Source organism: Pristiophorus japonicus, unplaced genomic scaffold (assembly GCF_044704955.1).
Source record: "Pristiophorus japonicus isolate sPriJap1 unplaced genomic scaffold, sPriJap1.hap1 HAP1_SCAFFOLD_100, whole genome shotgun sequence".
Taxonomy (NCBI): Eukaryota; Metazoa; Chordata; class Chondrichthyes; family Pristiophoridae; genus Pristiophorus; species Pristiophorus japonicus.
This window is the reverse complement of record NW_027250650.1, coordinates 2104985-2177073: the sequence shown is the minus strand read 5'-3', so window position 1 is coordinate 2177073 and position 72089 is coordinate 2104985. Positions and strand designations below refer to the sequence as shown.

The window sequence follows — 72089 nt, the reverse complement described above, 5'->3', positions numbered from 1 at the left end:
ATCCAGTGACTGATTCCCAACAGCCCGAACTCTCCACGTTCTCGCTGATGAAACCTCTGTTCACGGGTAGCAGGCTGTGTTTGATTGTTTAGGCTCTGTAACCCCTGGCCCTGTATTACTACTGTCAGAACAATGGTCTGTATTCAGAAATATACTTCACTGCAGTGATCACAGCTTTATATCGATGTCTTGTTTCTCATTGTTTCTCCGAGGACATGTTGTTTGGGGGTCGAATGAGGCTGGGCGATGTTGGGAATCGCAGGAAATGAGAGGAGGAGACCACTGCAGGGAATCTCTGCAGTGCCCAATAACACATTCAAAAAGGTAATTCTTTAAGACAGGTGTACCAGAGTGTCAGCACTGTCCATTCAGGGTCCAAGATATCTCATTGGATGGGTTTCTTCAGGCAGATTGTAAATAGCCCGACAGACCATTTGATGGGACAGTGTAGAGGGAGATTTACTCTCTCTGTCGTGTGCTTCCTCGATCTTGTATATTTATCTTTCTCTATCTGCCTCATTTTATCTCTCTCTCTCTCTGCCTCATTCTCTTCTCTCTACCTCTGATTATTTCTATCAATTGCTCTCTCTCCCTGCCTCATTTTCTTTCTCTCTCATTCAACTTTTATCTCTCCTCTTCACCTCTCATTTCTCTCTGCCTCGCTGTCTCACTCTACCTTTCTAATCTCTGCTTCATGGTCTGTCTTTCTGCTTCAAGATCAGTCCCTCTTTCCACCTATTTTGTCACTCTCTCTTCTCTCTGCCTCAGTCTCTCTCTCTCGCCATCCCAGTCGCTATTTCCCTTTTCCTTCCTCTATAAAACTCTGCCTCATTCTCTCTCTCCAATCCTTTGGATTCTTGTCTCTCTCCCTGTGTGTCTCACTTATTGTGCTGCTTGTTTCCTCACACTCTCCCCTTCTCTCAGTCTTTCTTTATCTTACTCTCCCTTCCCTTTGGCTATCTTTGTCTCTCCCTCTTTCTTTCTCCATTCTGTCTCTGTTTCTTCCCCCTCTGCCCCTGGGGTCTCACTCTCCCCCACATCTCCCGTTCTCTCTCTCTATCTGCTGGGATTCCTGATGTAACAGGACTTTACGAACCAATTGCTTTAACACAGAGCCCAGCCCGTGCTCTAAACACATTGCATGAGTTGATCATATCTTCTGCACCCCCAGTTTCAAAATGAGCTGCCCAGGATGTGCTGCGCCCCACCAGGGGCTTGGGGACCTGGAGGATTTTGCGATTAATCTCGAGGGAAGTTTGCTTTAAGTTCTAATCTCTGCCTCCACATCTAATCCAGCACCATTTCTGAACTAATTTTGTTACATTACATGGTTCAGTAACACATCCGCCCGCATATGTACACGTTGCCTCCGATGTGCTTCTCCATTAAACTTCTGGCCTTGTTTTTCATTATTTTTGACAGTCGATCTCTGTGTTTGAAGCACTTTGGTCATTTTGTAAATTTATCTGAAATGGTAGAATATCTGGCAAGCAATTCCTGCTGATCTGCTGAACTGATTTCCATATAGGACACAGATGGCTCGGGACAGCAGGATCCCCTGACCAATACCGCCCTGAAGAGAACCCTCAATTAATTTATTCTTCAGTCTGGATTTTACGTCACTGCCGCTCGTGTGGGGGTTGAAGATGATGAATGTATCGCGAGGGCGACTGTAACACAAATGAACTGCATGTCCCACGGATATTCTACCTTCCTAGGTCCCGATGTTGCAGACCGATACACTGAAAATCCAGTGATGGATTCCCACCAGCCCGAGCTCTCCAAGTTCTCACTGAATGAAACCATCTTTCACAGGAAGCAAGCTTTGTTTGATTGTATAGGTACTTTACCCCCTGCCCCTGTATTACTGCTGTTTAAATACTGGGCTGTAGTGAGAAATAAAACTTACTACATTGATCACAGCTTCATCTCCGTGTCTTATTTCTCGTTAGGATCAGCGTGTCCGAGGACAAGATATTCGGCGGTGGAATGAGGGCTGGCAGGAAAAATGGGAATTGCAGGAAATGAGAAGAGGAAAAAGCTGCAGGGAATCTCTGCTGAATAACTCATTCAGAAAGGTACTGAGATAAAACAGGTGTCCCAGAGTGTTCGGGGCTCAGTATGTCACATTTTATCCAGGCAGATTGGAAGCAGACATACTTTGCAGCAGACCTGCAGGCTGTTTGCTGGGACAGTGCAGAGGGACCATTACTCTGTATCTAATCCGTGGTGTACCTGCTCCGGGGGTGTTTGATGGGAGAGTGTGCTTGGAGCTTTATTCTGTATATAACCTGAGCTGCACCTGCCCTGGGAGTGCGTGTTGGGACAGTGTAGCGTGAGCTTTACTCTGAATCTAACCACTACTATATCTACCCCTGGGACTGTTTGATGGGACAGTGTAGAGTGAGCTTTACCTTGTATCTAACCCCATGCTGTACCTGCCTGGGAGTGTTTGATGGGACAGTGGAGAGTGAGCATTACTCTGTATCTAACCCATACTATGTCTACCTTTGGGAGTATTTCTTGAGATAGTGCAGTGGGAGCTTTAGTCGGTATCTAATCCCTGCTGTACCTGCCCCAGGAGTGTTTGATGGGACAGTGTAGAGTGAGCTTTACTCTGTATCTAAGCTGTACAATGTCTATCTTTTGGGAGTGTCTGACGGGACAATGTAGAGCGAGCTTTACTCTTTATCTAACCCATGCTGTACCTGCCCTGGGATTGTTTGATGGACAGTGTAGAGGGAGCTTCACTGTGTATCTAACCCATGCTGTACCTGCCCTGGAATTGTTTGATGGACAATGTAGAGCGAGTTTTACTCTGTATCTTACCCATGCTGTACCTGCCCTGGAATTGTTTGATGGACAGTGTCGAGGGAGCTTTACTCTGTATGTAACCCGCACTATATCTATCCTTGGGAGTGTTTGAAGGGGACAGTGTGTAGTAGGGGTTGCCCAGTATTTGGGCTGGAGAACTACTGAACAAGTTTTGTTGAGCTGTTGTGGGCCGCCCACCGATGTTCCCCTGATGTGAGGCCGGGCGGTCGTGGACCAATCAGGAGGTCACGTGCTCCCCAGCTGCTGCCTCTGGAAGAGGTGTAGTGAATTTAAGTGGACCGCCCAGGGAAAAATAGAGGGAGCAGTGGCGCACATATAAAATGAATTGTATTCACATCATCTACTGTCAAAGTTTGATATGGCCTTTAATGTCTAACGAACACTTCATATCATTTCCACACTTAATACATTAATAAATGTTCTTATTTTTGTTAACGAACATGATGCAGGTTCACGCATCACGTTGAAAAGTGTATCTATTCCAAATGGTTTACATTCATTCTTATCGTGGAAAATGAGAGATTAACTGCTTGCACTGGTAATTATACACCAGTATAAGGCACGATGAAAGTTAAATTCATTTATACAACCTTTAAATTGCACCTGAAAGTACTACTTTGTTGCTTTGTCTTTCCAACTGTCTCACCTGATCTCTGTCGTTTTTCCCGATCTCTCTCCTTTGTTTGTCTCCCTGCTCTGTGTCTCTCTATCTTTCTCACCTTCCCTCCTGTCTCTGCCCCTCTCTCTCACTCTCCCTCTGCCCTTCCATCTTGTCTGTCTTTCCCTCTCTCCCATCTCTTTCTCCAACTGTCTCTTTATCTCTGCCTCAATGTTTCATCCCTTCAGTCGCTCGCTCTTCCTCCTTCTGTCTCTTCATATCGTTCCCTGTCTTTTTCTTTGTCTTCCCTCGATTATCTCTGCTCTGTGATTCTCTGTTTCTTTCTCTCTTCTCTCCTCACTTGCTTTTCTCTGTCTCTCACTCTTCTCCCTCTTTCTTTCACTTTCTATTTCTCTCTCTCTCTCTCTCTCTCTCTCTCTCTCTCTCTCTCTCTCTCTCTCTCTCTCTCTCTCTCTCTCTCTCTCTCTCTCTCTCTCTCTCTTTCTCTGTCTCGCATTCACCGACTCTCTCCCTCAGGCTCTATCTCGCACTCTGCCTCACTCATTCTCCAACTGCCCCTGTTTTATTCGCAATTTGTCTTTTTCAGTCTCGGTTTCTCTGCTCTCGCCCCTACTGCCTCTTTCCATCGATCTTGTTCTCTCTCTCTCTCTCATATCAATCTCTACATATCTCTCTCTATATATATATTTCTATACAATTTATATATATATATATAAATTATACATTGCACTCATTCCTGCTCGCTCTTTCTCTCACTTTGCCTCCTTTTCTCTCTATGCCTGCCCATTATTTTCTTCTGCTTTTCTCTGATCGATCTGTTTCTCGGTGTCCCTCTATCTCTCTCCTTATCTGTCAATCCCTTCTCTCTTCCTCTGTCTATTTCCTCCTATATTTTCTCTATCTTTATCTGTCTTTGTTTCTCATTCTGTCTATCACTCTTTGTCACCCTTTCTCATACTCTGAGTCTCACCACTATCTCTCCCTCTGCATCTCTCTCGCTCTCTCACTTTATCGATCTGTCTCTTTCTACCCCTCCTGGTCAGCAGTCCCCCCTGGACTGACACAGGAGATAAACCCCTCGTGGTGAGGTATCTGTGATGGAGCCTGGATCCGCGGAGCCCGACCCTCAGCGCCAGTCTGAGGGTGATGGAGGAGAGATCAATATAAATAAATCACTAATGTTACCAGAGTCAATGTTAAATGGGGAGGGTCGCTGTTGTCTGAATTTCACCAACAGGCCTCTACGGGGAGAGGAGATGTTTCAGGCCGTGGGTTGTCTATTATTCAGTGTGGAGGGCCACTGAACAAGTTCTGGTGAGCTGCTGAAGGCTGCCACCAAATGTTCCACCAATCGCATGGTCCCACGCAATGGCTGCTCCCCCAATGTTCCAACAATCGCACGGTCTCACGGAGTCCGCTCCTCAGCTCCTGCTGCTGGAAGAGATGCTGCGCGTGGGCGGCTGCATAGTGGCCGGTCCCACAGCAAATCTAAAGGGACTGCGTGTGAGGGAACATTGCAGAATCATTAACATTGCACAAACTTCAATTCTAATCGGAGTCAGATGCTACCTTACATTCACAACATGTATTGGATACTGCTTAGAAATGAACAAATATAAAAGTTGAAAATGTGGTATCTTCTGGTCTCTGTAAATCCGTGCCGTGAAATAGAACTGTAACCTCATTAGAGCCTGTGTCTGCATCAATTTCCCACCTGAATCTTCCTTATGTCCCTCTGCAAAGATTATTAATGCTGTACCAAATCGTGCCAGGTGGGCATTCTCCTGCTGTCGTAGTCTGGATACCGGGAGAGGAAAAGTTGCTTCGGTAAAAGATTTGTGGAAATTAGAAGCTAAGACTCCGCTCTAAATTGTATAGGGCATATTATAGTACACAGTGCATTCTGGGTTCCGATGTACACCTTTTGGTCCCAGAAATAAGGAACGGATCCTTTTAAGACCGGGCCAGGGAGTATCTTTTTTGCGAATTATTAAATTGAATGAATTGCAGCTCGAGCTCTGGCTCGAGTTCTGTTTCTGTCCCATACAGCGGGTGGGATAGAATGAGCTGGCGGGCCGGATATTGCCCACCTCATCTCTAACCCCTCACATTCCTGTATCGGGGGAGGTCCTTCAAACCCCTCTCTCACATTCCTGTATCTGGGGAGGTCCTTCTAACCCTTCTCTCACACTCCTCTATCTGGGGAGGTCCCTCAAACCCCTCTCTCACACTCCTGTATCTGGGGAGGTACCTCTAACCTCTATCTCACATTCCTGTATCTGGGGAGGTCCTCTAACTCCTCTATCACACTCCTGTATCTGGGGAGGTCCCTCTAACCCCACTCTCACACTCCTGTATCTGTGGAGGTGATCTAACCCCTTACACTCCTGTATCTGGCGAGGTCCCTCTAACCCCTCTCTCACACTTCTGTATCTGGGGAGGTCCCTCTAAATCCTCTCTCACACACCTGTATCTGGGGAGGTCCCTCTAAACCTTCGCTCACACTCCTATATCTGGAGAGGTCCCTCTAATCCCTCTCTCACACTTCTGTATCTGGGGAGGTCCCTCTAAACCTCACACTATCTGCGGTGGTCCCTCTAACCCCTCTCTCACAATCCTGTATCTTGGTGGTCCCTCTAACCCCTCTCTCACACTCCTGTATCTGGGGAGGTCCCTCTAAATCCTCTCTCACACTCCTGTATCTGGGGAGGTCCCTCTAAACCTTCGCTCACACTCCTATATCTGGAGAGGTCCCTCTAACCACTCTCTCACACTCCTGTATCGGGGAGATCCCTCTAAACCCTCACACTCCTGTATCTACGGAGGAACCTCTAACATATCTCTCACACTCCTGTATCTGGGCAGGTCCCTCTAAACCCTCTCTCACACTCCTCTATCTGGGGAGGTCCCTCTAACCCCTCTCTCACATTCCTGTATCTGTGGAGATCATCTAACCCCTCACACTCCTGTATCTGGGGAGTTCTCTTTAACCCCTCTCTCACACTTCTGTACCTGGCGAGGTCGCTCGAACGTCTCTCACACACTCCTGTATCTGGGGAGGTCCGTCTAACTCCTCTCTCACACTCCTGTGCCTGGGGATGTCCGTCTAACCCCTCTCTCACACTCCTGTATCTGATGAAGTCCCTCTAACCCCTCTCTCACATACCTCTATCTGGGGAGGTCCCTCTAACCCCTCTCTCACACTCCAGTATCTGGGGAGGTCCCTCTAACCCCACTCTCACATTCCTGTATCTGCGGAGTTCCCTCTAACCCCTCTCTCACACTCCTGTATCTGGGAAGGTCCCTCGAACCCCTCTCACGCACTCCTGTACATTTGGAGGTCCCTCTAACTCCTCTCTCATACTCCTGTGTCTGGGGACGTCCCTCTAACCTCCCTATTAGACTCCTGTATCTGGGGAGATCCCTCTAAACCCTCTCTCACACTCCTGTATCTAGGGAGGTCCTTCTAACTCCTCTCTCACACACCTGTATATGGGGATGTCCGTCTAACCCCTCACTCATATTCCTGTATCTGGGGAGGTCCCTTTAATCAGTGCTATTTCACTGGTGCCCATGTAACAACCCAGCACGAATGATTGCATGGACCTGTGTCAGGTTGAGGTCAGTGATTTGCTGGAGAGAGGAGAGAATGTAGAAGGAGCTGTGATTCCATTATATCTATTGTGAATACCTATCGCGCTATTTCCCTGATATTGTTGACAGAAACGGTTGAGCTATTGACTGGGTGTATTTGGATGATGAACATGACTCTGTCATTTAACAGGGGTATAATCAGTTGTGATATTCATTCCAGTTAATTCAGCCATCCTGATTTCGATTTGAAATATTTGCTCAGGTTTTGTGAAAGGGAAGGTTAAACAAAGGTTGTAAAACTGACGTTGCCTGTGAGACTAAGACAACAGCTCCCAGCTATAAACTGATGTCAACACTCCGTCTTATTCCGGACACAATTCCTAGATCAGGTGTCTGGAGCGGTCCATCTAAACCCTCTCTCCCAGTCCTGTATCTGGGGAGGTCCCTCTAACCCATCTCTCCCACACTCCTGTATCTGGGGAGGCCCATCTAATCCCTCTCTCACACTCCTGTATCTGGGGAGGTCCATCTAACCCCTCTCTTACACTCCTGTATCTGGGGTGGTCCCTCTAAAGCCTCTCTCACACTCCTGTATCTAGAGAGGACCATCTAACCCCTCTCTCACACTCTTGTATCTGGGGAGGTCCATCTAACCCCTCTCTCACACTCCTGTATCTGGGGAGGTCTCTTTAACCCCTCTCTCACAATTCTGTATCTGGGGAGTTCCCTCTAACACCTCACACTATCTGCGGAGGTCCCTCTAACCCCTCTCTCACACTCCTGTATCTGGCGAGGTCGCTCGAAACTTTCTCACACACTCCTGTATCTGGGGATGTCCGTCTAACCCCTCTCTCACACTCATGTATCTGATGAAGTCCCTCTAATCCCTCTCTCACACTCCTCTATCTGGGGAGGTCCCTCTAACCTCTCTCTCACACTCCTGTATCTGGGAGGTCCGTCTAACCCCACTCTCACATTCCTGTATCTGGAGAAGTCCCTCTAACCCCTCTCTCACACTCCTGTATCTGGGCAGTTCCCTCTAACCCCTCACACTCTTGTATCTGCGGAGCTCGCTCTAACCCCTCTCTCACACTTCTGTATCTGGGGAGGTCCCTCGAACCCCTCTCACGCACTCTTCTACCTGGGTAGTCCCTCTAACCCCTCACACACCTGTATCAGTGGAGGTCGCTCTAACTCCTCTCTCACACTCCTGTGTCTGGGGACGTCCCTCTAACTTCCCTATTAGACTCCTGTATCTGGGGAGATCCCTCTAACCCCTCTCACTCACTCCTGTATCCGGGAAGGTCCTTTTAACTCCTCTCTCACACGCGTTTATCTGGGGATGTCCGTCTAACCCCTCTCTCACAGTCCTGTATCTGGGGAGGTCCCTCTAACCCCTCTCTCTCACTGTCCTGTATCAGGGGAAGTCCATCTAACACTTCGCTCACAGTCCTGTATCAGGGGAGGTACATCTTTTCCCTCGCTTACACTCCTGTATCTGGGGAGGTCTCTGTCTCTCTGGCTCTCTCTCTGTCTCTCACGCACTCACGCTCTCTACCTCTCACGCGCTCACTTGCCTGCTCCCTCGCCCGCTCCCTCTCCTTATCTCCCTCATCATATCTCCCTCACCATCCCTCTCTCGCCCTACTTGCATATCGCCCAACCTGCATATCGCCCGACCTGCATATCGCCAGACTTCTATATCGCTCCCACTCACGCTCCCTCGATATCGCTCTCGCTCGCTCTCTACATCTCTGTCACTGTCACTCTTTGTCTCTACCTATCTCTCTCTCTGTCTCAGTCTCTGTTCGTATTTCTGTCCCACTGTCAATCTGTTTCTCGCTCTCTATCTGCATCTCTCTGTCTTTCTCCAATTTTCTGTCAATCTGTCTCTCCATCTCTCTCCCTAGCTCTGTCTCTGTCTCCTACATTACAACAGTGAGTGCGCTTTAAAAGGACATCATTGGCTGTAAAGCGCTTTGAGACGTGCGGCAGTCATGAAAAGCGGTACATAAGTCCAAGACGCACACGCACACACGCCCCCTCTACCCTCCCGCCACACACATGTCCCTTTCCCCCCCCACACACCCAACACCCCCCACACACAGTTCATCAGTCATTAGGGAGAGCTCGATTACTCTCCCCATTCTGCACTACTTTCCCCTATTCATCCGCTTACCTCCCCGCTTCTCAGCCCCCTCACCACTCTCCCTCTCTCTTCTCCGCGTTCCATTTCCCCCTCCCACCACTCGCTCCCGCCTCCCCCTCTCCTCTCTTTCCCCCACCTTCTCCTTCTCCTCCCACTTTCCACCAACTCTCTCTCTCCGCTCTTCCACGTCCGACTTCCATTTCCCCCTCCTCTCCCCACAGAGTCCTTGGAGTCAGGTACCCGAGGAATACATTGCCTGTGCAGTCGGATCCAGGAACTTGCCCAGGGAGGGGGAGGGCACTGATTAATGTGGGGGAAACCGATCGGGCTCAATTACCGCACTGACTAAGCCGTGCTCAAAATGTTTGCAGTCTGACGTTTGACCCCGTGTCCAACATTCATTTCTGAAAGCAGTCTCCTTGTGGTTTACAATCTCCTCCAGCCCCACAACCCCCCGAGATGTCTGCGCTCTTCTATTTCTGCCCTCTGTTGCATCCCTGATTATAATTACTCAATCATCGGTTCGACGTGCCTTCAGCTGCCTGGACCCTAAGCTCTGGAAATTCCTGCCTTAACCTCTCCGCCTCTCTTTCCTCCTTTAGACGCTCCTTAGCATCTGTCCAAGGCTGAGCCAAACTGTTCGCAATCTCTTTGTCAATTTGACACTGAAATGAGCTTCCAGGCACAACTGAAACCACCTATTTCCACCTCCATAACATCGCCCGTCTCTGCCCCTGCCTCAGCTCATCCGCTGCAGAAACCCTCATCCGTGCTAAAAAACAAAAAGGGCAACTGCACAGCAAAATTCTAAAGGTCAAAGTGTAATAAAAAGGCAAGCCTGAAAGCTCGGTGCCTCAATGCGAGGAGTATTCGGAATCCAGGAGAGGGCTCTGAGCTGGTTAGAGTGGGTGAGAGCTCAGATGAGCAGTACCCCAAGAAAGAATGCAAAAGCCAGGAGGCACAGAGCAGAGTAGCACTGGGGTAAGTGTAAACCACAAGCTGACAGGAAGGGGCAATATGTATGAATATAAAAGGGCTGCAGGAGGCGTCAAAACTAAAAATCATGGTATAAAAACTAGTATTAAAACACTCTACCTAAACGCACGCAGCATTTGAAATAAAGTAAATGAGTTGATGGCACAAATCATTAAAAATGGGTATGATTTGGTGGCCATTACAGAAACATGGTTGCAGGGTGGCCAAGACTGGGTATTAAACATACATGGGTTTCTGACAATTCGGAAAGATAGACAAGAAGAGAAAGGAGGTGAGGTAGCTCTGTTGATAAAGGATGATGTCAGGGCAGTTGTGGGAGACGATATTGGCTCGAATGAACAAAATGTTGAATCATTGTGGGTGGAGATTAGAGATAGTAAGGGGTAAAAGTATCTGGTGGGCGTAGATTAAAGGCCCCCAAATAATAACTTCACGATGGGGCGGGCAATACCCAAGGGAATAATGGAGGCATGTGAAAAAGGAACGGCAGTAATCATGGGGGATTTTAACCTACAAATCGATTGGTCAAATATAATCTCACGGGGTAGCATTGAGAAGGTATTCATAGAATGCATACGGGATTGTTTCTTAGAACAGTATGTTACAGAACCTACAAGGCAGCAAGCTATCTTAGATCTGGTCCTGTGTAATGAAACAGGAATAATAAACGATCTCCTAGTAAAACATCCTCATGAATGAGTGATCACCGTATGGTTGAATTTGTAATACAGATTGAGGGTGAGGAAGTAGTGTCTCAACGAGCGTACTGTGCTTAACAAAGAGGACTGCAGTGGGATGAGGGCAGAGTTGGCTAAAGTAGACTGGGAACACAGACTAAATGGTGGCACAATTGAGGAACAGTGGAGGACTTTTAAGGAGCTCTTCCATAGTGCTCAACAAAAATATATTCCAGTGAAAAAGAAATGTGGTAAGAGAAGGGATAATCAGACGTGGATAGCCAAGGAAATAAAGGATATATCAAATTAAAAATCAATGCGTATAAGGTGGCCAGGGTGAGTGGGAAGCTAGAAGATTGGGAACATTTTAAACAACAGCAAATAATGACTAAGAAAGCGATAAAGAAAGGAAAGGTAGATAACGAAAGTAAACTTGTGCAAAACATAAAAACAGATAGTGAAAGCTTTTACCAATACATAAAACGGTAAAGAGTAACTAAAGTAAATGTTGCTCCCTCAGAAGATGAGAAGGGGGATTTAATAATGGGAAATGTGGAAATTGCTGAGACCTTCAACAATTATTTTGCTTCGGTCTTCACAGTGGAAGACACAAAAACCATACCAAACATTGCTGGTCACGGGAATATGGGAAACGAGGACCTTGAGACAATCACTATGACTCGGCGGGTAGTGCTGGACAGGTTAATGGGACTCAAGGCAGACAAGTCCCCTGGTCCTGATGAAATGCATCCCAGGGTAATAAAAGAGATGGGGGAAATTATAGCAGATACATTCGTTATAATCTACCAAATTCTCTGGACTCTGGGGAGGTACCAGCGGATAGGAAAGCAGCTAATGTAACGCCTCTGTTTAAAAAAGGGGGAAGACAAAAGGCAGGTAACTATAGGCCGGGTAGTTTAACATCTGTAGTGGGGAAAATGCTTGAAGCTATCATTAAGGAAGATGTAGCGGGACATCTGGATAGGAATAGTGCAATCAAGCAGATGCAACATGGATTCTTGAAGGCGAAATCATGTTTAACTAATTTACTGGAATTCTTTGAGGATATAACGAGCATGAAGGATAGAGGTGTACCGATGGATGTGGTTTATTTAGATTTTCAAAAGGCATTCGATAACGTGTCACACAAAAGGTTACTGCAGAAGATAAAGGTACGCGGAGTCAGAGAAAATGTATTAGCATGGATCGAGAATTGGCTGGCTAAAAGAAAGCAGAGAGTCGGGATAAATGGGTCCCTTTCTGGTTGGAAATCGGTGGTTAGTGGTGTGCCACAGGGATCGGTGCTGGGACCACAACTGTTTACAATATACATAGATGACCTGGAAGAGGGGACGGAGTGTAGTGTAACAAAATTTGCAGATGACACAAAGATTAGTGGGAAAACGGGTTGTGTAGAGGATACAGAGAGGCTGCAAAGAGATTTAGATAGGTTAAGCGAATGGGCTAAGCTTTGGCAGATGGAATACAATGTCGGAAAATGTGAGGTCATCCACCTTGGAAAGAAAAAACAGTAAAAGGGAATATTATTTGAATGGGGAGAAATTACAACATGCTGCGGTGCAGAGCGACCTGGGGATCCTTATGCATGAATCCCAAAAAGTTAGTTTGCAGGTGCAGCAGGTAATCAGGAAGGCGAATGGAATGTTGGCCTTCATTGCGAGAGGGATGGAATACAAAAGCAGGGAGGTCCTGCTGCAACTGTACAGGGTATTGGTGAGGCCGCACCTGGAGAACTGCTTGCAGTTTTGTTCACCTCACTTAAGGAAGGATATACTAGCGATAGAGGGGGTACAGAGACGATTCACTAGGCTGATTCCGGAGATGAGTGGTTTACCTTATGATGATAGATTGAGTAGACTGGGTCTTTACTCGTTGGAGTTCAGAAGGATGAGGGGTGATCTTATAGAAACAGTTAAAATAATGAAAGGGATAGACAAGATAGAGGCAGAGAGGTTTTTTCCACTGGTCGGGGAGACTCGAACTAGGGGGCACAGCTTCAAAATACGTCGGAGCCAATTTAAAACCGAGTAAAGAAGGATTTCTTTTTCCCAGAGGATTGTGAATCTGTGCAATTTTCTGCCCAAGGAAGCTGTTGAGGCTAGCTCATTGAATGTATTCAAATCACAGATAGATAGATTTTAACCAATAAGCGAATTAAGGGTTATGGGGAGCGGGCGGGTAACTGGAGCTGAGTCCACGGCCAGATCAGCCACGATCTTGTTGAATGGTGGAGCCGGATCGAGGGGCTAGATGACCTACTCCTGTTCCTAATTCTTATGTTCTTATGTTCTTATGTTATCTGTTCCCTCCAGATTCGACTATGCCATCATCATCAACGGCACTCTCTTGAAATTGAGGAAGACTTGCTTCGACTCAAAAAATGAATTCTCAGGTGACTGTACATTCCAATATGGGGATTACAGTGTCTGTCACAGGTGTGGCAGACAGTGGTTGAAGGAAAGGGTGGGTAGGGACTCTGGTTTGCCGCACGCTCCTTCCACTGCCTGCACTTGGTTTCTGCAAGCTCTCGGCGACGGGACTCGAGGTGCTCAGCGCCCTCCCAAATACTCTTCCTCCACGTCTTTGGCCGAGGATTCCCAGGTGTCGGTGAGAATGTTGCATTTTATCAAGGAAGGTTTCCTTGAAATGTCTCCTCTGCCCACCGGGGACTCGCTTGCATTGTAGGAAATCTGAGTAGAGCACTTGCTTTGGGAGTCTCATGTCGGGCATGCGGTCGATGTGGCTCTCCCAACAGAGCTTGTCGAGTGTGGTCAGTGCTTCGATGCTGGGGATGTTGGCCTGATCGAGAACACTGACGTTGGTGCATCAATCCTCCCAGTGGTTTTGCAAGATCTTACACAGGCAGCGCTGTTGGTACTTCTCCAGTGCTTTGAGGTGTTTACTGTACATGGCCCACGTTTCTGAGAATATTGGGGGGCGAGTATCACTACTGCCCTGCAGACCATAAGCCTGGTGCCAGATTAGAGGTGCTGGTCTTCAAACACTCTCTTGCTCATGCGACCGAAGTCTGCACTGGCACACTGGAGGCGGTGTTGTACCTCGTCGTCGATGTCTATCCTTGCTGATTATAGGCTCCCGAGGTATGGAAAGTGATCCAAGTTGTCCAAGGCCGCGCTGTGGATAGACTTTGTGGCAGGGTCAGGTTGGTGGAGGTCATTTGTCTCACGGATATGTAGTGTAAGGCCCATGCTTTTCTATGCCTCGATGAAGAAGTTGACAATGACTTGGAGTTCAGCCTCTATGTGCATAGATGCAAGCGTCATCCGTGTATTGCAATTTGATGACAGAGGACGGGATGATCCTGGATCTACTCTGGTGGTGATGAAGGTTGAAAATGTTCCCACTGGTTCTCTAATTTGGATCCACTCTGGCGAGGACCTTGTTGAGCGTGAGATGGAACATTGCAGTGAGGATGATCAAGAAGAGGGTTGGGGCGATGACGCAGCCCTGCTTGACTCCAGTCCTGAAATGGATTGGGTCTGTGATGGATCTATTCATCAGGATCACAGTGTGCGTTTCCTCGTGGAGCAGGTGGAGGATGGTGACAAACTTTTCAGGGCATCCCAAACGGAGGAGGATGCTCCATAGCCCCTCATGGTTGACAGAGTCAAAGGTCTTTGTAAGATCGAAGAAGGCCATGTATTAGGGCTGGCGCTGTTCCCTGCATTTCTCTTGTAGTTGTCGCGTGGTGAAGATCATGTCTATTGTACTCCTTCGTGGACGGTATATGCATTACAATTCTGGGAGCCACAGGGAGAAGATGGTTGAGTGGATTCTAGCGATGACTTTACCTGTGGCTGACAGCAAGGAGATTCCTCTGTAGTGGCCGCAGTCGGACTTGTCCCCTTTTTAAAGAAGGTTACGATTATGGCATCTGTGCGATCTCCTGGCAAGCTCTCCTCCTTCCAGTTAAGAGAAATGAGGTCATGCATTCGTGCCAATAGTGCATTCCTGCTATACATTAGTACCTCGGTGGAGATTCCATCTGCTTCTGATGCCTTGTTGTTCTTGAGCTGATGGACGATTCAGCTGACGCTTGATGAGTGGGAATAAACGGATCCTTTTAAGAATGGCAGGCAGTGACTAGTGGGGTGCCGCAGGGTTCAGTGCTGGGACCCCAGCTATTTACAATATACATTAATGATTTAGACGAAGGAACTCCATGTAATATATGCAAGTTTGCAGATGACACTAAGGCAGTGTGAGTTATGAGGCGGATGCTAGGTGGCTGCAGGGGGACTTGGACAGGTTAGGTGAATGGGAAAATGCATGGCAGATACAGTATTATGTGGATAAGTGTGAGACTATCTACTTTGGTGGCAAAAACAGGAAGGCAGATTATTATCTGAATGGTGACATTAATAAAAGGAGAGGTGCAACGAGACCTGGGTGTCATGGTACATCAGTCAATGAAAGTAAGCATGCAGGTACAGCACGCAGCAAAGAAAGCAAATTGCATGCTGGCCTTCATAGCGAGGGGATTTGTGAGTCGGAGCAGGGCGGTCTTACTAAAGTTGTACAGGGCCTTGGTGAGACCACACCTTGAGTATTGCGCGCAATTTTGGTCTACTAATTTGAGGAAGGACATTCTTGCTATTGAGGGAGTGCAGCGAAGGTTCAGCAGACTGATTCCTGGGATGGCAGGACTGACATATGAAGAAAGATTGGATTGACTAGGCTTATATTCACTGGAAATTAGAAGAATGCGAGAGGATCTCAGAAACATGTAAGATTGTGACAGGATTGGAGATTTTGGGGAAGTCCAGAACCAGGGGTCACAGACTAAGGATAAGGGGTAAGCCATTTAGGACCGAGATGAGGAGAAGCTTCTTCACTCCGAGAATTGTGAACATGTGGAATTCTCTACCTCAGAAAGGTGTTGAGGCCAGTTCATTAAATATATTCAAAAGGGAGTTGGATGTGGCCCCTACGGCTCAAGGGATCAAGGGCTATGCAGAGAAAGCAAGCATGGAGTACTGAAGTAGCATGATCAGCCATGATCACATTCAATGGTGGTGAAGGCTTGAAGGGCCGAGTGGCCTATTCCTGCACCTATTTTCTATGTTTCTATTTTTCTACCTCGTATAGAGCTGGGGATTTGCTGAAATGGTGACGGGTAGCATGCTGCGGTATGGAGTCAGGGACACTAGTGTTAAAGGCAGAGTCTCGATTAAGGAGATTTCGAAGTGCTCCTTTCAGCGGGCCCTGGCTTCCTCGGTGTCCTTGAAGAGTGTCTCCCTGTTCTTGGCCAACAGTGGGGTGGGACCTTGGGTGCTTGGGCCGTAGGTGGACATAACTGTGGTGAAGATTCCTCACTCGTCATGGCTGTCAGCCTGCTGCTGGATCTCGTGTGCTTTCTCCACCAACCATCTATTCTTTCGGTCACGGGTTTTTTGTTGGATCTCGGCCTTCAACAGTCTTTTGAGATGCTTTTCTGCTCCTGAATTGGGTTGCTGCTTTATGTTCAGAAATGTACTGCGTTTGCTGTTTATTAGCTCCCGGAACTCCTAGTCATTTTTGTCAAACCAATCTTGGTGTTCCCTGTTTGAGTGACCAAGCGCCTCTTCGCAGGCACTGGTTGTGGTGGCCTTGAGGGCGGACCAGGCGCTGTGGGCAGTTCAAGTAATATTATATCAAAACATAAGCAGGGAAATGCAAAGAAAACTCCATGGAAGTAAAATAAGAGAAGAGACTGAATATGGGAAGTCGTGTATAACATGTCTCCAATACGCTACCACTTTGTTAACGCTACCATCCAAGACACGTTTTGTACCTCTTCCTTAATGGGGAAAGGCAAATTTCTTTCCCATTTTTCCCAGTGGTTGGTTTAAAGCTTCTAGCTGCAGTAAGATAGTAAGAATCTATATATATCAAATATGGCAAGATTCAATACCGATAAAAGGCAAATAGATTATTGTCCTAAAATTTATACTGTGCTGATTTCCGAATACTTAAGTTCTCAATCCCGTGGTACTTCTTCAAAAATATTTTCTTCCTACATGTAATAAATGGACATTTTAAGCGTAAGTATTGTTTATTTTTCCAGCTACATGCAGCTTAATATTCAAACTTTGCCTCAAATGTAAGTTTAAATGAATGCTTCTGATCAACAATGCAACATATGATAAAAGACGTCCACAACATGTTATCAATGAAATAAATTAGTAAAAGATATATGACAAGTGTCTGAGCGAGAAGGGTGTCGAGGGGTATGTGAATAGATGTTGATGAGGAAAGGCGGGAGGAGGCTCGAGTGGTACATAAACTGAATGGACTGGTTGGGCCAAGTGGCCTGTTTCTGGGCCAGATATCTAAACTAATGCTATATATGTTGATACATGGAACTGCTACCATGTGATAATTATGCAATGTTGTATAATTTCGAAGAAAAAACGATCAATCATGAAGCCAAAAAAAAGATGCAATATAGGTGTAGATTTTCATCTTTACCAACAGAGCATTAAGCCTTTTCTGGGCGAAGCTTAGAATTGAAAATGCGGCGCTAACAATTGCAAGCCTGTGATAGAACCCGCACCAATTTATGTTCTGATATTAACAGAAAGGAACTCTGGCTAGTTGTATTAGGTTTGTGTGAAATTTTCTGGAGGAATTCCAAGACTGCAATTCGCCCACCTGATGTTTAATATCCAGGCGCTAAAGACGAGTATCCCGAACCTCCTCCCACCATTCGGCCCAATGTGGCAGTTGTGTCCACGGGTCTTGGTGAAGAACATATATCAAAGGTGCGGAGAATTGATGGGCGTCAATTTGCAGCCGGAGGCCTCCGAACCGCAATAAACCTAAACACCTACCTGATGGACCTGTATCCATGCAGACTCGTGCTCCTGAGCCCATGCATACGCATGCGTAAAGATCAAGGTATCCCAGGAGGGCATGCAAATCACGTGAGCCAGCTAAACCAATCAGAAAGGCGTTTCTCATTCTGCTTATGGAGATTCCATTTATATACAGAATCCCCAATAAACTTAACAGGAATCGCGCCAAAAATACATGTACACAACATTGAAATAAAAAAAAATATTAACTTTTGAAATGATTAAACACGATTTTTAAAAAATTATTATTTTCACCATTATGCTGGTAAAAGACAGCCTCATGCTTTCTTTTACCAGGCGTAAGAGTTTCATTGGCATTATCTGGAGAAGAATTAGGCAAATAGCCCAACTCTCCACCAGAGGATGACCATTTCCTGGAGGTGTGGAGGATGATCCAAGAAGATTCTTAACAAATTGCAAGTTGTGAGATTTCTCACAAGCGCAGCCGATGCATAGAGCCAGGACTTGCAGGCACATATGGCCATGTACGTGGTCATAGGGCACGGAAATTCTGGGCTGTTATTTCTTTTTCACTTCAGCATACAAGCTGGTCTCTTTAGCAGTGACTAAGGTAGCTTCCTTCCGATTCACAGCTCCCATATTCAAAGTAGCATAAGTGATCTCCTGATGGTCGCTCTCTCGTACTTCAGAATACATTCCCTGCGAAGCATAACGTGAAGAAAGTGCAGAAGTAAATTATACAAATATAATCTGACTCTTTCCTTCTCTCGAACTTTTGCTGTCTCTCCATATCAATCTCTCTCATACCCACATTACTTTTTAAACATTCGTTCACGGGATGTGTGTGTCGCAAGGCCGGCATTTATTGCTCATCCCGAATTGCCTTTGTGAAGGTGGCGGTGAGCTGAATTCCTAAATTCCTGCAGTCCTTGTGGTGAAGTTATTCCCACAGTGTTCACTTTGTGTAGCTGTTTGGTGCAGCTGAGAGGGCAGTTAAGAGCTAACCACATTACTGTTTGTCTGGAATCACATATCGGCCAGACCGAGTAAGGACGGGAGATTTCCTTCCCTAAAGGACACTAGTGAACCAGATGGGTTTTTACAACAATACGGTTACCATCACTAATACTAACTTTTTATTACCGATTTATTTAATAAACTGAATTTAAATTCCCCAGCTTCTGTGGCGGGATTGAATTCCCGTCCCTGGATCATTATTCGAGGCGTCTGGATTATTAGTCCAATAACATAACCACCATGCTACTGTCTGGACCTGGCCCTCTGCCTTTCACTCTCGATCTTTCTCTCCATCGCTGTCTCCCTCTCCGACTCGCACATACGCATTCTCTCCATCTTTGTTTCTGCGGCTGTCTGCCTCGATGGCTGGCTGTCACTTTCTGTTTCTCTCTCGCCCTGACTCTTTTTCTTTCTCTCTAACTATATCTCTATGTCACTCTGTCTTTCCCTCTATGGTGCCTCTCTCTCTCCTTCTCACTCATGCTCTCTCTATCTCGGCCTTGCTCACTCTCCGTCTCTCTCTCTCGCTCACTCAATCTATTCAGGTCCACCACTCCCTCTACAGGAGGTGTTTGCAGAGCGAGAAGCTTAATAATCTGTATTTGAAAACAAAAATATGCTTACATTTGAGTCAGGATGTGAAGGAAGATTGGCGGTGTCATCTAAAAAGCAGAACATTTATTTTGGATCAGTTTCTGCCTGCTTTCCCAGCGAGACTCAATGGGCTAGAAAATCAACTTACTGCTCGAGCATAAATCAGCCATTTGGGATTGCCCAGCCACAATAGTATACGCCTAATTATCTAGTACCATTACAATCCGTTAATGGGTGATCAACACTGGGATCAGGCCCGTGCAGCAAGCTGAAAATCATCTCCAATATTAGATATGGGCAATAAGGGCCATGTAAAAGGGCCAAACAATGTAATATTCTGATTGATAATAATGGTTGCTCCATTTGTACTAGCTCCCATTACTGTCAATGAGAGTACACCCCAAAACACAGAAAGACAACACAATAATTATAAAAAAGTCATATATTTAAAATTAATTCAAATTAAAATGAAAGTTTAATGAAAAAATATATATCTTTGATAATCTTTTAAAATTGTTATAAAAGTGTTAAAAATTAACACCTTAATAGACAGGGTATATATAATAGAAATTAGTAATACAATTTAATCATTCTACCTTTTCAACTGAGGAGTATGAGTTTGAAGCACATTCGCTGAGGAAGTGACCCAAATCTCTATCCGTGAAGGTCCTTTTCCCGGGGATGATTGTGATTTGCCTAAACCCGGAACTTGCATTTATACTTCGGGCGTGTGCGCACACTGTACTATTCCGCAGAGACTGCAGTTTCCGCCCCGGGAGTCTGTTTGGGATTTGGAGCATTTTGAAGCGCAACTGTCAATCTCAAACTTGCTGTCCATTTCAACGGCAAATTATTGGCCAGTTCTTGTTGATTAAAGCCAGCAACTACCGTCAACACTACACTTACATGTGTTATCAGCAACTTCGGGATTTGTGACTCCACCTGCAGAGGCTCTACTTCTGCAACATAAACAAAAATGCTGACTCCTAAATGTGCGTCCAAATTAATGTTTATCTGATGCAGATGTAATACATTGTAGTTCAATTGACTGATTAAAGTACAATTGTTTATTTTGCATAAAATTATGAGTATCAAATTAAAGCGTGTCTCAAGATATTCTTATGGAGTGATTGACAGCAAAAACATTTCTGTGGCCATCTGAACATGTGATTCGCCCCCGCCCACTTTTTGCACATGAGTGATGTCATCGAGGTGCGGCTGCACATGCGCAGAACGGCACAGTTGCGTTTGCAGTGTAATTTTGATGAGCTCTGTGCGAGACGGGCCCTCACTGGATCTGTACCGAGAATGGAGGATCGAAAGGGAGAGCAGAGAGGGAAGGACATCAAGGAGAGGGTTTGGAGAGAGGGGAGGGATAAATAGGGGCTTGAGGTAGAGGAGGGGAAGAGAGAGGTCGGAGAGAGATGGTTTGGAGAAAGTGGATTGGAGAGAGAAGGGATACAGTAGAGAGAAAGGGGTCGGAGAGGGAAGAGCAGAGTTGAGAGGTGTGGACATAGAGAGGGGAGAGAGAATGAGCGGAGCGAGGGAAGGGAGAGAAAAAGAGGGATTGGAAGTAGAGAGGGGAGGGAGAAATAGGGACTTGAGGTAAAGGAGGGTAAGAGAAAGGTCGGAGAGAGAGAGAGTGTCAGAGAGAGAGGGTTTCCATAAAATGGTTAGGAGAAAGAGAAGAGAGGTGGTAGAGAGAGAGGGGTCGGAGATGGGAGTGAGAGGGGTAGGAGAGAGTTGAGAGACGATGAGGCTTTGGAGAGAGGAGAGAGATAGATTTGGAGAGAGAGGGGGTCGGAGAAAGTGGATGGCAGAGAGAGAATAGAGAGGGTAGCGAGAGAGAGGTCACAGAGAGGGGAGTGAGCTCTGTTGGAGAGTCGGGAGCGAAAGAGAGGTATGAGAGTAATGGTTGGAGAGAGGGGACGGAGAGGTGTTGGAGAATGGGAAGAGAGTTGAGAGAGAGAGGGGTTGAGGGAAGAGAGAGATATTGGAAGAGTGTGGGGAGCGAGAGAGAGGGGTTGGGGAGATGGGAGATAGAGGGAGAGAGAATGAAAGGTTGGAGATAGAGAGGATGGGGAGAGAGAGATCAGAGAGGGCGTCGGAGAGAGAGGCACTAGAGGAAGTGAATAGGATAGAGAGAAGGGAGAGGGTATGTTACGTATTTAACACCTTGCAACCTGTATTACACTACCACCAGAGGGCTCCCTGTTGGAGTCCCAATGGATCCCGGCATTCTTTGGGAGCACGGGATATAAGCAGGTAACCCACGAGGTACCTGCACTCTGTAAACTTATTAAAGGAGCTAAGGTCACACTTGCTCTTTGTGCACAGTACTCAATTTCATCCTTTATTATGAACGCATCAATCGGCGATGAGATAATGAACAACCGCGTGAAAATTCAAAGAACAGTTGGTATCCCAGAGAGTGGTGAACCTGTGGAATTCTCTACCACAGAAAGTTGTTGAGGCCAATTCACTAAATATATTCAAAAAGGAGTTAGATGAGGTCCTTACTACTAGGGGGATCAAGGGGTATGGCGAGAAAGCAGGAATGGGGTACTGACGTTGAATGATCAGCCATGAACTCATTGAATGGCGGTGCAGGCTAGAAGGGCCGAATGGCCTACTCCTGCACCTATTTACTATGTTTCTATGTTTCTATCCTGGAGAAGTTCTCTGAAGGTGATGATTGGGAGGCCCCCGTGGAGACACTCAACCAATACTTTGTGGTCAACGAGCTGGAAGCGGACGAGAATGCTGCCAAATGAAGTGCGATTCTCCTAACTGTCTGTGGGGCAACAACCAATGGCCTCAGAAAGAATCACCTAGTTCCGCTAAAACCAAAAGCTATATCCGATGAAGAATTGTGTATGCTGGTCTGGGAGCACCTAAATCCTAAGGAAAGCGTTTTTATGGCGAGATATCGGTTCAACACATCGGAGGGCCAGGAAGTGGCGAGCTATATCGCCGAACTAAAGCGCCTCGCAGGACATTGCGAATTTGAGGGATTCCTGGATCTTAGTGACTTTTTTGTAATGGGCAATGGCCATGAGGTAATCCTTCGCAAACTGTTGACTCTTGAAACTCCGAATCTAAGTAACGCCATAACGATAGCCCAGGCATTTATGTCCACCAGTTAAAACACCGAACACATTTTGCAGAGTAAAGAAGTAACATCATTTTTGAGCAGGAATGTACATGGCAGAAGGTAAACGCCGGCAGCTGCTGCACGAACTCAGACCCAGAGTCCGCCATCAATCGTTAATGCGAGGCAGATAACACCTTGTTGGCGTTGTGGAGGTGATCATCGGCCCCATCAATGCCCCTTAAAGCACTATGGGTGGAACGGTTGCAAAGCAATGGGACACCTCCAGCGAATGTGCAGGCGAGCTGCATCGCTGCAAACGCTGCAAACCACCGCGTTGCAGAGGATGACCGATCCACTGTGGATCAGGCTGAATTGGAGGCTCGTTCCGAGAAGACAGAAGTGCACGATGTACCCACATTCACCACGAAATGTCCACCAATAATATTGAAATTTGAACTAAATGGAATTCGAGTGTCAATGGAACTGGTCATCGGTGCGAGTCAGTCCATAATGAAAAAAAGGCCTTCGACAGGCTGTGGGGCAGCAAGGCACGCAGGCCCAAGCTCAGCCCCACTCGTACCAAACTAAATACTTACCCCAAGAAACTAATCCCTGTAATTGGCAGTGCAGAAGTCAAAGTCTCCTAGCATGGAGCAGTTCACAAACTTGTGCTGTGGATTGTGCCGGGGATGGCCTCACATTTTTTGGCAGAAGCTGGCTGGGATAAATACGCTGGAACTGGGACGACATCGGAGCGCTTTCGTCCATTGACGACGGCTCATGTGTCCAGGTTCTGAGCAGGTTTCCATCGTTGATTGAGCCAAGCATTGGAAGCATCTCGGGGGCGAAAGTGCACATCCATTTGGTTCCCGGTACGTGACCCATCCACCAAAAGGCAAGGGCGGTACCATATACCATGTGTGAGAAAGTGGAAATTGAGCTGGATAGACTGCAGCAAGAAGCATCATCCCACCAGTAGAAGTCAATGAGTGAGCCAGTACGATTGTCCCCGTACTTAAAGAGGAAAGCGCGGTCAGAATTTGGGCGGACTATAAAGTAAAAATTAACCGTTTTTCGCTACAGGACCAGTATCCGCTACCCAAGGCAGATGATATATTTGCGACCCTGGCTGGAGGGAAGAAGTTCGCTAAGCTGGACCTGACCTCGGCCTACATGCAAGAGCTTGAGGAGTCTTCGAAAGGCCTCACCTGCATCAGCACGCATACAGGTCTGTTCAACTGTAACAGACGCCCATTTGGGATTCGGTCGGCCGCGGCAATCTTCCAATGCAAGAAGGAGAGCCTGCTAAATTCAGTTCCGCGCACCGTGGTTTTCCCGGACGATATACTGGTTACAGGTCGGGAAACCATTGAGCACTTGAAACTCTTGAAGATGTTCTTAGTCGGTTGGATCGCATGGAACTCAGGTTGAAACGCTCGAAGTGTGTTTTCCTGGCACAGCAGGTCGAGTTCTTGGGAAGAAGAATTGCAACAGACGGCATCAGACCCTCCGACGCCAAGGCGGGTGCCATGAAGAATGCGCCGAAATCATAGAACGTGACGGAGCTGCGGTTGTTCCTGGGACTCCTTAACTCTTTCGGTAATTTCCTGCCTGGGTTAAGCAATCTGCTAGAATCCCTACATGCGCTAATTTGCAAGGGAGAAGACTGGATATGGGGGAAGTCACAAGAGGCTGCCTTTAAGAAAGCCAGGAATCTGTTGTGTTCAAACAAACTGCTTCTCATGTATAACCCTTGTAAACAATTAGTGCTAGCTTCTGACACGTTGTCATATTGGGTCGAGTGTGTGTTGAAGCAGGCAAACGAATCTGGGATTTCGCAACCGTTCGCTTATGCTTCCAGAAGTTTGTCCAATGCCGAAAGGGCCTAAAGCATGAATGGAAAAGTGGATCTGGCGCGCGTTTACGGGCAAAGAAAATGCATCAGTACTTTTTAGCCTCAAGTTCGAGCTTGAAACCAACCACAAACCGCAATATTGCTGTTCTCTGAGACCAAAGGGATTAATACCAATGCCTCTGTCCACATCCAAAGATGGGCGCTCATGCTGTCGGCATACTACTATGTAATCCACCACAGACCGGGCACAGAGAACTGTGCTGATGCTCCCCGTCGTCTGCCATTGCCCACCTCCGAGATGGAACTGACACAGCCTGCGGAATTGCTCATGGTAATGGAGGCATTGGAAAACGAAAATTCCCCCGTTGCAGCCCGCCAGATCAGGACCTGGACCAGCCAGGATCATTTAATGTGATTGGTAAAAAAAATTTGTACTCCATGGGAGCTGGTCCAGTGTCCCTGCGGGGATGCAGGATGCAAATCAGCCATCCCACAGGTGCAAAGACGAAATGTTCTTGCAGGCGGACTTTCTGTTGTGGGGCAATCGTGTGGTCTTGACCAAGGAAGGCAGAGATATGTTCATTTGTGAACTGCACAGCACTCACCCAGGCATTGTAATGATGAAAGCCATAGTCAGAACCCAAATGTGCTGGCCCGGCATCGACTCAGATTTAGAGTCATGCCTGCACCAGTGCAACGCTTGCTCTCAGCTGAGCAATGCACCCAGGGAGGCACCGTTAATTTTGTGGTCGAGCCCTCCAAACTGTGGTCGAGGATCCACGTGGATTATGCGGAACCATTTCCAAGCAAACTGTTCTTGGTTGTTGTGGATGCTTACTCAAAATGGATTGAATGTGCAAAAATGTCTGTAAGCACGTCCACGGCCACTTTTGAAAATCTACGAGCCATGTTTGGCACTCACGGCCGGCCTGATGTCCTAATCAGCGACAATGGCCCGTGTTTCACCAGTGCTGAATTCAAGGAATTGATGACCCGCAATGGAATCAAGCACGTCACATTTGCCCCATTTAAGCACACATCCAAAAGCCAGGCAGAACGGACAGTTCAGACCCTCAAGCAAGCCTTGAAACGCATGTCGGAAGGACCCCTGCAGACCTGACTATGCTGATGCTGCTCAGCTACCGCACCAGACCCGACTCACTCACCGGGTTCCAGCAGCCGAAATGCTCATGAAAAGCACGCTCAAAACAAGACTCTCTCTTGTCCAGCCTGGTCTCCATGAATACGTGGAGGGCAGGCGGCATCAACAAAGTGTTTACCATGAACACGCGAAATTGTCATGCGAAATTGAGGTCAAGGACACTCTGTTTGTTCTCAATTATGGACATGGTCCCAAATGGCTCACTGGCACGCTAATAGCCAAAGAGGGGACTAGGGTGTTCAATGTCAAATTGTCCAATGGATTAACGTGCAGAAACAATTTGGCTCAAATCAAATCGCAGATAACCAACAGATACGAACAACCCGAAGACGACAGCTCCAAGTTTGATCCTCCAAGACACACACAAGTGGCAACTGACATTATGGTTGTCCAGGAAGCCGAACTCAACATTCCCAGCTGCCCGGCAAGGCTGGTTGCCCAGCAGCCCAGTGAAGAACTAACCAACTCACCCACACCCACATTTGTACCGAGACAATCGACAAGGGAGCGGAACGCCCAAGATCGTCTCACCGTGTAAATAAGTGCACTATTGACTTTACGGGGGAGTGATGTTATGTATTTAAGCACTTGCAATCTGTATTATACTACTACCAGAGGGCCTATCTGTTGGAGTCCCGTGGAATCCCAGCGTCACTTTGGAACACGGTATATATCCAAGACACCCACGAGGTGCCTGTACTCTGGAGTCTAGTTGCACGAGCGAACGTCACACTTGCTCGTTGTACACAATACTCAGTTTCATCCTTTATTAAGAAGGCATCAGGGTAGAGAGAGGATTCCGAGAGGGGGAGCGAGAGGGGTTGGGGAGAGAGAGGAGGAGAGAGAAAGAGGGCTTGGAGAGAGAGGAGAGGGAGGGGAGAGAGAAAGAGGGATTGGAGGTATAGGATGGCCGAGAGAGAGGTCGGAGAGATGGCGTCGGAGAAAATAGTTTTGGAGAAAGTGGATAGGAGAACGAGAAGTGAGAGGATAGAGAGGGGTTGGAGAGTGGAGTGAGAGGGTTTGCATAGAGTGGAGAGAGAAAGAGTATTTGGAGAGAGGGGAGGGATAGAAGTCGGAGAGTGAAGGGGTCGGAGAGAGAGTGTTTGGAGAAAGTGGATGGCTGAGAGAAGAGAGAGAGTAGAGAGAGGAGTCGTAGAGAGGGCATTGAGACGTGTTGGCGAGTGGGGAGAAAGAGAGGAAAAAGAGAAGGGTTGGAGAGAGGGGTGAGAGGTGTTGGAGAATGGAGAGAGAGAGGGGTGAGGGAGAGAGGAGTTGGAGAGAGAGGAGACAGAATGAAGGGTGTGAGGTAGAGAGGATAGAGTGAGAGAAGTCAGAGAGAGCGGGCTTGGAGAAAGTGGATGGGAGAAAGAGAAGAGGGTAGAGAGAGACGGGTCGCAGTGAGGGGAGAGGGAGAAGGGAGAGAGTGAGCGGGGTCAGAGAAGAGACAGTTTTTCAGAGCGAGAGAGAGAGGAATAAGCGCAGAAAATGAGAGTGGGATCGGCGAGAGGGGAGGAAGAGAGAGAGAGAGATAGGGATGTCAGAGATAGAGAAAGAGGTGGGATAGGAGGGAGGGGATTCAGGGAGGGAAGGGGATTAAGGGGGAGAGAGGAATTCAGGAATTTGGTGGGACAGTATGGAGAGTACAGTGGGGATGGGGGCATAACATGATCGAAGTCTAAATGTGGGGGAGGCGGAAGATGTTGGTAAACAGCGATCCAAACGGCAATACTGCAGAAACTCCAGAAATCACGAAAGTGTCACTATTCACGTTACCCTGTTAACAATCCGTGCCGCACACCAAATTTCCCCTCTATGGCGGGGGGCGGGTGTGGTGTGGGGGTGGGGGGGGGGGAGAATGGAATGAACTTGGGATTGGTGGGTATTACTAGGTCAGGAAACTTAGGTTGGGGGACTTGCGAGATTGGGTCAGGAACTTTAGTTGGAGGGCGTGCGGGATTGGGTCAGGAACTTCGGTTGGGGAGCGTCCGGGATTGGGTCAGTGACTTTGGTTGGGGGCATGAGGGATTGGGTCAGGTACTTGGGTTGAGAGCATGAGAGATTGGTTCAGGAAGTTCGGTTAGGGAGTGTGCAGGATTGCATCAGGAACGTGGGTTGAGGAGGGTGCGGGATTGGGTCAGGAGTTTTACTTGGGAGCAAGAGCGATTGGGTCAGGAACTTGGGTTGGTGGGAGTTGATGAACAATTTTGACTGGGTGGCTGCAAGTCAGTAGGTGGGCTTGGGGTGGGAAGTCCATCAGGAACTTGGGCTGGCGGGGGCGGAGGATTAGGTAATGAACTTGGGCGAGGAGCTAGAGGCAGGAACATGTTTGGTGGTTGGGAGAAGGTGTAAACCTGTGAGAGTGCGCTCTATTCTATCTGTCGACGGCAGTCAGATTGGCTCGAATTACACTTTGCAAAGTCACTGATTATGTAGGCAGGGTTGTTCTAATTACACATTCCAGTGAAAATGCTGGGTAAGTTTTATCCTCCAAGGGGAACAATCAGCAATCAGTCATATAATCAAGGAGACCCAATCAGAGCTTTGGTGTTACAAATGTGTGTCCATATTCTTACCTCTCATTACTTTGCCTTCTTATTTGTCCTGGAGAAAAATAATAAAAGAATGGGAATGTTTTTGAAAAATTGTTACCTTTCCCAATAAAGTGAGTTAAACTAACAGCATTTCCACTGTTCAATACTTATTACAGATCAATCAGATAAAAGGATTCATATACACCCTCCCTAAAAGAAAACAAGGAAAGGTGACTTGTTCACGCACAAAGTTGCAAGAAAATTTACAATCAGAAAAAAGCTAACATGGAACCAGTTTCCTCTCAATGGCATCTCCACAACAGGGCTGATTACTTGCAGTTGCAGCTGTAGAAATTCGTCTTTTCCTACCCCAACTTGATGGTAGCTAAATCGTAAAATATTACCAAATTAAATAGTATTGGGCCGAAATTTGCCGTCGAAGGCACACCTCTGGATTACACCACCCGCAAAAAAATCTTAACGATCCTGCTGGCTCCGGGGTTTTGGAGACTTCGGGTCCTTGGCCTGTCGGCCTATCCCAAGATAAAGGTCCACGGTTCTCAGGGACGCAAGCGGTTCGGAAGCCTCCCTGGGATCACGTGAGCCAGGTCAACCAATTAGAAAGAAGGATTCCTCGTAACCTTCCAGGGATTCCATTTAGAAACTGAATCCCCATCAGCCTATAAGGCATCTCCAAATAAATAAGCTCATGAGAAACCGCCAAATTATTAAATAATATGTACAATTCTAATAAAAACTGTATGTTACCCCATTGAAAATTAATTAAATGCCCCTTTGATGAAGCTTTCAAATTGAAAATTTAAATTTTTGAAAAATAAGAAAAATTTTTGAATGCTGGTCAAAATATACATGAGCTAATTTAAAAAGGCTTTGTCTGTTTTAATCATGTTGAAAATAATGGGATTGGATTTGCGGCCCATGCGGGTCAATGGAATTTTCCAACAAGCCCACAGTTGCAGCAGAGCCTGGTCTCCAATCGTCTTGGATCGACTTGCCATTGGACCAAGACCTTGCTCTGTCAAGTTCGTATGGTAGCTGGTGTGCAATGCCGCCACCCACCCCCAACCCCCCACATTAAGAGAATTCACCCACTGGCATCTTCAACAATTTAAAATGAATTTCGGGACCTACGGGTCTGTACGAGGTGCCCATAGGTGCCCCGCATGTTCCGGGTTAATACATGCACTCGCTTGAGCTGAAACCCGCAAATTACGATCTGCCAAAAATCCGCTTGAACGACCATACGCATCTGAAAGAATAGAGCATTTACTGGTGGAGAATTCGACTATTTGCTCAACTTCTGCCTTCGAATTCCCTTTATATTTTTGCATTGCTAAAGGAGGACTAAGGCTTGCTTTTTGCCAGCGTAAGAGTTAAAAAAAATAGTTCAATTAAATTTAATCACGCATTGATATATTAAAGACCCTGTCCAATAAGATAAGGTTATTTTTAGACCCGTTAAATTGCATTAAACAAATCAAATAATTAAATGTTATTGTAAATATTTGAATAAATTTTATTTTAATTAATTTGAAACATATCATATTTTCTTCGTATGTTCGTGTATTTTTTAAGTGATCCCCATTCATACTTATGTGAGCTCAGTGCAACTAGAATCGAGGGATATATGGGAATATTGCCGAGAAGTGGAGTTGAGGTAGAAGATCAGCCATGATCTTAATGAATGGCAGAGCATGCTCGAGGGGGTGAGTAGCCTGCTCAAGCTCCTAATTCTTATTTTCTTATGTTCATATGATATCGGCCGTGCAAAATGCGGGCCAATTTCTCGACAGATCTAACTAGACATGCAGCCTTTCAAATCGAACGGACGGAACATTTCAACATTTGTTTAAACATCACCTTACACAATCTTAATGCTGGATTTGGGTTACAGGTTTTTTTTGCATGGTGCGACCAGCTTTTTGACTATATTAATTTATATGAAAAATTCGTATAGTTTTTCCATGATCACTTACTTCTCTTTCTGATCAAAAGGCAGATAATCACCACAAACAGTAAAGCAATGACCACAACAGCGCATCCCAGGCCGACATTAAGCAATACTCCGTTGTCTGCATCTACACAGTGATTAAAAAAACGGACATTTCTAAGAGTTCATCTGCAACGAAGACATGTCAGCATTTTTTCCAGCAGAAAATGAAATGGCCCCAGATGTTCTTTTTGGGCTGTCTGGTTCATTTGCTTCAGTCGCACTTTATACGCCATGCCCGAAATTAAGTTCCATTGACGTGAATATGATGCTATGGTGTCAAATTGAACATGATTGGTTGAGAATGAAGTAGAAAGCTGTAGACTGCAGGCAGGTATCAATGAACTGGGCAGGTGGACAGAACAGTGGGAAACGGAATTCCATCTGGAGAAGTGTGAGGCAATGCATTTGCGGTGGGCCAACAAGGTTAGGAAATATACATATAAATGGTAGGACAGTGAGAAGTGTAGAGGAACAAAGGGACCTTGGAGTGCATGTCCACAGATTCCTGGCAATAGAGAAGGTGGGTTAGAAGGCGGACGGAATACATACCTTTATTAGCCAACGCATAGAATACAAGAGCAGGGAGGTTATACTTGAACTGTATAAAACACTAGTTAGGCCACAGCGAGAGTACTGGTCACGACATTATAGGATATATGTGATTCCACTGGAGAGGGTACAGAGAATATTAACGAGGATGTTGCCTGGATTGAAGAATTTTAAATGTGAAGAAAGATTGCATAGTCTGGAGTTGTTTCTTTGGAAAGTGGAGACATAGTGAAACTAATTTCGGCATATAAAATTATGGGCCTGGACAGAATGGAAAGGACGGACCTGTTTCTTTTAGCAAAGGTTCAATAACAAGGGGGCTTAAATTGAAAGTAATTGGTAGGCTATTTAGAGGGGATTTAAGGTGGTAGCGGATCAGCCGTCCTTTAATATCTCTACATTTACAGATTACACTAAGCTGGGTGGCGGTGTGAGCTGTGGGGACGATGCTAAGAGGCTGCAGGTTGACTTGGACAGGTAAGTTGAGTGGCCAAATGAATGGAAGGTGTGAAGTTATCCAAAATTTGAAGGCAGAATATCTGAATGACAGCAGATTAGGAAAAAGGAGGTTCAATGAGACCTGGGTGTCATGCTACGTTAGTCATTTAAAGTTGGCTTGCAGGTACGGTAGGCGGTGAAGAAGGCAAATGGCATGTTGGCCTTCAGAGCTAGGGGAGTTGAGTATAGGAGCAGGGAGGTCGTACTGCAATTGTTCAGGGCCTTGGTGAGGCCTCACCTGGAATATTGTGTTCAATTTTGATATCCGAATCTGTGGAAGGACGTTCTTGCTATTAAGGGAGTGCAGCGAAGGTTCACCAGACCGATTCCTGTGATGGTAGGACTGACATATGAGGAAAGATTGGATCGACTGGGCCTGTATTCCCTGGAGTTTAGAAGAATGAGAGGCGATCTTATGGAAACATATACAATTCTGACGGGACTGGACTGGTTAGATGCAGCAAGAATGTTCCCGAAGTTGGGGAAGTCCAGAACCAGGGGTCACAGTCCAAGCGTAAGGGGTAAGCCATTTAGGACCGAGATGAGGAGGAATTTCCTCACTCAGAGAGTTGTTAACCTGTAGAATTCTTTACCGCAGAGAGTTTTTGATGCCAGTTCGTTAGATATATTCAAGAGGGAGTTAGATATGGCCCGTACTGCTAAAGGAATCATGGGGTATGGAGATAAAGCAGAAAAGGGGTACTGAGGTGAAGGTTCAGCCATGATCTTATTGAATGGTGGTGCAGGCTCGAAGGGCCGAATGGCCTACTCCTGCAAGTATTTTCTATGGTTCCATGTTTCTAAACACCGTGCCTGAAACTCAGAAATGTTGAATCATAATTCAGTAGAGAAGCAAGCTGAGTACAACATTTACAGGGGAGAGCTAAAAAACGAAATTAGAAGGGCAAATAGTTTGTAGGAGAAGAGAGTAGCAGGTAAAATAAAGGGAACAGAAAAGTATTTTATATGAATGTTGGGCAATAACCTGTGATCTCTCTAGGCGCATGCGATGTGTGCACGTGCCTGAAGAGGCCCCACAAGTTCAGGGATAAGATGTGCACTGCACACGTACCTAAATCCAGCACATGCGATCTATCAACACGAGGAGGACCTCCAGAAGCAGAAATTGGGGCTGCTTACCCAAATTCTGCCCAGCAAATGTCCTTAAAATTATTATGTTTGGTAAAAGCAAGATAAGGCCTGCTTTTATTAGCATAATTATTAAATGATAGATATAATTAATGTTACGTCTTTTTTTAAAAAGAACCCTGTCATTTAAGGTCAGTTCATGTTTTACACTATTGGAACATGTTAAAAAATGCCAAAAATTTATTTTTTTCTAAAACATTTACTTTCATACAATTGCTTTTAATTTCAAACAAATGATGTGTTTTTTATTTACTTAAGATGTTTTCTTTGTTTTGGAGTTATTCCCATTCGTAGTAATGGGAGCTTTGTACAAGAAGGCTGTGATGGTTTTAAAAATTGGAAGTATAGAGAGGCGGGAATTTCCAGAGTTTGGGGCAAACGCACCAGAAGGCACTGCCACCAATGGTTGAGCAATAAGAATCAGGGATGCTCAAGACGGCAAATTAGAGGAGCGCAGATATCTCGGTGGGTTGTGGGGCTGCAGGAGATTGCAGAGAGAAAAAGGGGGCGAGAGGCCATGGAGGAATTTGTACAGGAGGATGAGAATTGTAGGGACTCGAGGAGGTTACAGTGATAGGGAGGGGGCGAGGGTCCATGGAGGGATTTGAAAAGGAGGATGAGAATTGTAGGGGATGAAGGAGGTTGCAGAGATAGGGAGGGGCGAAGCCATGGAAGAATTTGAACAGGAGCATGAGCAATGTTGGGCCTGGAGGTGGTTACAGAGATATGGAGGGGGCAAGGAGCCATGTAGGGTGTTGAAAATAAGAGTGCGAATTTTGAAATCGAGAGAAACGTTTCGGCAAGAGATCAATAACAGACTGTTGCAGGGAAACGTGTAAACCTAGGTTCAATGTTAAATGGAATTGGCCACTTATATAAACTATAAATGAGCGAAAGATTCAGACATTGAAATACGAGAATATACAACCTGTTTTTGATTTGTTTTGTTCCCTACCTTTCACGGTAATCATTACATCTTTACTGACTGACGACTCTCTCCAATGCCCTACAACCTCTGTTTGATATCGGCAACTATAATTTCCTCCCGAGCCTTTACTTCGGGTATTTATGGTGAAGGACACAATTCGCTCATCGCCGGTCACAGTACGAGACTGTACAGGATTTCCTTTGCCATCTTTGTACAAGTGAAATGTCCCCCCTCGGGAGCGAATGTCACCTTTGCAGAAAATGGACACTTTGTCTCCGTTTGAATCAGCGCCAGATCCTGGGTCAATGTAGATAGTCGGCTCCAAGAGTGAATCTGTAACAAAAGTATTGTCTGCAATTGTGAGGTAAAACTCGACTGAATGACATACGAGTATGCTTTTCGAAAAAAATATTTCCGCTTGAAAACCATTTATACTTTGCATTTCGTTATTACCTAGAAGTTAAGGACGGTGGGAGAGCGGTATAAACCAGGAAGTACTGATTCTTTCTTTGGTGCCTGGGGAATTTGTTCAGTCTGTTTTTATCTGCTTTCAATAATGACAATTGTGTGGCCGCTTACTGCACATCTCCATTCAATCTGCACAACATGAGCTTCCTTTAGCTCAAGTGGTCAACTGCCCCTCCCTTTCTCAGGCCGACCTTCCGCTATCGAATTTCAATTTATAGATTTGAAAAGTAGGAAAATTATGCTAACCCTGCATCGAAACTTGGACAGACCACACTTGGAGTACTGCAAACAGTTCTGGTCTCCATATACCTTGGACAGAACACACTTGGAATACTGCGAAAACTTCTGGTCTCCATATGCATTGCACAGACCAGACTTCGAGTACTGCGTACAGTTCTGGTCTCCATACACCTTGGAGAGACCAAACTTGTAGTACTGCCTATGTTTCTGATCTCCATATACCTTGGACAGACCGCATTTGGAGTACTCGGCATCGTACTCCTCTGCATATACCTTGGTTAGAACACAGTTGGAGTACTGCCTACAGTTCTGGTCTCCATATACCTTGGACAGACCACACTTGGAGTAGTGCGTACAGTTCTGGTTTCCATATACCTTGGACAGATCACAATTGGAGTACTGCATACAGTTCCGGACACCATGTACCTTGGTTAATCCACACTTGGAATACTGCGTACAGTTCAGGTCTCCATATACCTTGGTTAGACCACAATTGAAATACTGCGTACAATTCTGGTCACCAGATTATAAAGAGGATAAAGAGGAACTGGAGAGGGTGCAGAACATATGTACAAGGATGATGCCAGAAAGGCGAGAGTAAACATCTCAGGAAAGGATGAACAGGCTGGGTCTCTTTTCTCTCGAAAAAGAAGGTTGATGGTTGACCTGATAGAGGTCTTTGAATTTATAACACGTTTTGATAGTGGATACAGAGTGAATGATTCCAGTTGTGGGGAAGAGCATAATTAGAGGCTATCAATATAATATTGTCATCAACAAAACAAATAGGAAATTCAGACGATAATTATATATCCAAATAGTAGTGGGAATGTGGAACTCGCTACCACAGGGAGTGGTTGAAGCGAATAATACAGATGCATTTAATGGTAGGCTAGATAAGCATATGGGAGAGAAGTGAATAGTGGGTTATGCTGATATATTGAGATGAAGAAAGACAGGAGGAGGCTCGAGTGGAGTACAAGGACTGGCATATTCTGGCTAGGATGAATGGACTGTTTCTGTGCCGTATATCCTGTGTAATCCTATGACTTTGTAGCCATTTGGAGCTAGAATTATCAAACAATAGGCCCATACTCATCCATCCCAAGAAGAACTGAGCTAGTAAAGGTATTCTTCAAAATACTGAGAGTTTACTTTCTTAATTGCCTTAGACATTGGTATGGAGATAACGGATATTATTTCGTTGCTTCAGTCACTAATATTGCATCGCACATATAACGTTTGCTGACGTCTGCAATTAGAGCACAGTGTTAACATGAGTCTAATTATTACGAAATTAATGAATAATATCGCTGACATCACAGCACATAAAACTACTAAACACTGTGTCTCAACATGAATTTGACATATTACACCATTATATATATGTATATATATATATACATATGTATTTAACGTGACAGCAGAGCTTACACAAACTAGTGTTGTATTCCCTGGAAGTTTGAAGTTTAAGGGTGATCTGATCGAAGTTTTCAGGATATTAAGGGGAACAGATAGGGTAGATAGGGAGAAACTATTTCTGCTGGTTGGGGATTCTAGGACAAGGGGACATAGTCTAAAAATTAGAGCCAGACCTTTCAGGAGGGCAATTCGGAAACACTTCTATACACAACGGATAGTACAACTTTGGAACTCTCTTTCACAAACAAAAAATTACGTTTGATTTATCGTTAATTTTAAAACGGTGATTGAGAGCTTCTTGTTAAGCAAAGGTAATAAGGGATATGGCCCAAAGGCAGGTATATGGAGATGTGGAGTTAGATCGCAGATCAGCCGTGATCTCATCGAATGTAGGTACAGGCTCGAGGGGATGAATAGCCTATGCTCCCAATTAACACGATTAATTCGGCTGCTGAAACGTGTTAACGTTTAGTTTGTTCAGTGCACGGAAAAAATGTGGTTGGCATCAATGGAGAGAGAAAGAGAGAGAGAGCGGTAACTATTTTACATGCAACTGCCAATGTTCAATTTTTAAGAAACGCTGTAGCATGCTTAAAGTTGGCATACTATTAACATGCAACCATACACCATTGCAGGCTACACGAGGGGCTGTTGATGGACAAACAAAGTAAACCGGTGTGATTAAAAATAAGCTGAAGGACTGTGCATTGATGGAGAATTAGCAAATGTTGATGTACGAGAAATGTAAACTTGTGTGGGTGTAAATGGGCTGAAAGACAGTGCATTGAAGTTGAATTATCAATTGTTGATGTGCGAGAAATGCAAACTTGTGTGGGTATGAAATGGTGAAGGAAAATGCATTGCTCGGAGGCTATTAAATAAGGACAGGCCACTTCGAGTTTGATAAAAAGAATAGTTTGTAAAAGATAATATTTTTTTGTTTATTTTTTTAAAAAGGAGGAACTTATTTGCATGCATGCTTACGCTCGGAACTGCTGAAAAAGCTCTGCTTATAAATTGCATTATACTCTGAAGAAATTAGACTCTGCTTTCATTTTTTGATGTAAAATTAGAAAACAATGAAGTGATTTCTAACTACAAGGCAGATTTCCTTGCTACTCAACTGAACAACAGAAAATTATTTAAAAACAGCAGATTCCTGTAACCTTCTGATATGTGAGGGGGAATTATTCCCCCTGATATTCACAGTGTAAATCCTCTCTGTAATCAGTGCATCGATATTAGCACTCACACATCCCATTGGTCCCACATATTTCCCAAACGACAATGTCCAGGTACAAACCACACATTAATTTGCATCTGTTGTTTGTTTTACCCTGTTTGGCATACACAGTTAAATACTAAATAGGTTGTAAAAGAGCACCATGCACAATAGTGCTCATAGAAGCTGCCCTTCCCTCTCCACATTGACCGATGGTATCCAGTAGAGGGTGGGAATTTGTATGCCAGACTCTCAAAATATTATTACAATTTGCTCCCAGGTAAAGGGAGCATTTAGCATAAAACAGATATGTGGACAATTGGCTGAAACACGCTGTAAAATTCTCAGCCTTTCTCCCAAACTGCATCAAACAGTGGCAGGATTCAATGATTCCCAATGACATAGCGCCTGTCATTGATTTCAAAATGCCATAAGAACAGGGTACCCTACAGAATGGGAAATTATACATTTAGTGATTTTTATATATGTAGATCTTCCCAACTCAATTCATGTCCCCGCTTCAGTAAAAGTTTTGGTCACTATGCGATAAGTTTTAACTTGAAAAACACGTTTTATTATACCAGACCGGTCAATGTGGTGTAGGAATGGCAGCTTGAAAGAACAGAAGCATATTGAAGGCTTTTCGCGTCTGCCAGTCGCACTCTCTGTCCCTGAATCAAAAGCCCTGGATTTTTCTATAGGTTGGAAGATGCGGATGACGCGCCTTCTCACAAAAAGAGATAATGTACCAATAACTGGGAGAACTTTCGAGCATATTAAACGCCTCTCCCACGCATGTTAAATGCGAGACTTAAAAGGGGCTGGAGTTTAAACTGACTTTTACCCAGATTTACAATATCAATTTCAAATCCATGAAAAGACCTTTGGGTGGCAAACCAACCACCAATGGCGAATATAAATGCAGCCCAAGAGTTCTTCGCGTCCCCTGGATCGCTGGATTGCTAAGAAATAACACATTGATGTAGTCGCTTTGGGGAGAATTGGTTTTGGTAACATACCTCGAATAACCATCTGAACAGGGTCGCTCCATTCTGAACATATCCATTGTGCATTCACCGCGTGCAGACATTGACATGTATAACCGCTTCCATAGCCCTTTGCTGCCGTTGAATCAGCAGACGTCACACATTCTCCTTTATGAGGGTCAACTTCTGTGATTAGCTGATGATTCCTTTGATAACGGATCCTTGTGACAGGACACCGACAGCGACATGTCAAATATAATCCCTCTCCTGTTAAGAACACTCCATAGGGTGGGGTAATATACAATGTTGGCTTCGCTAACTCATCTGAGGAATACAAAGTCAATAAAGTTTAGACAAGCATTATTTTTAATCCATCGATGACATTACAATCAGCCAAGTTCTACGTGTACAATGTGGCACCATATTGGAAGGTGTAGTTAAAGAACGACTATCATTTATCTAGCGCCTTTCTCGTTCACCAGATGTCTCAAAGCGCTTAAAGCCAATGAAGTTATTTTTGAGTATAGTCACTGTTGTAATGTGGAAAATATGGCAGCTAATTTGCGCAAAGGAAGCTCCCACAAACAGCGATGTGATAATGCGCAGATAATCTGTTTTTGTTATGTCATTTGAAACGTAAATATTGGCCAGGACACCGGGGATAACTCCACTGCTCCTCATTGAAATATTGCCATGGGATATTTGATGACCTCCTGAGAGGAAAGATGGGAGCTAGGTTTAATGTTTCATCTGAAAGACGGCACAACCGACACAGCAGCACTGTCTCAGTGCTGTCCCTCTGACAGTGCAGCGCTCTTCAGTACTGCCCCTCCGACAGTGCGGTGCTCCCTCAGTACTCTCCAGTCGACAGTTCAGCACTCCATTAGTCCTGCTTCTCTGAAAATTCAGCGCTCCCTCAGTACTGCCTTTCTGATAGTGCGGCGCTCCCTCAATACTGCTCCTGCGAAAGTACGGTGCTCCCACAAAACTGTCCTACCGACAGCATTGCCTCAACACTGCACTGGAATGTCAACCTAGATTTATGTGCTCAGGTCACTGGAGTGGGACTTGAACCCACAACAGTCTGACTCAGAGTCGAATGTGCTACCCCCGGAGTTAAAACAGAGGTGGACTGTGACAAAATACAGGACGACATTGCTAAACAGTGCAGTTCTGGTGGCTGTATTATATGAAGGACGTGATTGCGCTAGAGAGGGTGCAGAGGAGATTTATTGGATGCTGGCTGGAATGGAGAATCTTAGTTATGAGGACAGATTGGATAGGCTGGGTTTGTTCTCATTGGAACAGATGAGGTTGAGAGGAGACCTCATTGAGGTGTACAAAATATTGAGGGGCCTGGAGATATTGGATAGTAAGGGTTTATATCCATTGGTGGAGTTGTCAATTATGAGGGGCATAGTTTAAGGTGGTTGGTCGATGGTTTACTGGGGATCTGAGGGGCGCTCCTTTACGCAGAGGGTTGTGGGGATCTGGAATTCGTTGCCTGGAAGAGTGCTGGATGCAGAAACCTTCACCGTCTTTATGAGATGGTTGGATAGGCACTTAATGTGCCATAACCTGCAGAATACAGAGGTTTTACCAATCAGGATGTTATGAATAGGCTGTGGCTCTTTTCTCGACAAGAGGGAAGACTGAGGGACGATCTGATAGAGATCTATAAGATTATGAACGATTTGATAGAATAGACGTAGAGAACTCTGGCAAGACCAGCACTAGGGTACATAAAAAGAGGAGAGTCACGAATAAATCTGAGAAGGAATTAGGCAGAAACTGGTTATTCACTATCATGCTGCATACTCACAGGTTATGCCTTCGCCGACTAGCGCATAAACGTGAACTAAAAGGGAAAGAAATTGAGAATATTAGAAATTCTGCATACAGTAGCTTAGTGAGGCCCAGCCAAATGAAACAATTCTCAGAGCTCGGATTGTATGACTTCCCGAAATGCTAACAGATTTTTTTCCTCAGATTTATTTGTGACAGGTAGTAAGTCAGGTCCATAAAGACATACATGAATCGAGATAGATGCATCAACAGAAAGAAACGTGGAAAGAAAAAATAGAGAAAGGATGAGAGGAATACAACAAGAAAGAAAGGTAGAAGGTAAGAAAGAACACTATTCAGGTAGGTAAATGGAATGATGCATGAAATCGAGACAGCCACATGAAAACATAAGTAATAGGAGAAGGATTGGGCCATGTGGCCCCTCAATTAAGAAAGTAAGAGAGGAAGGAAGAAAGAAATGAAGAGAGAAATGAAGAAATAAATGAAGGAAGAAAGAAAAAAGAAAGAAATAATGATGTATAGAAATAAAGAAACAGATATTAAATCACGTAGATAAAAGCAAATCAATGCGGATGCTTGGAATCTGAAAAAAAAAGAGAAAATTCAGGAATCACCCAACATGTCAGGCAGTGTCTGTGGGGAAAGAAATAGAGTTTACGTTTTAGGTCGATAATATTCATAAGATCTAGACGATATTAGAGACGAAGAGCTTTTAAAATAACTACCGGAAATTCAAACCCCTCCTAAATACGTCTTTTCCACTTCCAGCCGTTCCACTGTACCGTTTTACAACGAGAACCCATTTGTGACCAGTCTCTGCACCCCTGGAGTTCTACCACCCTTTCCCCACGATATTTCCAAAACAGGGCAAGCTGCTCCATTTTGTTAGATTTTCCGTTGTTCGCTTCCCCTCTGCTGTTCCACTGCAACAATTTAAAACCTCTGTGTTTCTATACTTGACCCATTATCATTCCCATTTGCCTTTCACTCTCATCCATTTTGTCATTGAAACAGTCACGGCCTCCCTCCTATCTCAAAGCTCTCCATTGTTGTTATTTCCCTGACCCCTTTATCCTGCCACAAATATTTGTGCAAAACCTGTCCATCAGTGACAACTCCCAGTTCTGATGAAAGGCCATTGATGTGAAAGGATAACGTTGCTCCACTCCACAGATGATGCCTGACCTTTTGAGTGTTTCCAGCACTTTCCGTTTGAAGTAAATTAGAGAGATAATGTATTTGGATTAATTTCATAACAAGCACAAATTCCTTTTTCTTTATCATTTAATATGCTTACTAAAATTTGATGAAAAGAGTGTCCAGCTCATGCTAGACATCTGTGTGATTTATTTTTTAAGCTACCAGAGCACATCATTCAGTTTGTACACTGTGAATTGCTACTTCACAATTTCACAATTTCGACATAAAGGTCGAATGTGATCGACCAGGCTCATTAGAAAAAAAAAAGGCTCCGAGCTAAATCCTTTGGAGGCAATACATCTATGGCTAACAGTTTGTGGAATGCTCATTTAAACTTTTCCCTGACATAAAGATCTTCGAGTAGTGAAAGGTACCAAACATTGGACACATACTCACCCATCCCAAGGACAACTGAGAGAGTAAACATGGTCTACTAAGCTTGGTGCACACACGTCGGATACTCCAATTATAGAGAGATAGTTTACTTCCTAAATTTTCTTAGTCCTGGGTTTGGAGATAACGGATATGATGTGGCTGTTGCTTTAGTAACTGAGATTGCAACACAGATATCATGCAAGCTGAAGTTATCCATGAGAGCACAGTGTTAACATAAGTCAAGTTGTTACTAATTAACACCCCTGATCTATCAGCACATATAATTACGACACACTCATTCTGCCCATGAGTTTGAACAGTATACACCAGTGAAAGTTGTGGGTTAGAAGGTGAGGGTTCAATTCTCCCTCCTGGGACAGGAACACATATATCCAGTGAAGCGCTGAGGGAATGCTGCAGCGAAGGGGTGGGGGTACTGAGAAACTGATGCACTGACGGAGGGGCAGTACTGTGGGAGTGCTGCACTGCCGGAGGGGCAGTACTGATGGAGTGCTGCACTGACGGAGGGGCAGTACTGAAGGAGCGCCACACTGAGAGAGTGCCGTACTGTAGGAGGGGCAGTACTGAGGGAGTGCTGCACTGTAGGATGGGCAGTACTGAGTGAGCGCTGCACTGACGGAGGGGCAGTACTGAGGGAGTGCTGCTCTGTCGGTGTTGCCGTCTTTCATATGATATGGTAAACCGAGATTCCTTCTGCTGTCTCATGTGGAAATGTAAGCTCCAATGCCCTCTATTTCGAAGAAGAGCACGGGTGTATCCCCGGTTTCCTGGGCCAATACTTATCCCCCAATCAACATAACAAAAAACTCATTATCTGGTTATCATATTGCTGTTTGTGGGAGCTCGCTGTGTGCAAATTGCCTGCCGAGTTTCCCACATTACAACAGTGACTACAGTCGAAATGTACTTATTTGGCTGTAAAGTGCTTTGCGAAGTACGGTGGTCGTATAAGGCGCAATAGAATGCAAATATTTCTTTATATATAATGTTACGAGGAGAGTTTACATATATTAAGGTTGCATTGCCTGGAATTTAGAAGGTTAAGTGATGATCTGATCGAAGTTTTCAGGTCACGAAGGGGAACATATAGTTTAGATAGAGGTAAATTATTTCTGCTGTTTGGAAATTCAGGGAATAGTGGGCATATTCCAAAAATTAGAGCCAAACCTTTGAACAGTGAAGTTATGAAAAAAACACGACACAAATAGTGGGTTTTAAATTGGAAATCTCTTCTGCAAATGGCAATTGATCTCAGACCAATTGTTAATTTAAAATTGGTGATTGGTAGTTTACTATTCAGTGATATGAAGCAAAGGCGGGTACATGGACTTAGGTCGTGGAGCAGCCATGATCTCACTGAATGGCGGAACAGATTAGAGGGGCTGAATAGCCTCCTCCTGTTCCTATGTTCCTATATACGGGGTGGATAGTATGAATAGCTCTCTGTCTGTCTATATTTCTATTTATCTATCTCTATCTCTCTATCTAGCTCTCTATCTGTCTCTCTATCGGTTCATCTCACTGTCCATCTATGTATGCATAGACACGCTGTGGAGCCAATACCTCTTTCGCTAACAGTTTGTGGAACTCTCATTTAAACCGTTCCCTGACATAAAGATCTTCGAATAGTGAAGGTTACCAGATATTGAACTCATACTCACCCATCCCAAGGACAACTGAGAGAGTAAACCTGGTCTACTTAGTTTGGCGTGCACTGTTTCGATACTCCAATATAGCGAGATCGTTTATTTCATTAATTATCTTAATCTTGGGTTTGGAGATAACGGATATGATGTGTCTGTTGCTGTAGTAACTGAGATTGCAACACAGATGTCATGCAAGCTGAAGTTATCCATGAGAGCACAGTGTTAACATAAGTCAAGTTGTTACTAAATAACACCCCTGATCTGTCAGCACACATAATTACTACACAACCTTTCAGAACATGAGTTTGAAAAGTGTCCACCAGTGACAGCTAGGTAGCACAAACGCCTCAGAGTCAGAAGGTTGAGGGTTCAATTCTCATTCCTGCAACAGGACCACATTAGGCCAGTGAGGCGCTGAGGGAGTGCCGGACTGCGAGACAGGCAGTACTGAGGGAGAGCTGCATTGACGGAGGGGCAGTACTGAGGGAGTGCTGCTCTGTCTGAGGTGCCATCGTTCAGATGATATGGTAAACGGAGTTACCTTCTGTTGTCTCATGTGGAGATGTAAGATCCAATGGCCACTATTTCGAAGAAGAGTAGGCGAGTTATTCCCGGTTTCCTGAGCCAATACTTATTCCTCAGTCAACATAACAAAAAACTGATTATCTGCTTTACATATTGCTGTTTGTGGGCGCTCACTGTGTGCAGATTGGTTGTCGTGTTTCCCACATTATAACAGGGACGACACTAGAACAGTACTTCTTTGGCTGTAAATACTTTGAGAAGTCCTGTGGTCATATAAGGCGCAATATAAATGTAAATATTTCTTTTTTCTTTATATATAAAGTTACGAGGAGAGTTTACACAAATTAAGGTTGCATTACCTGGAATTTAGAAGATTGAGAGATGACCTGATCGAAGTTTTAAAGATACGAAGGGGAACAGAAAGGTAGACAGAGAGAATCTATTTGCTGCTCGGAATTTCTCGGAGTAGGCATATTCTAAAAATTAGATCCAAACTTTTCAATAGTGAAGTTATGAACAAGCTAATAAACAAATCGCGTGGTTTAATTTGGAACACTCTTCTGCAAATGGCAATTGATCTTAAACCATTTGTAAATTTGAAATTGGTGATTGGTAGTTTTCTATTCAGAGATATGAAGCAATGGAGGGTACATGATCTGAGGTCGTGGAGCAGCGATGATCAAATTAAATGGTGGAAAAGACGGGAGGGGCTGAATGGCCTCCTTCTGTTCCTATGTTCCTATATACAGTGTGAATAGCTGTCCATCCGACCATTTATCTATCTAGATGTCTGTCTGTCTCTCTATCTATCTATCTATCTATCTATCTATCTATCTATCTATCTATCTATCTATCTATCTATCTATCTATCTATCTATCTATCTATCTATCTATCTATCTATCTATCTATCTATCTATCTATCTATCTATCTATCTATCCGTCTATCTATCTATCTATCTATCTATCTATCTATCTATCTATCTATCTATCTATCTATCTATCTATCTATCTATCTATCTATCTATCTATCTATCTATCTATCTATCTATCTATCTATTTATCTATCTATCTATCTATCTGTCTATCTCTATATCTGTATATCTCGACATCTATATATCTATCTCCTATAGCTCTATCTCTCTATATCTCTATCTATTTATCTCTCTATCTATGTATTTCTCGATCTATCTATCTCTCTATATGTCTATCTCTCTATCCCACTGTCTATATGTCTCTCTATCTGTCCCTTCTTCTGTCTCTCTCTTTCTCTCTCTCTCTATATATATATACACACATATATATATACATATATATATATATATATATACATGTCTTAGTATATATTAAGCAGTGTATTAAAGCAATCACATACAATGACAGTGCAGGTTTGTGAATCACGGTCATTTCCCTGAAATACATTCAAAGTGATCATCTTGATAAAGGACAGAATGTCCGAATTTAAGAAAGAGACCCTATTATAGGAATACAGAGAAAAGAAGGGTTGTGTTCTGTTCTAGATCAAGTTAATCGTATGTTGACATTATTTTTATCTATTTGCATATGTATACATATATATATTATTAAATTGCATTGTAAAACATCAATATCCGGTTTAAATTTCAGTAAAATTTCTTGCTACATTATACATAGGACAGATTTGTTTTGCTTCATTTAATGTAACCGATGTGCAGACAGTGATGTATTTCAGAGGGAACTGTATTATTCCAAGAAATGCCGCAAACAATGCAATTAATCGGAAGCTCTTTGTGTGATTCTCATAATGCGTTTTTGGTAGATCTCTCTCTCTCTCTCCCACACACTCCCTCCCTCCCCCGCCCCCCCCCCTCCGCCCTCGCCATCTCTCTTTCTCTCTCTCTCTCTCTCTCCCTCTTTCTCTTTCTCTTTCTATGTCTATATATATATATATATATATATATAAAGAGATGCATATATATGTGTATTTACAAATAGTGGGTAAAGGGAGAGAGGAAGAGATGGAGAGAAACATTTATATATGAACTACAGAGAGCCGGCATGGACACAATGGGCTGAATGGGCTCCGCGTGTGCAGTAGTCACTCGATGCTGGTGTTGCTGAAGAATTGCAAGCAACAGCTTTCAGCAGAGCTCTCAATTGTCACAGGAAACAGGTTACCTTTAGCAATGTCTGAATCAACCTTACTGCAGGCAGCAAATGGGTCAGCCCAGAGAATACTTTGACTAGTTATGTTGTTTCTGTAACCAGAGGCACCAGGATTGCTAAATTAATTAAGTCACTTCACGCTTTACTCTAAGTACCCAAAATAAGTATAGCGATCATTTATCTACCAATCTTGTAATCATTTATCCTCCAATTGGAAATTCCTTACCAGCGGATGGTTATCAACAAGCTTCATATTTAGTGCTTAAACTCTAAAGTTGCACTTCTTTTCCCAAGAAAGGACATTGATTAACCACATTACATCATTAAAGTTGGGAGCAGGAGTAGGCCATTCGGCCCTTCAAATCTACTCTTCCATTCAATAAGCTCATGGCTGATCTTCTACCTTAACCCCACTTTCCTGCACTGTCCCCATATCACTTGATTCCCTTAAAATCCAAAAATCTTTCGACCCCTGCCTTGAATATACTGAAAGACTGAACACACATCGCGCTCTGGGTTAGAGAATTCTAAAAGATTCCCCAACCATTGAGTGAAGAAATCTCGCCTCACCTCAGTCCTAAATGGACCATCCCTTTTTCTGAGACTGTGACATCTGGTTCTAGAATCCCCAGCCCTGCAGCTACCATGTCAAGCCCTGTAAGAATTTGGCATGTTTCAATGACATGCCCTCTCATTCTCCTAAAGTCTGGAAAATGTAGGCCGATTCTGCTCAATCTCTTCTCATAGGCTAAACCTCTGTCAGGAATCAGTCTGGTGAACCTTTGTTGAATTCCCTCTGAGGCAGGTAAGCAGACCAAAACTGTACACAATACTCCAGATGAGTTCTCAGCAGGCCCCTAAATAATTGTACTGAGATGTCATTACTCTTATACTCAAATCGTCTTGTTACAAAGGCCAGATTAATGTCAAGATGTTCTGGTTCCATGGATGATGGAAGTCTCGCCAAAGTGTAGGAGCCGATGGCGAGTGTCAGGAAGCTACTGGCTTGGTTAAGAGCTAAATAGTGAGATTGACTCCAATGGAAATCCCCTGCTCTTCTCGGAATAACTCTGTGGGATAATTACTTCCACCTGACAGGAGAGATGGGGTCTAAGTTTACCGTCTCAAGTTAAAGGCGACACCTCGAATAGTGTGCTTTCTCAGGAACTGCACTGAAGTTTAAGAATACATTTTGTGAACAATTGTCTTGGGAATTCACACATTGGCCCTGAAGTTAAGAAGAATGAGATGTGAACTTATTAGAATATATATGATTATGAGGGTGATTGACAGGTTGGATGCAGAGAGGATGTTTCCTCTCGTGGGGGAATCTAGAACAAGAGGCATAATCTCAGAATAAGTGGTCACCCATTTAAAACGGAGACGAGGAGGACCTCCGTCTCCCAGAAGGTCATGAATATTTGGAATTCTCTACCCCAGAGAGCTGTGGAAGCTGGGTCATTGATTATTTTCAATGCTGAGAAAGACAGATTGTTGAATGACAAGAGAGTCAAGGGTTATGGGGAGCAGGCAGGGAAGTGGAGTTGAGGTCAAGATCATATCTGCCATGATCTTATTCAATGGCGAAGCAGGCTCCAGGGGCCTTATGGCCTCCTCTTGCTTTATTTCTGATGGTCTGCTGTGCTAATTCAACCCACGAATTCTGGTTCAGATGCAAGAGTGCGAACACTAAGCCAAAGCTGACACCAAGGATAGACCTAAGCTATTCACCTGCCTGCAACTATGACTATGTTAATAGATTACTAAATGCAAAGGACATCCCAGAGCACAATTCTACATAAACAAATTGGAATATGAGAAAATAAAAGAGCCAATATATCATTATTATGTACAACATTGAATGAAAACGAGAGCAAAGTGTGAACAACAAAGTTACTTTATTGGGGAAATTACAACATGATTGAAATTAAAGTGATGGAGAAAAGTGAGATAGAGATTGCCAGATAAGATGGTGAACGAACAAAGGGGGATATTTGGGAGAAGAAAGAGACACATTCTCAATTATGTAAAAACATGAAGCCAAGTTTGTGAATGCTTGATTAACAGGGAAAATCAAGGACATTATGTTGAAGCTTTCGAACAAAAACAAAGAAGTTGTATTAGTGGTGAACGTTTATAAATGACTGGTTACACCTCAGCCGGGGTATAGTGTCTAATTCGGGCAGCGCACTTGAGAAAGTGAGCCAAGGCCTCAGAGAATGGTTCCAGAGATGAGGAACTTCAGTGACATGGATAGACTGGAGAAGCTGGGATTGTTCTACTTGGAGCAGAGAAGGTTAAGGGGAGATTGTCAGGAATAGTACCAGGGATGATGGCCTTCAGGCGTGTGCAGAGACCTGAGAAGCTGGGATTGTTCTCTTAGAGCACAGAAGCTCTAGGGGAGATTGACCGGAATGGTACCAGGGATGAGTGATTTAAGTTGCTTGGAGGGACTGGAGAAACTGGGATTGTTCTCCTTGGAGCAGCAAAGATTGAGGGCAGATTTTCGAGAGGCGTTACAAAGTATGAGTGGTATTGATAGATTAATTAAGGGAAATTGTTTCCACCGATAGGAGGGTCGGTAACCAATTGACATGAATTGAAATTAATTGGGAGAAGAACCTAGCAGCAGATCAGAGGATGTTTCTCACACAAAGGGTTTCAGGAATTTCGAGCTATCCCAAACAAAACGCAATGGAAGCTAAGTTAATTGGAGATATCAAATCTATGACATAATATTTTTGTTGCGTAAGTGTATTAAACGATATGCAACAAAGGCGGGTAAAGGGAACTGAGCTTGAGATCATCCAATGGATTGGATGTCGAAGCTGTCTTATGGGGCTTAATGGCCTACTCATGTTCCAAGTCTTGCAATATTTCATTTCTCCATTTCTGTACGATGTTTGGCACGGGAACAAATCAAAGACATAACCAACAGAATAAATGGGCGCACCCGCTAAATAGCTGTAAACGTCACTGGATCTGTACATTCTTTAAGACCGTTTTTAAAGAAATAGTACTGTTTCAAATAATTGTTTTTTTGATCAGTGGAAATCTTTTGTATTTAAAGAAAAAATACATGCAAAAATCAGCAGAGGTTGTACATACATATATAGATCATTATAAAATGATTCAGCACAGAATCATATGATGTCATTTGAGCCAGTTTTCATGTAGCGACTCTTTGAAAGAGCTATTCAATTGATCCCACTCCGCTGTTTCTTCCCCATAGCCTGCATATGGTTTCTTTTCAAGTGTAGATACAATTACCTTAAAGTCACTGTGAAACCTGGTTTTATTATCTTTTCAAGCAAAGGATTCCAGATAATAATAACAAGATAATTTAAAAAATATATCTTCATCACGCCTTTGATGCTTTTGCAATTAGCCCAAATCTGTGACCTCTGGTTACCGACCTCCAGCCAGTGGAAACCGTGTTCACTTAATTACTCAATCAAAACCCTTCATAATTAGTAACATTTTACGGTCTCCTCAGAGAAATGATGCAGATTGTTGTGTCACTCTCTCTCTGCCTCTGTCTCTCGCTGTCTCTATCTTTATGTCTGTCTGTATGTGTCTCTCTGTCTATCGCTCTCAGTCTCGCTCTCTCTTCCTCAATCTTGCCCTCTGTCTCTCTCTGTCTCTGTCTCTCTGTCTCTCTGTCTCTCTCTCTATCTGCCTGTTTCTTTCACTGTCTCCCTCTGTATAGATAGAGAGATAGAAAGAGAAAGAAAGAGCGAGACTCATAAACATTTACATATATACAGGTTAACTATAAAATTAACCCGAGAATGAATACGTTGTTTAAAATGTTTCGATAGATATCGAGAATAGATTCAACGGCATTTTCCCTGGTCAACTTCTTGAGTTTCTGCCGCAAATTGATTAGAGGGGAGTTATGCAAAGAAGACAGCATGGCAAAAAAGACAATACAATAATCTCAGCTGTTAGTTTAGGCGATGTGGGTACAGAAGTTCCACTTCTCAACCTGCACTGCCTTGCACTGAGCGATTTGCATTAAAAGGAATTAAAGGTGTTTATGTGACAATGCGAGGTAGCAGCTTCCAGCAAAGCTGTCAATTATCACAGAAATTCGCACGAAATCGCAACGAGTGACTCACGCCTGCTCTCACTGCAGGCATCTTGTGAGTCAGCCCAGTGAAGACTTTGACTAATTATAATGCTTCTGTAAATGCAGGCACCAGGATCACTCAGTCAATAATGTCACTTCAAGCATTAATCTCAGAATTTTACACAAGATATGGATGTTGATAAATAATTCCCCAATGTGTTTTTTCTGATAGTCATTGGTAACCCCTCACCAAAGGGATGGATTTTCAAAATGCTTTTTTTTGGTTAGGCTGAGGGCGGAATAATGAACTGGCCAGCGGTTTAAATCCCCTGCTCTTCTTCCAATAATTGTGCGGGATAATTTATATCCACCTGAGGGGGAAGACAGTGCCTCGGTAAAACATCTCATACTAAAGACGCAACCTGCAACAGTGCAGCACTCCCTCTGGTGCTTTTGCCAATTGCATTAAATGTGGAGCATTTGGTTGTGGACCGAAAGCCAGTGGAAACAATTTCTTCTAATTAATTCTATCATAACAGTTTATAATGAAGAACACCTCCATTTAAACCCCAAGCCCTTCTCTGCTCCAAGGGAATCTTTCTAGCACGTCCACATAACTGAAGTCCCTCATCTCTGCTTCCATTCCGTTAAATTTCCTCTATATCCAGTCTAAGCCCTTATAGAATCTTCAAATCAGAGAAAATTGTGACACAGAAGGAGGCCATTCGTGTCGGTGTTGGACAAAGTAGAGCGTCCCAGCCTAATCCTAGCTCTCAGCACTAGGTCCGTAGCCCTGTAGGTCACAGCTCTTTAAGTGCACATCCAAGTACTTTTTAAATGTACCACCCTTTCAGGCATTGAATTCCAGACCCCCGCAACCCTCTGGGTGAATTTCCCCCCAGAACTTGCCTCTAAACCTCCTACCAGTTACTTTAAATCTATGCACCCTGCTTATTGACCCGTCTGCTAAGGGAAATAGGTTAATTCTAACCACTCTATCCAGGCCATTCATAATTGTATACAGCTCAATTAAATCTCCACTCAGCCTCCTCTGTTCCAAAGAAAACAAATCCAGCCTATTCAATCTTTACTCATAGATAATATTCTCCACTCCAGGCAACATTCGGGTAAAACTCATCTGTACCCTCTCGAATGCAATCAAACATTTCCTATAATAAGCTGACCAGAACTGCACGCAGCACTCCTGCTGTTGCCTAACTGGTGTATTAATCTGTTCTAGCATAACCTCCCTGCTCTTATATTCTACGCCTCGGCTAATAGAAACATAGAAACATAGACATAGAAACATAGAAACATAGAAAATAGGTGCAGGAGTAGGCCATTCGGCCCTTCTAGCCTGCACCGCCATTCAATGAGTTCATGGCTGAACATTCAACTTCAGTACCCCATTCCTGCTTTCTCGCCATACCCCTTGATCCCCCTAGCAGTAAGGACCTCATCTAACTCCGTTTTGAATATATTTAGTGAATTGGCCTCAACAACTTTCTGTGGTAGAGAATTCCACAGGTTCACCACTCTCTGGGTGAAGAAGTTCCTCCGCATCTCGGTCCTAAATGGCTTACCCCTTATCCTTAGATTGTGACCCCTGGTTCTGGACTTCCCCAACATTGGGAACATTCTTCCTGCATCTAACCTGTCTAACCCCGTCAGAATTTTATATGTTTCTATGAGATCCCCTCTCATTCTTCTGAACTCCAGTGAGTTCAAGCCCAGTTGATCCAGTCTTTCTTGATAGGTCAGTCCCGCCATCCCGGGAATCAGTCTGGTGAACCTTCGCTGCACTCCCTCAATAGCAAGAATGTCCTTCCTCAGGTTAGGAGACCAAAACTGTACACAATACTCCAGGTGTGGCCTCACCAATGCCCTGTACAACTGTAGCAACACCTCCCTGCCACTGTACTCAAATCCCCTTGCTATGAAGGCCAACATGCCATTTGCTTTCTTAACCGCCTGCTGCACCTGCATGCCAACCTTCAATGACTGATGTACCATGACACCCAGGTCTCTTTGCACCTCATTCAAAGCATTCAATATGCCATTTTAAATTACTTATCGACCTGTCCTGCTATCTTTAAGTATCTGTGTGGATACACTGCAATGTCCCTCTGTTATGACACACCTCTCTATGTACTCACATTTATGGTTTATTCACTGTATTGTTCCCTTTCCACCAAAAGCATTTCCTCACATCCATGACATCGTTGGTAAAATGTGGGTTACAGGCTTGGACAAAGTGCACGAGCTGAGCCCCAACGGTGATTTGTAAACGTTTCGTATTACTTCAATATTTGTGTAAACTAATTTCTGCTACTATTTATAAATCCTCTGATCCTGTATGATTTTTATCTGCCTTATTAAAATATGCTGCCAACTGCAAAGATTTGTGTATGTGAATCTTGTGTATGTTAATCTGTTCCTCCAACCCCTTTAATTTGCAAGAATTAATATTTATCGTTTCTCCTCATTTTTCCTTTCAACATGCGTCATTTCTTTTCATTACATTTCAGCAACCACGTGTCTGTCTATTAGAAATCATACCCTTTAAGTCCTGGTCGTTAATATATAATACAAATATGGTCTCAATAACCGACCCATGGCGAAGATCACAACAAACATCCCTCCAGTGTGTAACAATAAGCTTTCAGCTCTTCGATGATGAACCAGAGTCATTGTATCCAATCTGCCACTGCCAATTTCGTAACGTGTGAGAAATGGATGATTAGCTCCAAGAACTGTGCAATAGTGAAATAAATAGCAATTGAATGCAGTGAATTAAAAGGAGTGACCCGGATGCAGAAGCAGCATCAGCATCAACCAGAAGCAATTTATATGGTTTTTGTATGGGTTAAGCGAATATTTTTTTTTGAAGGAGAGGTAGATACAGGGCTATGGGGAAAGGGCATGATATAGAGATTCTGCAGTAAAAAGTCAGCAGAGAGAGGGAGAGAGAGAGGGTGTCAGATACAGAGTGAGTGAGCGAGAGAGTGAGTGATTGTGAGTGTGTGAAATAGAGAGAAGCAGAGACAGAGAGAGAGATATTTGGAGAGAGACAGTGAAACGGAGAAAACGACAAAGTGAGAGAAAGAGATCAAGAGAAACAGACAGAGAGAGGAACAGAGAGTGCTTATGTGTGTGTGTGTGAGAGAGAGAGAGAGGGAGAGAGAGAGAGAGAGAGAGAGAGAGAGAGAGAGAGAGAGAGAGAGAGAGAGAGAAAGACAGAGACAGAGAGAGAGAGACAGATTCAGACACCGAGAGAGATACAGAGATAGAGAGTGGCAGAGAGAGAAAGTGACATAGAGACATAAAGACAGAGAGAGAGAGAGAGAGTCAGAGTCAGAGAGAGAGAGATAGACAGCGAGAGAAACAGACGGAGCGACAGTGAAACAGAGATAGAGAGACAGATCTGAATGGCGACCTTGGGAGCTGTGCACTGCTAAAGTTGAAGAAAACACAAATGAGGCAACTTCAAATGGAATAGAAAACAGCGTAAACAGATTCATTGGTGACCGTACTCAAGAATACACTAGGCTATGTAAAAAAAGAGTGCCACACTAGTCGGGGTGTGGGGGCTCTATCCTGGGGGAGGGAGCATGCGGCACCTTCAAGCAGTGATAAGCACAGACTGTATAAACGCACTGTCAGAAAGATATTCTTATTATGGGAAATTTTATTTAAACAATACACAATCAGATTTCATGCATGGGTAATTTTTTCAATGCACGTGAGTTCGTTTCTGTTTAAAACTAACTTAAAGAAGAATATGAGTGACTGATATGTTATTGGAGCAGTGTATAACATCTTCTTCAGAACAAAAGCCAAGTTGGCCTGTTGAAAGATGACAGAAATGTTCAGGCGGGGTTTTTTTCCTCTTGAAAAACGAAGGCTGAGGGGTGACCTAATAGAGGTCTTTAAAATTATGAAAGGGTTATTAGAGCGGACACAGAGAATGTTTCCAATTGGGGTAAGATCATAACTGGAGGCCATCATTACAAGATAGTCCCCAACAAATTCAAAAGGGAATTCAGCAGAAAATCCTTTATGTAGAGAGTGGTGGGAATGTGGAACTCACAACCACAGGCAGTGGTAGAAGCGAATAGTATATATGCATTTCAGGAGAGCTTGGACAAGCATGTGAGAGAGAAGGGAAAAGAGGGTTATGCTGATAGATTTAGATGAGGAAAGGCGGGAGGAGGCTCGAGTGGAGCATAAACGCCGACATGGACTGGTTGGGCCGAATGGCTTGTTACTGTGCCTTATATCCGATGCAATCTTATGTAATCCTATGCAATGCCTTCTACCAAGTTACAGTTTACCATTCCTGTCCTTCAATGTCCTTCTGCTCCCTCCAGGCCGCTGCCCCTCGATAAAATATTATCTCTCCTCCGATTTCTGTAGCTTTTCTGTTCCTAACCCCTTGAAACACATCCTGGAACGGCAATGTTGCCAGTAGACCAAAATGAGGCTGCAGAAACTGTGGAAAGCTCATGGTTAATGAGCAGGGATCACGATTAGCTAGGGTACATTGTGAATCAGGATGTGGTGAAACCGCAGTTTGAGGGCGACATTCTGTTTGTTGTGTGCAATAACCGTCAGTATTAACAATGTTAGGTGGGATGTTCAATGTAAGGGTTACATCTCCAGACACAAGGTGCACGGAAAGAAGGTCAAGGTCACAGAATGATCAATTCACTCCTGGGTAGTGGCCTCTCACCACTTCCCCAGCGGCTGCTTCCAAACTTATAACGGTTCTGTTTTACATCCTGCTGTGGATGGAATTATTTGGCCGGTGAGGCAACTGACACGTACTCAATCATTCCAGAAAGGAAGTCTTATGGTCAGCGCGGTTAAACAGTTTGGATGATTTTGCTGTAGACTTGCCACCATTTGAAAAAACGTTTTTTTCAGCAATTTAACTGTTCCACATCTGATTTACATTTGGAATGTGCTTCACCGTGCATAGAATTAATCTATCTGCGTCTACCCGTGTCCTTAACAAAAAAAGCTGCGTGCAATTCAAAAGAATCAAATGAAATACCATCCATGGCAGTTTGAACAAGTTGTCTCCTTAGAACTTTGTCCAGTCACTTTAATATTCAATATTTAACCTGCCAATGAGATGGGACCGGTTAGTGTTCCGCTTATTGCACTACTCATCAACCTGGATGTCATGGCAGTGGGATAAAGTCACGGTATTCAGCGCTACAGTCGGTATATTGATAGATATGTAGCCTTTTATGTGGCGAGTGTAATCAGCGTCTCTTTGCTCACCCTTGGAGTGACTAGAATAGTGAAAGTTACCAGATATTAATCTCATACTCACCCATCCCAAGGACAAATGAGAGAGTAAACCTGGTCTACTTAGTTTGGCATGCACTTTTTCGATACTCCACTATAGCGAGATCATTTATTTCATTTAATATCTTAGTCCTGGGTTTGATGATAACGGATATAATGTGGCTGTTGCTGAAGTAACTGAGATTGCAACGCAGATATCATGCAAGCTGAAGTTATCCATGAGAGCACAGTTAACATAAGTCAAGTTGTTACGAAATAACACCCCTGATCTGTCAGCACATATAATTTCGATACAATCTATAAGAACATGAGTTTGAAAAGTGTCCACCAGTGACAGCTTGGTAGCACACACGCCTCAGAGTCAGAAGGTTGAGGGTTCAATTCTCATTCCTGCGACAGGGGCACATTAGTCCAGTGAAGCGCTGAGGGAATGCTGCACTGATAGACAGGCAGTGCTGAGGGAGAGCTGCACTGTCGGAGGGGCGGGTCTGAGGGAGCGATGCACTAAGGGAGCTCCGCACTGTCAGAGGGGCAGTACTGAGAGAGTGCTGGACTGATGGAGGGGCAGTACTGATGGAGCGCTGCACTGTTGGAGGGGCAGAACTGCGGGAGTGCTGCATTGACGAAGGGGCAGTACTGAGGGAGTGCAGCTCTGTCTGAGGTGCCATCTTTCAGATGATATGTTAAATGGAGATACTTTCTGTTGTGTCATATGGAGATGGAAGATCCAATGGCCACTATTTCGAAGAAGAGTAGGGGAGTTACCCCGGTTTCCTGAGCCAATACTTATTCCTCAGTCAAAAAAACAAAAAACTGATTATCTGGTTTTCATATTGCTGTTTGTGGGAACTCACTGTGTGCAGATTGGTTGTCGTGTTTCCCACGTTATAACAGTGACGACACTCGAACAGTACTTCTTTGGCTGTAAATGCTTTGAAACGTCATCTGGTCTTATAAGGCGCAATATAAATGTAAATATTTATTTTTTCTTTATGTATAAAGTTACGAGGAGAGTTTACACACATTAAGGTTGCATTGCCTGGAATTTAGAAGGTTGAGAGATGACCTGATCGAAGTTTTAAAGATACGAAGGTGAACATATAGGTAGACAGAGAGAAACTATTTGCTGCTCGGATTTTCTCGGAGTAGGCATATTCTAAAAATTAGATCCAAACCTTTCAACAGTGAAATTATGAACAAACTAATAAACAAAAATCGTTGTTTAATTTGGAACACTCTTCTGCAAATGGCAATTGATCTTAAACCAATTGTTAATTTAAAATTGGTGATTGGTAGTTTTCTATTTAGAGATATGAAGCAAAGGCGGGTACATGGTTTTAGGTCGTGGAGCAGCGATGATCTCATAAAATGGCGGAACAGACGCGAGGGGCTGAATGGCCTCCTCCTGTTCCTATTTTCCTATATACAGTGTGAATAGCTGTCCATCCGTCTATCTATCTATCTATCTATCTATCTATCTATCTATCTATCTATCTATCTATCTATCTATCTATCTATCTATCTATCTATCTATCTATCTATCTATCTATCTATCTATCTATCTATCTGTCTATCTGTATATCTCTATATCTGTATATCTCTATATCTGTATCTCCATCCCTCTATATCTTTATCTCTCTACATCTCTATCTATGTATCTCTATATGTATCTATCTCTCTATATATCTATCTCTCTATCCCACTCTCTATCTCTCTCTTTATCTGCCCATTCCATCTCTCTCTCTCTCTCTCTCCCTCTCTCTCTCTCTCTCTACATATATATATATATATGTCTTTAGCATATAGTAAGCAGTATATTAAAGCAATCAGATACAATGCTAGTGCAGTTTTGTGAATCACGGTTATTTCCCAGAAATACTTTCAAAGTGAACATCTTCATAAGGGAAAGAATGTCCTAATTTATGAAAGAGACCCTATAATAGGAATACAGAGACAAGAAGGGTTGTGTTCTCTTCTGGATCAAGTTAATAGTATGTTGACATTATTTTAATCTATTTGCATATATATACATTACATTTAATTAAATTGCATTGCAAAACATCACTATCCGGTTTAAATTTCAGTACAATTTCTTCCTACATTATACATAGGGAAGATTTGTTTTGCTTCATTTAATGTAGCCGATGTAGAGACAGTGAAGTATTTCAGAGGGAACTGTATTATTCCAAGAAATGCCGCAAACAATGCAATTAATCGGAAGCTCGTTGGGTCCTTCTCAGAGACATCATGCGTTTTTGGTAGATCACTCTCTCTCTCTCTACCACTCTCTCCCCCCCGCCCGCCCCCCCCCTCCCTCCGCCATTTATCTCTCTCTCTCTCTCTCTCTCTTTCTATGTCTATATATATATATATATATAAAGAGATGCATATATATGTGTATTTACAAATAGTGGGAAAAGTGAGAGAGGAAGAGATGGAGAGAAACATTTATATATGACCTGCAGAGAGCCGGCATGGACACAATGGGCTGAATGGGCTCCGTGTGTGCAGTAGTCACTCGATGCTGGTGTTGCTGAAGAATTGCAAGCAACAGCTTTCAGCAGAGCTATCAATTGTCACAGGAAACAGTTTACCTTTAGCAATGACTGAAACAACCTTACTGCAGGCAGCAAATGCGTCAGCCCAGAGAATACTTTGACCAGTTATGTAGTTTCTGTAACTAGGATTGCTCAGTTCATGATCTCTTTTCACGCTTTACTCTAAGGCCTGTACCCATAAATAAGTATATCGATCATTTATCCTCCAAACTTATAATCATTTAAACTCAAATTGGAAACTCCTTACCAGCGGATGGTTATCAACAAGCTTCGTATTTAGTGCTTAAACCCTGAAGTTGCACTTCTTTTCCCAAGGAAGGACATTGATTAACCACATAACAACATTAAAGTTGGGAGCAGGAGTAGGCCATTCGGCCCTTCGAAACTGCTCTTCCATTCAATAAGCTCACGGTTGATCTTCCACCTTAACCCCACTGTACTGCACTGTCCCCATATCAATTGTTTCCCTTAATATACAAAAATCTTCCCACCCCTGTCTTGAATATACTGAAAGACTGAACAACATCGCGCTCTGGGTTGGAGAATTTTAAAAGATTCCCCAACCTTTGAGTGAGGAAATCTCGCCTCACCTCAGTCCTAAATGGACCATCCCTTTTTCTGAGACTGTGACATCTGGTTCTAGAATCCCCAGCCCTGCAGCTACCATGTCAAGCCCTGTGAGAATTTGGCATGTTTCAATGACATTACCTCTCATTCTCCTAATGTCTAGAACATGTAGGCCAATTCTGCTCAATCTCTCCTCATAGGCTAATCCTCTGTCAGGAATCAGTCTGGTGAACCTTTGTTGAATTCCCTCTGTGGCAGGTAAGCAGACCAAAACTGTACACAATACTCCATATGAGTTCTCAGAAGGCCCCTATATAATTGTACTAAGATGCCATTACTCTTATACTCAAATCGTCTTGTTACAAAGACCAGATTAATGTCGATATGTTCTGGTTCCATGGACGTTGGAAGTCTCGCCAAAGTGTAGGAGCCGATGGCGAATGTCAGGAAGCTCCTGCCTTGGTTGTGGACTAAGTAGTGATAAGGACACCAATGGAAATGCCTTGGTCTTCTCTGACTAGCTCTGTCAGATAATTACATCCACCTGACAGGAGAGATGGGGCCTGAGTTTACCGTCTCAAGTTAAAGGCAGCACCTCGAATAGTGTGCTCTCTCAGGAACTGCACTGAAGTTTACGAATACATTTTGCGATCAATTGTCTCGCGTGGGAATTCACTCATTGGCCCTGCAGTTAAGAAGAATGAGATTTGAACGTTTTAGAATATAAATGATTCTGAGGGTGATTGACAGGTTGGATGCAGAGAGGATTTTTCCTCTCGTGGGGGAATCTGGAAAAAGGGGAATAATCTCAGAATAAAGGATCACCCATTTAAGACGAAGACGAGGAGGACCTTCTTCTCCAGAAGGTCATGAATATTTGGCATTCTCTATCCTAGAGAGCTGAGGAAGCTGGGTCATTGAATATTGTCAAAGCTGAGACAGACAGATTGTTGATTGACAAGAGTGTCAAGGGTTATGGGGAACAGGCAGGGAAGTGGAATTGAGGCCAAGATCATATCAGCCATGATCTTGTTGAATAGTGAAGCAGGCTGGAGGGGCCTTATGGCCTTCCCTTGCTCTTATTTCTTATGTTCTTCTGTACTAATTCAACCCACGAACTTCTGGTTAAGATGCAAGAGTGCTAACACTTAGCCAAAGCTGACAGCAAGGATAGACCGAAGCTATTCTCCTGCATCCAACTATGACTATGTTAATATATTACGAAATGCAAAGGACATCCCAGAGCACAATTCTACATCAATGAAATTGGAATACGTCGCTTGAGTAGTGGTGCAGCAGGGAGGGTTTCAAATTCCTGGGATATTGGAACCTGTTCTGGGGGAGGTGGGACCAGTATAAACCAGACGGTCTGCACATGGGCAGCACCGGAAACAATGTCCGAGGCGAGTGTTTGCTGGTGCTGTTGGGGAGGAGTTAAACTAATATGGCAGGGGGATGGGAACCAATGCAGGGAGACAGAGGTAAAAAAAAAGTTGACAAAAACAAAAGACAGAAAGGAGATGAGGAAAAGTGGAGGGCAGAGAAACACAAGGCAAAGAACAAAAAGGGCCACCGTACAGCAAAATTCTAAAAGGACAAAGAGTTTTAAAAAAACAAGCCTGAAGGCTTTGTGCCTTAATGTAAGGAGTATCCGCAATAAGGTGGATGAATTAACTGTGCAAATAAATGTTAACACATATGATGTGATTGGGATTACAGAGACGTGTCTCCAGGATGCTCAGGGCTGGGAATTCAACATCCAGGAAGGATACAATAAAAGGAAAGGTAGGTGGGGTAGCATTGTTGGTTAAACAGGAGATTAATGCAAAGTTAGAAAGGACATTAGCTTGGATGAAGTGGAATCTATATGGGTAGAGCTGCAGAACAACAAAGGGCAAAAAACGTTAGTCGGAGTTGTAGACAGACCTCCAAACAGTAGTAGTGATGTTGGGGAGGGCATCAAACACGAAATTAGGGGTGCATGCAATAAATGTGCAGCAGTTATAATGGGTGACTTTAAAATGCACATAGATTGGGCTAACCAAACTGGACTCAATACGATGGCGGAGGATTTCCTGGAGTGCACAGGGATGATTTTTCAAGACCAATATGTCGAGGAACCAACTAGGGGGAAGCCATCTTAGACTGGGTGTTGTGTAATGAGAGAGGAGTTATTAGCAATCCCGTTGTTCGAGGTACCTTGGGGAAGAGTACCATAATATGGTGAAATTCTGCATTTGCATGGAGAATGAAACAGTTAATTCAGAGACCAGAACTTAAAGAAGGGTAACTTTGAAGGTATGAGGCATGAATTGCTAGGATAGATTGGCGAATGACACTTAAGGGGTTGGCTGTGGATGGGCAATGGCAGACATTTAGAGAACGCATGGATGAACTACAACAATTGTACATTCCTGTAAATATGAAAAAGAGAAGGTTGCTCAAACCGTGGCTATTAAGGATAATATTAAAAGCAAGGAAACGGCATACAAATTGGCCAGAAATAGCACCGAACCCGGGGACTGGGAGAAATTTAGAACTGAGCAGAGGAGGACAAAGGGTTGGATTATGGCAGGGGAAATGGAGTACGAGAAGAAGCTTGCAGGAAACATTAAGACGGATTGCAAAAGTTTCTATAGATATGTAAAGAGAAAATGGTTAGTGAAGATAAACGTAGGTCCACTGCAGTCAGAATCAGGGGAAGTCATAACGGGGAACAAAGAAATGGCAGCCCAATTGAACAAGTCCTTTAGTTCGGTATTCACTAAGGAGGACACAAACAACCTTCCGGTTATAAAAGGGGTCAGAAGGTCTTTTAAGGAGGAGGAACTGATGAAAATCCTTATTAGTCGGGAAATTGTGTTGGGGAAATTGATGGGATTGAAGCCCGATAAAGCCCCAGGGCTGATGGACTGCATCCCAGAGTACTTAAGGAGGTGGCCTTGGATTTAGCAGATGCATTTACAGTCATTTTCCAACATTCCATTGAATCTGGATCAGTTCCTATCGAGTGGAAGTAGGCCAATGTAACACCACTTTTTGAAAAAGCAAGGAGAGACAAAACAGGGAATTATAGACCGGTCAGCCTGACTTCAGTATTCGGTAGAATGATGGAATCAATTATTAAGGATGTCATAGCAGCGCATTTGGAAAGAGGTGACATGTTAGGTCCAAGTCAGCATGGATTTGTGAAAGGGAAATCATGCTTGACAAATCTTCTGGAATTTTGTGAGGATATTTCCAGTCGAGTGGACAAGGGAGAACCAGTTGATTTGGTATATTTGGAGTTTCAGAAGGCTTTCGACAAGGTCCCACATAAGAGATTAATGTGCAAAGTTAAATCACATGGGATTGGGGGTAGTGTGCTGACATTGATTGAGAACTGGTTGTCAGACAGGAAGCAAAGAGTAGGAGGAAATGGGTACTTTTCAGAATGGCAGGCAGTGACTACTGTGGTACCACAAGGTTCTGTGCTGGGGTCCCAGCTGTTTACACTGTACATTAATGATTTAGACGAGGGGTTTAAATGTAGTATCTCCAAATTTGCGGATGACACAAAGTTGGGTGGCATTGTGAGCTGCAAGGAGGATGCTATGAGGCTGCAGAGGGACTTGGATCTGTTAGGTAAGTGGGCAAATGCATGGCAGATGAAGTATAATGTGGATAAATGTGAGGATATCCAATTTGGTGATAAAAACAGAGAGACAGACTATTATCTGAATGGTGACAGATTAGGAAAAGGGGAGGTGCAACGAGACCTGGGTATCATGCTCCATCAGTCATTGAAGGTTGGCATGCAGGTACAGCAGTCCGTTAAGAAAGCAAATGGCATGTTGGCCTTCATAGCGAATGGATTTGAGTACAGGGGCAGGGAGGTGTTGCTACAGGTTTTCTGGGCCTTGGTGAGGCCACACCTGGAGTATTGTGCACAGTTTTGGTCTACTAACGTGAGGAAGGACATTCTTGCTATTGAGGGAGTGCAGCGAAGGTTCACCAGAATGATTCCCGGGATGGCGGGACTGACCTATCAAGAAAGACTGGATCAACTGGGCTTGTGTTCACTGGAGTTCAGAAGAATGAGAGGGGACCTCATAGAAACGTTTAAAATTCTGATGGGTTCAGACAGCTGAGAAGCAGGAAGAATGTTCCCGATTTTGGGGAAGTCCAGAACCAGGTGTCACAGTCTAAAAATAAGGGGTAAGCCATTTAGGACTGAGATAAGGAGAAAAGTCTTCAGCCAGAGCGTGATGATCCTGTGGAATTCTCTGCCAAAGAAAGTCGTTGAGGCCAATTCACTAAATATATTCAAAAAGGAGTTAGATGAGGGCCGTATCCCAAGGGGGATCAAGGGGTATGGCGAGAAAGCTTGAATGGGGTACTGAAGGTGCATGTTCAGCCATGAACTCATTGAATGGCGGTGCAGGTTCGAAGGGCCGAATGACCTACTCCTGCATCTATTTTCTATGCTTCTATGTGTCTATGATTATGAGAATATAAAAGCCAATATATCATTATTATGTACAACATTGAATGAAAAGGAGAGCAAAGTGTGAACAACAACGTAACTTTATTGGGGAAATGCCAACGTGATTTAAATTAAAGTGATGGAGGAATGTGAGAAGAGAGATTGCCAGATAAGATGGTGATCGAACAATGGGGATATTTGGGAGAAGAAAGAGACACATTCTCAATTATGTAAAAACACAAAGCAAAGGTTGAGCATGTTCGATTAACAGGGAAATAAAGAACATTATGTTCAAGCTTTAGAACAAAAACAAATAAGTTTTATTAATGGTGAACGTTTATAAATGACTGGTTACACCTCAGCCGGGGTATTGTGTCCAATTCGGGCACCGCACTTGAGAAAGTGAGCCAAGGCCTCAGAGAATGGTGCCAGGGATGAGGGACTTCAGTGTCATGGATAGACTGGAGAAGCTGGGCTTATTCTCCTTGGAGCAGAGAAGGTTAAGGGGAGATTGACCAGAATGGTGCATGGGATGATGGACTTCAGTCGTGTGCAGAGACTGGAGGAGCTGGGATTGTTCTCTTAGAACACAGAAGGTTAGAGGGAGATTGACCAGAATAGTACCTGGAATGATGGACTTCAGACGTGTGCAGAGACTGGAGAAGCTGGGATTGCTCTCTTAGAGCACAGAAGTTTTAGGGGAGATTGACTGGAATGGTACCAGGCATGAGTGATTTAAGTTGCCTGGAGGGACTGGAGAAACTAATTGTTCTCCTTGGAGCAACAAAAATTGAGGCGAAATTTGCTAGAGGCGTTAAAAATATGAGTGGTTTTGATAGATTAATTAAGCGAAATTGTTTCCACCGATCGGAGGGTCGGTAACCAAAGGACACGGATTAAAATTAATTGGGAGAAGAACCCAGCAGCAGTTCAGAGGATGTTTCTCACACAAAGGGTTTTAGGAACTTCGACCTATCCCAAACAAAACGCTATGGATGCTAAGTTAATTGGAGATATCAGATCTATTATATAATATTTTTGTTGCTTAAGTGTGTTAAAAGATGTGCAACAACGGCGGGTAAAGGGAACTGAGCTTGAGATCATCCAATGGATTGGATGTCGAAGCTGTCTTATGGGGCTGATTGGCCCACTCATGTTCCAAGTGTTGCAATACTTCATTTCTTCATTTCTGTTCGATGTTTGGCACGGGAACAAATCAAAGACATAACTAACAGAATAAACGGGCGCACCCGGTAAATAGCTGTAAACTTCACCGGATCTGTACATTTTTTAAGACCGTTTTTAAAGAAATAGTACTGTTTCAAATAATTGTTTTTTTGATCAGCGGAAATCTTTTGCATTTAATGAAATCATAGACTTGAAAAAATCAGCAGAGGTTGTACATATATATATAGATACATTATAAAATGATTCTGCACAGAATCGTATGATTTCATTTGAGCCAGTGTTCATGTAGCGACTCTTTGAAAGAGCTATTCAATTGATCCAACTCCGTTGTTCTTTCCCCATAGTCTGCAAATGTTTTCTTTTCAAGTGTAGATACAATTACCTTAAAGTCACTGTGAAAACTGGTTTTATTACCCTTTAAAGCAATGAATTCCTGATAATAATAACAAGACAATTTAAAAATATATCCTCATCACCCGTCTGATGCTTTTGCAATTAGCCTAAATCTGTGACCTCTGGTTACCGACCTGCAACCAGTACTATTTCTTTAAAAACGGTCTTAAAAAATGTACAGATCCGGTGAAGTTTACAGCTATTTACCGGGTTCTGTTGGTTATGTCTTTGATTTGTTCACTTATTTACTCAATCAAAACCCTTCATAATTAGTAACATTTTATGGTCTCCTCAGAGACATGATGCAGATTGTTGTGTCACTCTCTCTCTGCCTCTGCCTCTCTCTGTCTCTCACTGTCTCTATCTTTATGTCTGTCTGTATGTGTCTCTCTCTCTGTCGCTCTCAGCCTCGCTCTCTGTACCTCTACCTCGCACTCTATCTCTCTCTGTCTCTCTCTGTCTCTCTGTCTCTCTCTCTATATGTCTGTCTCTTTCACTGTCTCCCTCTGTATATATAGAGAGAAAGAAAGAGAAAGAAAGAGCGAGACTCATAAAAATGTACATATATAAAGGTTAACTATAAAATTAACCCGAGAATGAATACGTTGTTTAAAATATATCGATTGATGTCGAGAATAGATTCAACGGCATTTTCCCTGATCAACTTCTTGAGTTTCTTCCACAAATTGATTCGAGTGGATTATATTACACACTACAGCTGCTAGGATGCTGATCAATCTGCAATGAAGACAGCTGGGCAAAAAAGACGGAACAATAATCTCAGCTGTTGGTTTCGGCGATGTGGGTACAGAAGTTTCACTTCTCTACCTGCACTGCCTTGCACAGTGCGATTTGCATTAAAAAGGAACTAGAGGTGTTTCTGTGACAATGCGAGGCAGCAGCTTCCAGCAGAGCTGTCAATTATCACAGAAATTCGCACAAAATAGCAACGAGTGACTTATGCCAGCTCTCACTGCAGGTATCTGGTGAGTCAGCCCAGTGAAGACTATGACTATTTATACTGCTTCTGTAACTGCAGGCACCAGGATCATTCAGTAAATAATGTCACTTCAAGCTTTAATCTCAGACTTTTACACAATAATGGATGTTGATCAATAATTCCCCAATGTGTTTTTTCTGATAGTCATTGGTCATCCCTCACCAAACGGATGGATTTTCAAAATGCTTTTTTTTGGTTCGGCTGAGGGCGGAATAATGAACTGGCCAGCGGTTTAAATCCCCTGCTCTTCTTCCAATAATTGTGTGGGATAATTTATATCCATCTGAGGGGGAAGACAGTGCCTCGGTTAAACATCTCATACAAAAGACGGATCCTCTGACAGTGTAGCGCTCCCTCTGGTGCTTTTGCCAATTGCACTAAATGTGGAGCATTTGGTTATTGACCTTTTGCCAGTGGAAACAGTTTCTCCTTATTAACTCTATCAGACCAGTTTATAATGAAAAACATCTGCATTTAAACCCCTTGCCCTTCTCTTCTCCAAGGGAATCTTTCCAGCACGTCCACATAACTGAAGTCCCTCACCGCTGCTTCCATTCCGTTAAATTTCCTCTGTATGCAGTCTAAGCCCTTATAGAATCATAAAATCAGAGAAAATTGTGACACAGAAGAAGGCCATTTGTGTCGGTGTCAGACAAAGAAGAGTTAACCAGCCTAATCCTAGCTCTCAGCATTAGGTCCGTAGCCCTGTAGGTCACAGCTCTTTAAGTGCACATCCAAGTAAATTTTAAATGTACCACCCTTTCAGTAATTGAATTCCAGACCCCCGCAACCCTCTGGGTGATTTTCCCCCCATATCTTGCCTCTAAACCTCCTACCAGTTACTTTAAATCTATGCCCGCTGCTTATTGACCCGGCTGCTAAGGGAAATAGGTTAATTCTAGCCACTCTGTCTATGCCATTCATAATTGTATACATCTCAATTAAATCTCCACTCAGCCTCCTCTGTTCCAAAGAAAACAAATCCAGCCTATCCAATATTTATTCATAGATAATATTCTCCAGACCAGGCAACGTCCAGGTAAAACTCATCTGTACCCTCTCGAATGCAAACTCACATTTCCTGTAATAAGCTGACCAGATTTAAGTGTATCTAAGGGTTAAGTCATGGCACGACGGCTCTGTCGGGTGTTATGCTCCTCCTGTGCCATGTGGGAACTCAGGGTTGACTCCAGTGTCTCTGTCGACTATGTGCGCAGGATGTGTATCCACCTCCGGCTGCTGACGGTCCGCGTTGCGGAGTTGGAGCTGAAGGTGGATTCACTCTGGACCATCGACGATGCTGAGAATGACGTGTGTATCACGTGTAGCGAGTTGGTCGTACCGCAGGGAAAGGGTCCACAGCCAGATAGGGAATGGAAGACCAACAGGAAGAGTAGTGCAAGGAAGGTAGTGCAGCAGTCCCCTGTGGTCATCCCCCTGCAAAACAGATACACTGCTTTGGGTACTGTTGAGGGGGATGACTCATCAGGGGAGGGCAGTAGCATCCAAGTTCATGGCACCATGGCTGGCTCTGCTGCACAGGAGGGCAGGAAAAATAGTGGGAAGACAAGAGTGATTAGGGATTCAATGGTGAGGGGAATAGATCGGCGTTTCTGCGGCCGCAACCGAGACTCCAGGATGGTATGTTGCCTCCGTGGTGCATGGGTCAAGGATGTCTCGGAGCGGGTGCAGGACACTTTTAAAAGGGAGGGAGATCAGCCAGTTGTCGTGGTGCACATTGCTACCAACGACAGAAGTAAAAAAAGGGATGAGGTCCTACGAAACGAATTTAAGGAGCTAGGAGCTAAATTAAAAAGTAGGACCTCCAAATTAGTAATCTCGGGATTGCTACCAGTGCCACATGATAGTCAGAGTAGGAGTCGCAGGATAGCACAGATGAATACGTGTCTTGAGCAGTGGTGCAGCAGGGAGGGATTCAAATTCCTGGGGCATTGGAACCGGTTCTGGGGGAGGTGGGACCAGTACAAACCGGACGGTCTGCACCTGGGCAAGACCGGAACCAATGTCCTAGGGGGAGTGCTTGCGAGTGCTGTTGGGGAGGATTTAAACTAATATGGCAGGGGAATGGGAACCAATGCAGGGAGACAGAGGGAAACAAAAAGGAGGCAAAAGCAAAAGACAGAAAAGAGATGAGGAAAAGTGGAGGGCAGAGAAACCCAAGGCAAAGAACAAAAAGGGATGCTGTACAGCAAAATTCTAAAAGGACAAAGGGTGTTAATAAAACAAGCCTGAAGCCTTTGTGTCTTAATGCAAGGAGTATACGCAATAAGGTGGATGAATTAACTGTGCAAATAGATGTTAACAAATATGATGTGATTGGGATTACGGAGTCGTGGCTCCAGGATGATCAGGGCTGGGAACTCAACATCCAGTGGTATTCAACATTCAGCAAAGATAGAATAAAAGGAAAAGGAGGTGGGGCAGCATTGCTGGTTAAGGAGCATATTAAGGCAATAGTTCGGAAGGACTTTAGCTTGGATGATGTGGAATCTATTTCGGTAGAGCTGCAGAATACCAAAGGGCAAAAAACGTTAGTGGGAGTTGTGTACAGACCTCCAAACAGTAGTAGTGATGTTGGGGAGGGCATCAAACATGAAATTAGGGGTGCGTGCAATAAAGGTGCAGCAGTTAAAATGGGTGACTTTAATATGCACATAGATTGGGTTAACCAAACTGGAAGCAATACGGTGGAGGAGGATTTACTGAAGTGCATAAGGGATGGCTTTTTAGACCAATATGTCGAGGAACCAACTAGGGGGGAGGCCATCGTAGACTGGGTGTTGTGTAATGAGAGAGGATTAAATAGCAATCTCATTGTGCGAGGCCCCTTGGGGAAGAGTGACCATAATATGGTGGAATTCTACGTTAGGATGGAGAATGAAATAGTTAATTCAGATACCATGTTCCAGAACTTAAAGAAGGGTAACTTTGAAGGTATGAGGCGTGAATTGGCTAGGATAGATTGGCGAATGATACTTAAGGGGTTGACTGTGGATGGGCAATGGCAGACATTTAGAGACCGCATGGATGAACTACAACAATTGTACATTCCTGTCTGGCGTAAAAATAAAAAAGGGAAGGTGTCTCAACCGTGGCTATCAAGGGAAATCAGGGATAATATTATAGCCAAGGAAGTGGCATACAAATTGGCCAGAAATAGCAGCGAACACTGGGACTGGGAGAAATTTAGTACTCAGCAGAGGACCAAAAAGGATTTGATTAGTGCAGGGAAAATGGAGTACAAGAAGAAGCTTGCAGGGAACATTAAGACGGATTGCAAAAGTGTCAATATATATGTAAATAGAAAAAGGTTAGTAAAGACAAACGTAGGTCCCCTGCAGTCAGAATCAGGGGAAGTCATAACGGGGAACAAAGAAATGGCGGACCAATTGAACAAGAACTTTGGTTCGGTATTCACTGAGGAGGACACAAACAACCTTCCAGATATAAAAGGGGTCGGAGGGTGCAGTAAGGAGGAGGAAATGGGGGCAATCCTTATTAGACGGGAAATTGTGTTGGGGAAATTGATGGGATTGAAGGCCGATAAATCCCCAGGGCCTGCTGGACTGCATCCCAGAGTACATGAGGAGGTGGCCTTGGAAATAGCGGATGCATTGACAGTCATTTTCCAACATTCCATTGACTCTGGATCAGTTCCTATGGACTGGAGGGTAGCCAATGTAACCCCACTTTAAAAAAAGGAGGGAGAGAGAAAACAGGGAATTATAGACCGATCAGCCTGACATCGGTAGTGGGTAAAATGATGGAATCAATTATTAAGGATGTCATAGCAGTGCATTTGGAAAGAGGTGATATGATAGGTCCAAGTCAGCATGGAATTGTGAAAGGGAAATTATGCTTGACAAATCTTTTTTGAGGATGTTTCCAGTAAAGTGGACAAGGGAGAACCAATTGCTGTGGTTTATTTGGTCTTTCAGAAGGCTTTCGACAAGGTCCCACACAAGAGATTAATGTGCAAAGTTAAAGCACATGGGATTGGGGGTAGTGTGCTGACATGGATTGAGAACGGGTTGGCAGACAGGAAGCAAAGAGTAGGAGTGAATGGGGACTTTTCAGAATGGCAGGCAGTCAATAGTGGTGCACCGCAAGGTTCTGTGCTGGGGCCCCAGCTGTTTACACTGTACATTAATGATTTAGACGAGGGGATTAAATGTAGTATCTCCAAATTTGCGGATGACACTAAGTTGGGTGTCAGCTGCGAGGAGGATGCTATGAGACTGCAGAGCGACATGGATAGGTTAGGTGAGTGGGCAAATGCATGGCAGATGAAGTATAATGTGGATAAATGTGAGGTTATCCACTTTGGTGGTAAAAACAGAGAGACACACTATTATCTGAATGGAGACAGATTAGGAAAAGGGGAGGGGCAAAGAGACCTGGGTGTCATGGTACATCAGTCATTGAAGGTTGGCATGCAGGTACAGCAGGCGGTTAAGAAAGCAATTGCCATGTTGGCCTTCATAGCGAGGGGATTTGAGTACAGGAGCAGGGAGGTCTTGTTGCAGTTGTACTGGGCCTTGGTGAAGCCACACCTGGAGGACTGTGTACAGTTTTGGCCTCCTAACCTGAGAAAGGACATTCTTGCTATTGAGGGCGTGCAGCGCAGGTTCACCAGATTGATTCCCGGGATGGCGGGACTGACCTATCAAGAAAGACTGGATCAACTGGGCTTGTATTCACTGGAGTTCAGAAGAATAAGAGGGGACCTCATAGAAACGTTTAAAATTCTGACGGGGTTAGACAGGTTAGATGCAGGAAGAATGTTCCCAATGTTGGGCAAGTCCAGAACCAGGGGACACAGTCTAAGGATAAGGGGGAAGCCATTTAGGACCGAGATGAGGACGAATTTCTTCACCCAGAGAGTGGTGAATCTGCGAAATTCTCTACCACAGAAAGTTGTTGAGGCCAATTCACTAAATATATTCAAAAAGGAGTTAGATGAAGTCCTTACTACTAGGGGAATCAAGGCGTATGGTGAGAAAGCAGGAATGGGGTTCTGAAGTGCATGTTCAGCCATGAACTCATCGAATGGCGGTGCAGGCTAGAAGGGCCGAATGGCCTACTCCTGCCCCTATTTTCTATGTTTCTATGTTTCTATGAACTGCACGCAGCACTCAAGCCGTGGCCTAACTGCTGTTTTAATCTGATCTAGCATAAACTCCCTGCTCTTATCTTCGACACCTCAGATAATAAAGTAAAGCATTCAATATGCCATTTTAAATTACTTATCGACCTATCCTACTATCGTTAAGTATCTGTGTAGATACACTCCAATGTCCCTCTGTTATGACACACCTCTCTATCACTCTCATTTATGGTTTATTCACTGTATTGTTCCCTTTCCACCAAAAGCATTTCCTCAAATCCATGACATCGTTGGTAAAATGTGGGTTACAAGCTTGGATAAATTGCACCAGCTGAGCCCCAAACGGTGATTTGTAATCGTTTCGAATTACTTCAATATTTGTGTACACTAATTTATGCTACTATTTATAAATCCTCTGATCCTGTATGCTTTTTATCTGCCTTATCAAATTATGCTGCCAACTGCAAAGATTTGTGTATGTGAACCTTGTGGATGTTAATCTGTTCCTCCAACCCATTTAATTTGCAACAATTACTATTTATCGTTTCTCCTCATTTTTCCTTTCAACATGCGTCATTTCTTGTCACTACATTTCAGCAACCACGTGTCTGTCCATTAGAAATCATACCCTTTAAGTCCTATCGTTAATACATAATACAAATATGGTCTCAATAACTGACCCATGGCGAAGATCACAACAAACATCCCTCAAGTGTGTAACAATAAGCCTTCAGATCTTCTATGATGAACCAGAGTCGTTGTATCCACTCTGCCACTGCCACCTTCATCACGTGTGAGAAATGGATGATTCGCTCCCAGAGCTGTGCACTAATGAAATAAATAGCAATTGAATGCATTGAATTAAAAGGAGTGACTCGGATGCAGAAGCAGCATCAGCAGCAACGAGAAGCAATTTATATGGCTTTTGTATGGGTCAAGCGAACAATTTTTTTTAAGGAGAGTTAGATACAGGGCTATGGGGAAAGGGCTCATATAGAAATTTCGGATTGCTGCAGTAAAAAGTCAGCAGAGAGAGGGAGAGAGAGAGGGAGTCAGAGACAGAGTGAGTGAGCGAGAGAGTGAGTGATTGAGTGTGTGTGAAATAGAGAGAAGCAGAGACAGAGAGAGAAATTTGGAGAGAGACAGTGAAACGGAGAAAACGAGAAAGTGAGAGAAAGAGATCAAGAGAAACAGACAATGAGAGAAACAGAGAATGCTTATGTCTGTGTGTGTGTTTGTGTGTGTGTGAGAGAGAGAGAGAGAGAGAGAGAGAGAGAGAGACAGATTCAGACACCGAGAGAGATACAGAGATAGAGAGTGACAGAGACAGAAAGTGACAGAGAGACAGAAAGGCAGAGAGAGAGAGAGAGTCAGAGAGAGAGAGATACAGCGAGAGAAAGAGACGGAGCGACAGAGAAACGGAGATAGAGAGACAGATCTGAATGGCAACCTTGGGAGCTGCGCACTTCTAAAGTTGAAGAAAACACAAAAGAGGCAACTTCAAATGGAATAGAAAACAGCGGAAACAGATTCATTGGTGACCGTACTCAAGAGTACATTAGGCTATGTAAAAACAGAGTGCCACACTGGTCGGGGTATGGAGGCTTTATCCTGGCGGGAGGGGGTATGGAGTAGCTTCAAGCAGTGATAAGCACAGACTGTATAAACGCACTGTCAGAAAGATGTTCAGATTATTGGAACCTTTATTGAAACAATACACAATCAGATTTCATGCATGGGTAATTTTTTAAATGCACGTCAGTCGGTTTCTATTTAAAACTAACTTAACGAAGAATATGAGTGACTGATATGTTATTGGAGCAGTGTATAACATCTGCTTCAATATAAAAGCCACGTTGGGCTGTTGAAAGATGACAGAAATGTTCAGGCGGGGATTTTTTCCTCTTGAAAAAAGAAGGCTGAGGGGTGACCTAATAGAGGTCTTTAAAATTATGAAAGGGTTATTAGAGCGGACACAGAGAATGTTTCCAATTGGGGTAAGATCATAACTGGAGGCCATCATTACAAGATAGTCCCCGACAAATCCAGAAGAGAATTAAGCAGATAATCCTTTATGCAGAGAGTGCTGGGATTTGGAACTCACTACCACAGGCGCTGGTAGAAGCGAATAGTATATATGCCTTTCAGGAGAGCTTGGACAATCATGTGAGAGAGTAGGGAAAAGAGGGTTATGCTGATAGATTTAGATGAGGAAAGGCGGAAGGACGCTCGAGTGGAGCATAAACGC

At 44.0% G+C, this 72089-nt stretch overlaps 1 protein-coding gene across 5 annotated transcripts; it reads right to left on the bottom strand.

The window, feature by feature from the left end:
• Positions 1–16927: 16927 nt before the first annotated feature.
• Positions 16928–54629, bottom strand: LOC139241240 (leukocyte immunoglobulin-like receptor subfamily B member 2). 5 transcript variants are annotated; one of them, XM_070869889.1, is made up of 9 exons: positions 40841–40921; positions 39261–39296; positions 37472–37762; positions 33128–33433; positions 29960–30061; positions 28005–28032; positions 20227–20279; positions 19351–19388; positions 16928–18408 (listed from the first exon to the last, which is right to left on the bottom strand). In XM_070869889.1, the coding sequence occupies exons 1-9, from the start codon at positions 40869–40871 to the stop codon at positions 18268–18270; spliced, it is 1026 nt and encodes a 341-aa protein (XP_070725990.1). In that variant the 5' UTR covers positions 40872–40921; the 3' UTR covers positions 16928–18267. The 5 variants fall into 5 exon arrangements, with proteins under 5 accessions (XP_070725990.1, XP_070725993.1, XP_070725994.1 ...); XM_070869894.1 differs by having other exon boundaries at positions 18269–18408; positions 20227–20299; positions 40841–40924; XM_070869892.1 differs by lacking the exons at positions 39261–39296; positions 40841–40921 and adding an exon at positions 54568–54629.
• Between the last annotated feature and the right edge of the window lie 17460 nt (positions 54630–72089).

Bases quoted from the DNA above. Each gene is read 5' to 3' on its own strand.
- LOC139241240 (XM_070869889.1), bottom strand. From the start codon at position 40,871: ATGTTTACTCTCTCAGTTGTCCTTGGGATGG. The intron at 39,297-40,840 runs GTGAGTATGTGT...TTTCCCTTTTAG, and splicing joins CTCAGTTGTCCTTGGGATGG to TTCACGTTTATGCGCTAGTC. The intron at 30,062-33,127 runs GTAGGGAACAAA...ATCACTGTGTAG, and splicing joins TGTAATGATTACCGTGAAAG to ATGCAGACAACGGAGTATTG.